The 55,935-nt window shown below is 41.5% G+C and overlaps 1 protein-coding gene across 1 annotated transcript; it reads right to left on the bottom strand.

Annotated features, from left to right (window-relative positions):
* Window positions 1-10,396: 10,396 nt before the first annotated feature.
* LOC149273326 (ATP-dependent chromatin remodeler CHD6-like) lies at window positions 10,397-46,190 on the bottom strand. The gene is made up of 36 exons (XM_089506447.1): window positions 46,164-46,190; window positions 42,155-42,654; window positions 38,210-38,357; window positions 37,868-38,017; window positions 36,749-36,814; window positions 35,621-35,679; window positions 34,535-34,652; window positions 34,222-34,308; window positions 33,806-33,940; window positions 32,531-32,652; window positions 32,089-32,332; window positions 31,667-31,843; window positions 31,191-31,334; window positions 29,569-29,824; window positions 29,108-29,318; window positions 28,630-28,825; window positions 27,664-27,828; window positions 26,872-27,051; window positions 26,141-26,251; window positions 25,584-25,786; window positions 25,241-25,440; window positions 24,460-24,619; window positions 23,609-23,698; window positions 23,316-23,419; window positions 22,984-23,110; window positions 22,832-22,886; window positions 21,403-21,460; window positions 20,608-20,821; window positions 20,200-20,408; window positions 17,814-19,274; window positions 15,499-15,650; window positions 14,924-15,130; window positions 13,856-14,296; window positions 13,488-13,658; window positions 12,494-12,613; window positions 10,397-11,287 (listed from the first exon to the last, which is right to left on the bottom strand). Exons 1-36 carry the CDS (start codon window positions 46,188-46,190, stop codon window positions 10,397-10,399), a joined length of 7,959 nt encoding a protein of 2,652 aa, XP_089362573.1.
* Between the last annotated feature and the right edge of the window lie 9,745 nt (window positions 46,191-55,935).

The following is a 55,935-nucleotide window of genomic DNA, read 5'->3' as shown; positions in this document are numbered from 1 at the left end:
ACCTCCAAAGTTGCCCCTGTTAAAGGTTAGGAACGGGGGTAAATGGGTTTATAACCTAAACTATGTAAGTGAAATACATTTTCTTCTGAATGACTTGCTGCTTCACACAAATGGCTATTGCTAGGTCAAAAAGTGGTGTAAAAGTTTTTGGTACAGTTCTGCCCCGTCACACGCGTGACCACATCCTAAAAATCAATGTTAGATTCTCACTGATGTCCCGGATTACGTAAATTTCAATCTAGTGAGACGACTCAAGAATTCCCATTCATCCCAAGGGGAATGCCTGCCTTTTTATCACTAGTATCAGATTAAAAACACGTTTGAAAATAGTGTTTTATTTTTCTAAAACTGTTCTAGTGTTTGCATAATATACGTTTCAGACAGATGCATATTAGCGTACCTGGGAACTCTCCGGGTTTGGCTCGGAAACCTTCAGGAGAAGCACCCCTTCTCTGTGTCGCGGGAGCGGGGTCCTGATGCCCCGCTCCCCACCCATTTCCAATTTTAAATGGGGGTGTTCCCTGCGATGCCTGGTGCCCAAAAGTTCCCATGTATGCATATTTAAGCCATTCATATTTCTAGTGCTATTATCTGTCTAATGCAATAGAACAGCACAGTCTTAATGACTCAGTCAGACACCCTGACTAATGGAGTCTATGGCAGGAAGGACTTCATTAGCATCGGCATAACAAATCAGTTTAGTTTGGTGATTGAGCAGGGAAGTCACCCAAAATATCACGACTGACTACCGCGGCTTCCAGGTCTGCAGATAAAAGGGAGTTTTTTTGGAACAAAAAGTAATAAAACAAGCTTTCTTTTGTATTATTAGAGTAAGGTGGGACAGGCTTTTGGGAACTCCAAACCAATGCCCTGTATCCCTTCCCAGCCTCCTTTAAGGCCATTTCGGTGGCTGATAATACTGCAGTGGGGGGCAGACTATATGGGCCAAATAGTTCTTATCCACTGTCAAAGTCTATGTTTCTAGCGGGGATACAGTATGGGGAGGACTAAAAGTTAATTATTTTTTAAATGCATGCATATTGGAGTCCAATTTACAGAATTCTTACTTACAAATTAGCTTGTCCATTAGTCATTAGATCTACACAATTAGTCTTCTGCGTCCCCTCTCTGCCTTTACAGAAACGAGGAAGGGTAAACAGCAAACACTCTTTAGCGCACGTTCAGCATACGGTCCGTAGTACTCCTGTGTTTTGTTATATTCCTCACCAACGCAACCCCAACCTTTTTTGAAACCTACCTCCAATCTCTTCTCTGGATGCAGGGCTCTACAGCCTTCAGAACACGACCCAGTTTATACACTTCCAACAATAACCATGAAACCCAAATATCATTCCTTCTCTCCACTCAATGGCTGGCCATTCCAACCCTTCTACAAGTTTATAGTCTCCAGTAAGATCTCTGTGCTTATTTAAATAGCCACTTTGTGGGGTTTATTTTAGCTTGTCTGTACTCAAATGTTTATAAAAATGTAATCGATTTAAAAAAATACTGCATTTTGTCTCAGAAATCCCATAACTGAAAGAATAACCAATAATTACACCAACACATGGTTCTGTGTTCTAACTATAACATGATCCATTGTTTTGTAGTACATTTTGTACAAAAAAGTTGAAGGTCAGTAATCCATTTAGCTGGTGTATGCATATTGCATCACACACATCCAATTATTACATCACACAAACGGAAGACAATTGGAATTGACCAGTGAAGTAAACTACATGGGTAGGAAAAACAGGAAAGCAGTCTGATTACTAAGTTGGTTACCTTGTGTTACATCACAGCCATGACATCACAAATGGAGAACTAATAATCAGGTTATGTCTAAGGACAAGCAATAGTTCTATATGGACTAGAAGAAGAACATAAATATATATATATATATATATATATATAACTGGACACAGAACACTAAATCTATTTCATTATCACATGTGGTACGTTTACTCCTTAGTATAGTTTTGGACGGTGTCTGTTTATCACCAGAAATTGATCGTAGCTGTAGGAAATAGTTGCTATTAGATGTAATGTCTTCTGCTACAGCCAAATATCTAAAATTTGGACTCATCAACCAAGAGCACCTATTGTAATTTTTCTGCATCTCAGTTCCTTTATTTTTATGAATAGTTGAGTTGCTTGGCTTTCTTTTTTTATCAGAGGTATGGCATTTTGGCCGCTAGTTCTCACCAGACTTCTCCGGACAGTAGAAGGGTGTACCAGGGCCCCACCGTTTTCTGCCAAACCTTCCGATTGTGTCTTTCGTCTCCTACACTGTTTCCTTGGACCACTGTGTCTATTGTCCTCAACACTTCCCATTTATTTGTGCTTCTTCCAAGGAGCTTGGGCAGAACTTCTGGAAATATCGGCCTGGGAGAGACCTTGCTGACGCAGTATAACTACCTTGTGTCTTGTTGCTGTTCTCAGTCTTTAGCAGCCTCACCCTATTAGTGACTGTTCCTCACCCAGTTTTATTCCTCCTACACAGCCGTTTTAGTTAATGATTTCAGCTTACATATTACAATGATAATCATGGGCTGCTGTTTAATCATACACCTAACTACATGCCAACAAAATCCCTGGCAAACATGCCTAGAAGAATTGATGCTGTTCTGAAGGCCAATGATGGTCACACTAAATATTAATTTAGATTTTTCTTCTGTTCACTCACTTTAATTTTAACTAAATGTAAACTATTAACACATACATACATTGCCCTCCACAGATATTGGCACCCTTGATAAACATGAGCAAAGAATGTGACAAAATGTGTTTGTTTTCCTGCATGCAGAATCTCTCCAGGTCCTTCAAATTTCAAGGTCAGCACTGGTGGACTCTCCTCTTCAGTTCACCCCACATGATTTTCTATAGGGTTCACGTCCATAGCGCATTTTTGACTTGATTTTGATGTATGTTTTGGATCATTGTCCTGCTGGAACATCCAACTATTTTAAGCTTTTCTGGCAGAGACAGTAAGGTTTAATATACATGATGTCCTTCATCCTAACAAAATGTCTAGGTGGCAGAAAGCTGCCCCAAAACATTAAAGAGCCACCACTATATTTAACCATTGGCATGAGGTACTCTTCACCACCTCTGGTATTTTATTGCCAAAAGCTCTATTTTGCTTTCATCTGACCCCAATAGAACCCAATCCCATTTTAAGTTCCAGTAGTGTCTGGGAAACTGAAGACGGTTAAGTTGGTTTTTGGATGGGAGTAGAGGCTTTTTTCTTGAAACCTCCCAAATAACTTGTGGTGATGTCGGATTGGAGTTTTGGAGACTTTCTGACCTAAAGACGCAACTTCTGAAGTTCTCCAGCTGTGATCCTTGGAGATTTGTTGGGCCACTTGAACCATCCTCTTCAAAGTGCGATGAGACAATATACACGAACGAGTCCTCTTGCAGGTTCATTCATAACATTTCCAGTTGACTGGAACTTCCTTATTGCCCTGATGGTGGGAACGGGCATTTCCAAAGCATTTGCCATTTTCTTAAAGCCACTTTGTGAAACGCAACAACATTTTGCCTCACATACGTTATATTCCTTGGTCTCACCCACTGTGATGAATGACGAGAAATTTGGCCTGTTTGTTACCCTATTTATACCCCTGTGAAAGTCATGGTTTAACAATTTCCTGTTCCTAGTCACACAGGTGAACTAAAAATTTTAAATATCAATAATATAATAATTGTGACACTTATATTTTACAATTTTTGGATAAACCTGTGCTGTGTTTGCAATTGTTTGACATCCATGAGTATTTTTTGAAAAAGATCAAAAGGGTAAACAATGAACACAATTTTTCACAACCTTCTTTGCTATTTACCAACGGTGCCAATATTTGTTGAAGGCACTATATAATGTTTTGTCCGCATAGTCTTAACTATTTTTTATGCTTTATGGTTCTTTCATGCCAATGGTGTTCTTTGGAAACCTGTTTTTTTTTTAAATTTAACCAGTTGCAAGCATTGTCCAAAAGATTGTGGGTTTGCAAGCTCTCAGTTCCATTATGTAACCGGTTGCGGATATCTGGTGTATTGAATGTAACTCACACATATGGAGTTGCCACCTCATGGCTGGATTCCAGCCTAGTAAAGATCCTTAAGGAAAAATACGTTCTGCTTCTGTCGTGGGGGCAACATACAGGGGCTGGATACATGTAATTGTATAATATAGTATACATACGAGGTCATGTATTGATTCTTTTTGTAGTTTTAACTACATACTGAAAAGCCAGCGGGCACAAATCCTTGAAGGGAGAAGGCGTGAAGGGCCCTGTGCCAAAGCAGCTCTATAGAGACACACACGACACACAAACTGCAATTTCCCGAGAGCTCCAAACACAAATTATTACCAGTATTTTTTTATGCAGTGAGGATCCATAAGTTAATATAATGATGGAAAAACAAATCAGTTACTTGCACAGTTAACAGTATTTCAAGGTCTTAATTTCAACATATACATCATTTAGAATCCCAAATCCAAGTGTATAAAAGACAAGTGACAAAAAAAAACAAAAAAACAAAAAAAACAGAAAGCATCAAATAAATATTGCAGCGGTTGAAATGTTCAATTTTCTGGTTGACATGTCTGGACCGTTCTGATAAATAAGATTAAAAACGTGCGACGATCGATAGGAAATCGGAGTTAAGAGAACAGATTTTTAACCATTCCTGTACTGAAGGCGATAACAATTCTCACTTTTGGTCTTTCACATATGTTAACTAAATCATCAATTCAACAACAGGATTTTAAACACAGCTTTGTACTGGGCCAAGAAATGCATGGTTTCTCCCCATCTTCCATCGTCTGTAATGAATACAGTTCACGCTGTATATGCTAGTATGTGTGTGTAATACATATCACGACACAGGACAGACCAGGATTATTAAATCATCATTTAACTTCTGTTCATGGGTTATTTCCATTGAGTCTCCTGTTAATCAAAATGAGTATTTTCTAGTAAAGACTCTTACTTAGAATCCCAGGGGTCTATATATTAAAGGGTGATCCAAAAAGTTAATTTTCAACATCTCATTCTTAAGGCATCTCTGGTTAATTAAATATTAGCTTCTTGGTTACAAGCGACTTTGCTGACCCATAAACTGAAATTTAAGCCAATTTATTAATTCCCAAACTATACATTTCCTGTATTGCTGTTGTGTAAATGTATAAGCAATACTTCTCCCAATTTAAAATCTTAAAATCAACTAATTCAGGTAAAAAATATTTTCTGAAATCTTTTAAAGATGTTTAATATCAAAGCGCATATGCCTAGGATGTCACATTACACATTCAGGAACTTACCACAAACATTCTGCGCGAGTATTATTAGAGCGGGCAGGTTTTTTGGATTCACTATGGAAGAAAAGATTAGTCGACATACCGAATAAGGTATATTCTGATAACTATTTCTAAATATTTTGTAATAGTTACCACCGAACGTGCACATAACACGGCAACAGTCATAGTAACCCACGCACATTATAGAAATGAAGGTTAAACTTGGTCAGAGGACACTGGCACCTAAAATGCGGGGGCAGAAAACTGAAGAGGTGTGTGTCTGCTTTGTTGGTTTGAATCCAACATTTATCTCAACTGCGAAGGGGCTTGAGACAAACGTGTGTTGGGGATAGAGTAATGCATTGTTTAGCTTTCAAGAAAAAAAACTTATGGTTTTAAAAGCAAAAGTAATATATAACATTTTCTCTTATAAAATCTCAAATGTACCCATAAATATTGACCTAAACTATGAGAATTCATACATTAGTTACTGGGACAGTCATTCATAACCTTCTAGGGCCACGTGCGCTACACATACACGACTGTTTACGATTATAGGGTTTCTAAAACGGAGGATCTTCTTGTCTTGGGTACACAATGCTCATTGACCTTTTCTGTTTATGTTGCCCAAGTAGAAGCTTACGTGTTCTTTTTTTGGTCAGGCGTGATTTTAGATGGAGGGAACAAAACCTTGAATTTAATTAAAAAAATATAACAAAAAAACAAAACACCTTACAAAAAAAGTAACATCCGTTAACGAGGACGTGTTACAGAAAACGAGCATTTCTGACACCCAGTCCAACGGAAACATCCCGCTGCAGATGAGCTTCAAACACGCAGCGGCCACCGGGCAGCACATTTTGTTGTAAGTTAGAACAAAGGAAAGGTTTACATTTTTGGTAACACTGGATCCATTGTTAAAATGTTCATTCTTTTTACTTGCCCTGCTATGTTTCTGTGTGTATCATACAAAGCACATACACAATGTAAATGGAGGGGGTCAAAGCCTTTCCAAATGTTTAGGGGTCTATGTTGGCACTTCAGAAATTCTTTGCAACAACTTCACGTGAGGGTGCAAGAGGCAAATATATGCCCCTCGGCACATATCCTTTCTTCTCAGGGGGCTTCACCATTAGGCCTATATAAGATGGTAAGCTTGATTTGGCCTGCCCTTCATAAATACACCATTACTAGAAACTATAGAAAAGTCTCACTTTTAAAGGTGGATCCCTTTTTCTGTTGCTCTAATATTTTTTTTGCAAATTTCCCTTGCTAGCCAAAACACCCCTCGTCTTCTTTTAAGACGACCACCGACTTTTGAAGGGCAGCTATATTTCTCGGCTGCATTGACGTTAAATGCCTCAGCTCCAACTTGTCCATTAAATTCAACTGTGAAGCCGGCATCTTAGAACATAAGAAATGTAGAGCCTCATAAGCTTTTCAGATCTTGGAAGTCTCTTCTACAGACGATAGAAGAAACCTCTGAAGTTCCAAAAGCTTATGACAGCTCGACATCTTTTTTATGTTGGCCCACTGGAAGTTATCACCTTCATCTTAAGTCTCCATATTTTCCTGGAATATTTTAATTGATTTTTTTGGCACCAGCAAAATCCAGCAGCAAGGTTCCTAAAGCAAAGTGCTAAGCAATATAAAAAAAACAAAAACAAAAAACTTATTATTACTATTCTTGCTCTGATTCCCAATTTTTTGTTTGTTTGCAATATTTTTTCAGTGCTAGTGAGTATCACGCTGCACCATTTCAGTGGATCTGATTGTCCCGGATCTGCAATGCACCACATTTCCTTAAATACTCGTAGAAGAACATCTTACATCTTCATTGGATTGTGGACACTTTTTTTTAAAACTTTCAATAAAACTTTTAGCTACATTTTGCCTATAGTGACATCGCGTCAGATTCTGTTTCCAAAATAGACCTAGAACATTTCCTAAAAAACACAAAATAACTGAACTGAAGGCCAGTTTAAAAAAAAAAAAAAAAAACAAACACCAAGGTATTTTGGTGGAAAAACATGGTGCAATCGGGATAGTAACTAATGGAACGTCCCATCGACTGCTCCGCTTAAAGGATTATTATGCGAAAAAACCTATTAAATGGGAAAAAAATTCCAGATCTTTGCCCAAAATACAAGGCTTGAGCCATTACGCAGAGAGATTGCCCCATACTCTCTCTATAGTAACGTAACACTAATTATTAAGTGCTTAATTTCCAACAGCCAGACTTCCAATAGTTACCTTCAGAACACGCAACCCAAATGTACTAATTGCCCAAACACACATGAAGCAAGTGCAGTATTTAACAGTGTATGTGCGATACACAATGTTTGTAGGAAAAAAAAACCCCCAAAAAACCAACCTGTTTAAAAAAATATAAGACGAGACTCGTATGCTTTTCTCTTATTGATTACTCAATGACAGTCATTCTAACTATTTCTCTTTCTAAATTAATATATACATTTTTAGTTACTGTATATTTTTTTTTCTATGTTATCAGACTAGTAACCATAATAAAATAGGGAAATACTTTCCAAGAAGAAAAAAATACAAGTTAGCACTACTGCCCACGCAGTACTTTTTTGTCCAAAATAAAAGCGTATGTATATGTATATATTCCTAAAAGTCAGGACAGAGAATAAATGGGGTTTTTTTTGACGAAGCTCTGCAGTATAGCTCTTTTTACACACATCTGGATGGTGTGAAAATTGCTCAGCCTTGAACAGAAGTAATGGCAGATATAGTTATACCCCCGTAATGGACTATCCAGAGGCCATTACTCCTTCCTCGTTCCTAAGGTCAGTAATGGTGCGGTGATAATTTAAAGCAGCAGTCCCTTGCTCATCTTGAGGACCCCAAATGGATGAACAATGTCCCACTGGCATTAAATTGTTAGCATGAAGTTGATCAATGGTTACTCTATAAAATGTAATCCACATCTTGCAATGTGCTTCGTATCCGCAAGTCCAATGCTGCAAAGTGCGTTTCCCATAAGAAGCCCCCCTAACTCTTTCCTAGGTGGGCTGTGGACCTTAGAGGAGTCTAAATGGCATGTATGTACCCCTGTGTCTGCTGAACTACAGTGATTCCTACCTTTAATGATATTCTTTTATATATACACATATATTTCAAATCTTTATATGGGAATACTCAACTACTACTCCTTTTAATACATTTTCTATAGGATTTGGGGGATGAAAAGTGCCTTATTTTTTATAAGGGTGCTTAAAATAGTAAAAGCTGTATCACCCAAACGTTTCAAACAATGGGTTGTCCTTAAACCCATTAAGGACAATGCATTGTGAGCCCGTAAATGTATGGGCTTTGCCGTTAAGGGGTTAATTAGATCCTTGTAGCTATGATATGGCCCATGAGCGTAAACAGGCAGATGAGATGCATATAATCAGCTGCTCCGTAACCGGTCCTGTTTTTCCCCAGATTAATAAACCTATGCTGGGAGGCACGCTATAGCATGACTGGAGGCTATCTCCGCAGATATCAGACATTGTACTCAGATTTAAAAAGATATGACAGACTTTCTGAATTTTCCACTAGCCAAGGCTCAATTCATTTGTGCCAAACGTAGAAGACGTTTAGATTGGGCAGAAAAAGCAATTTCGATGCCATCTCACATTCAAATTCTTAAATGCCAGAAAAACATTTCTTGCACATTAATACATGAAAGAAACCGAGATGAGCTTCAGCACAGACAACAAAATGCACTATAATACTTTTTGACAATCTACCGGAAAACGTACCTACTTATTGCTCAGTATGCTTTAGAACTCCGACGACTCTGCTCTAGAACTCGTCCCATTAGGTCTAGAACTTACTATTCCTCGTGTGTGAAAGGATCGTGGGCGTCCATCACTTAGAAATTATCGAAATAGTTTTTAAATATTTAGACATTTTAAACTCGCACTGGGGGTTTAAGATGTTTTCTGCCGGCAGGGCCTACAGCCGCCATATTAAAGGTTAACAATCACCTGAAATAGCGAGCCTCTTGTTCTGCCAGCGCGGAGGGGAACCAATGCTACGCTGCAAAGCAAACGTGTTGTTCAGCCATCTGGCACTGAAAGGGTTAATTATCATACGCTGCCCACCACTAACTTACGCATGCAATGTAAAAGAAGCGAACGTCTTGTTTCTTACCGAAACGAGACAAGGAGCTCCGTCTCTCAGGGGTGTAAGCAGGAGCAATGAAAACCATTGATACCGTTTTTATGTCAAGCTTGCAGCGTTTTATGTATGCATGTTTATAAATACTACTGTTGTGCCACTTTGTCTTTAAAATAAGGTACATAAACCCATTTCATATGCCATACTTTTATCCCACTTTCACTGCATACTAAAGTTTGAGAGCGTGGATCTTGCCTTTATCTGAATCAGTGGACTCAAGGACATGTTGGATATGCTGAGCTTTATGGAGTTGGTTTTCTTCCATTCTTAGTATGTTAATATGTAGCCGTGTTAAACATACTGGTGCCTGATGACTTGGAATGTCGTAAGGGGGCAAGTCTGCTTTTCCATGCATTATCTGTTGGACATCAGAGCATAATGGTTTATTTTATTCTAATACCATCGCTCTGGTACCAGTGATCGGTTTTTCTCCATATACACTTTCTACTGTGGCCATTCCTTCACACTGCGCTCGGGAGAGCTCGGGTTCTGCCGCTTTATATAAAGCCTGTTTGGCTGTTAAGGGGTTGCTGCTTTAAGACCTTGTGCTACTCTCTGTCTTTACACCAAGTACAGAGTTGGATTCGTCTGCGGAGGAGAAAAGGTTAAAAAAAAGGACTGCAGTTGAAAGTAAGCAAAATATGGGTTGGTTTCTGCATACTTCTGTTGGAATGAAACATAATCTAATACAACTAAAAATAAAAAAAATGTCAACTGTATTTTGTCTTTCCCATACTAACTACAGATCATGGTTTTGTCTAGCTGTGTAAAGCAGCCGCAGATGCACCAGGGGGACAACACGTCAGTTTAGATATATTTTACTGACCAATGACCCAGAGACCTGGGTAAGCTAGAAATATCCATGGGGAGAGAACTCAAGTCAAGTTATTTGAAGGACAAATTCTAATTGGTTTTATCACGAGTCTCTCCTAAACCAGAATTGTCCTCATCTTTCTCGGATGCCGGCGTTTCGCTTTTATCCCTACAGTTCTGGCTACTGGGAGACGTTTGCTCTTGGTCTGTGCCTTCGGCAAAGGGCACAGTCTCTATTTCAGAGGCTTGGGAGTCCCCTTTCGCCTTCTTTCTCTTTCTTCGTTGAGGATCAAGGCCACCTGATTCTGACAGGCGGTTGGGCTGAACCCCTGGTATTGCCATTCCAATGCCGGGAGACAGAAACATAGAGGGATACAGCAGACTTGGAGACATTCCCGGGATAAGGAATGGGTTGAAAGCTACAGGGCTGCTGGTGGTCACTGCTGGTTCTGACTGCTCCTGGAAGGAGGCACCACCAGCTTTCTCTGAAGCTGCTGCGTCTTGTTGAGTGTCTTGGTCGGCATCTTTGTCCTCTGTGGCTTTCTCCGCTTGGGAGGAGCCGCTTTTTATTGTGCTTCCTAAAGATGTTGGCACAGACGATGAGATTGGAGAGTTGATGATACCACCAACACCAAACATCTGGGGCATAGTAGCCATGCCAGGGAGCATCATGGGTAACATGCTTAACGTGTTCTTCACGTCCTCATTAGCAGGTACAGTTGTAAATCCTGCAGGGAACCCGACCAGACCAGTTAATGGGATTCCCTGCATGTTTCTCATGTTCTGAAGCCCCACTATATCCATTCCAGCTATTAAACCATTCATAAAAAGTGGGCTCATGCCAGATTGAGAATCAGATCCCACACTTCCCGGTGACTTCAGCAACTCGCTGCGAGGACGCCGTCCTCTGCGTCTGGGCCCAGCATCATGAAGAACAGGTTCTGATAGAACCCTGCCAAATTTGCTTTCAGAGAGAAACCCCTAAAGAAGAAAGAAAAACAAAAAAAAAACATTACTGACGGAATTCAGTGTCGGCATATGTCACTAAGCCAGCAGCCTTGGTCAACTTGCAAGTAAATAAAATTTTAAAGAAATAATGTTTTGAAAAAAAAGCATTCACCCCCCAACCCCGGCATTTTTTGGATTTCAAGTAATAGACATACAGAAAATAGTCCAAATTGGTGAAATGAAATAAAGAGAATAACTTTTTGTTAAAAAATTCCAAAAAATTGGTGCATGCATATGTATTCACCCCCTTTGCTATGAAGCCCCTAAATAAGATTTGGTGCAGCCAATTACCATCATAACACATAATTAGTTAAATGAAGTCCACCCGTGTGCAATCCAAGCATCACATGATCTGTCACATGATCTCAGTATATATACACTTTTTTTGGAAGCCCGAGGTGCCGTGCTTTCCTGTGACGGTGCTCAGTGTGCTCCATTAAGAGCCGCGGCAGAGACCTGGAATTCTCTGGAGGGATATGCTGTCTTTCCTTCCCTCCCCGGTCAGAAGGCCTGCATGAGGGCCAGAACTTCTTGGTCCCCCATCTAATACAAGGAGGGGAACCCACTGTAACTGTAAGGAAGCGATGGGGAGCCATAAGGCGTCCACCATCTCTCCCACCGATAAAGCTGGAGTCCAGCTTCACTGCGGTGCTCAAATCCAAAATCAGTTTCCGTGTCCAGTTCATATGTGATATCAAAGTAAAAATCATACACATGTATTTACAAAAACGTGAGGTTAAAGTAAAAAGAATATCCAGTCATTTAGTCTCGGCTGGATGAAAAAGAAACTCCAGGCCCATAAGGGTCAAGCAGTAATGGAGTGCCGTGTAGCCAGCCATGGTGCTCTTCCTGCACTTATTTGCTCCTCAGAAACAATGATGCAGTGTTGTGAGTGTGCCCAGGACTTCAAGCTACCTCGGCCCTAAGGCCAGAAGACCAAGACCCCCCAGTTTGAGGGTACTACACTTGATCTTAGCCAAAAGGCCAAGAAACGATAGATACACCTGTTCTGCAGAGTCTGCAAAATCAATGAGCAAGCGGCACCATGAGGACGGAGGAGGTCAGGGACAACGTTTTTTTATCTTATTTGTTTGTTTCACAGTAAGAAATGTTTTTCATCTTCAAATTTCCATTTAACAGACAGCAAATATTTTAAACATTTCGGTCGGTTACTCTTACCCTGCGTCCCGTGTCCTTGTTCACCGTTGGCACCCTATCTTCCCCAGACAACATATTTATATCCAGTTTATTGGGGTCCTTGCAGCGCGGCCTCCTCTGTTTTGGCTTCTCTGAAAAACTCTAAAAGACAATATTGTAAGAAACAGCGCTACGATCCTCATCGATGTCGTCACACAACATACATGAATGGCAACCAAAAATCAAAGGGGAACGGACGCCTTCACAACTAACTTCATTTATCAAAAACAAACTTTTTGCTTCTCAGTCTGGGGCTGCCTAAAAGCATTCATACATCAACACTGAGCATGTTTCACTTAAATGTTCCTGCCGTGCACACACAGCGACTGTACTAGAATTTATATTATATATATATATATAATTTCCTCTACTTTCCCTTCTTACATTTCCTCTTCCAGTAACCTAGGTTTCAGCATCACTTCAGGACAGCACAGAAGTCAACAAACCTCTGCAACACAACTGGATCATGGAAATGCTCATTCTGCAGCAAAATACACATCAAGCCCAGAAGCCAGGTAGCCGCGGCACACATACTTTACACTCTACAGGTGTACCCCTTTATGTCCAATATATATATATAACCTAGTTCCTACATTTATCTGTGGAATACAACCTCTACTTGCCCAGTCCTACCATTACCTCTTCTATAACAGGGGCTGTGTGGCATTCTTACATCAACCTTGACTACGCGTTAATAACATTTTCCTGCGGGGGCCACGGCGAGTACTCTGGATTCCTCTAGTTCACAGATCTGAAATCTTTTCATCAACTGCGAAGCGCTTCCGTTCAATGTTTTTTTGTGTTTTTTTTTTAAACTTATTTACAGGGGTGACCAATAGTTTAGCGGTGAGCATAATTCTAACAATGATAAAACATTATGCTCCAATAACTTTATTTAAATACCTTCTCCTTTTTAATACAGATATGCTTCACACATTGACAGAGGGCCAAACGATCAATACGTGCGTGCACTTACACCGCCATACGTCGGTATGTCTATCGTGCAGTCTGATTGTTGTCGAAGCCACTCCAGGAGGCTCTTGTTGGGAATCACTTTCTCGGCTAGGGGTTTGGCCCCTGCGGCGGCGGACTCGGCAGACATCTCTGCGTGCGCAGCTCCTGACTGTCCAGGCTCCTCTCGCAGGCCCTGAGTAAAACACAGCATGTCGCAGCATTGTTACTGCAAAGGTTTATTAATCGAGAGACACTTTAATATCCTCATAATACCAAACTCGTTGGCAATGCTAAATAATCATGAACCAACAAAAACAATCACAAAAACTATGTTGTTTAGTTGTTTTTTTTTTTACAAATTTTTAAAGATTACAAAGATAATGCCCTCACCAGTATTCCCGCATGCATCCCTCTGTCCTTGAGGAACATCAGATCCATCCCCTCCACATTTTTTCTTCTCCCTCTCCTCCTCCTTAGGGCAGATTCTTCTCGTCGTAGGCTTCCATTGACAATCTGCCCCGTCACAGGGTGGATTAACCCAGCTTGCAGGATGCCGGACAAGTCCATTCCCAAGGAACTCTGTAACCCACTTATACCGGCCATCTTGGGAGTGCTGGTATTCACTGAATAGGCGCTGGCGCCAGCAGCCTGCTCTCTGCATAGCTCCATAGCCGTCTCCCGCCATCCATTAAGTGTAGCAGAGGTGTGACCCCGAGGAACACCGAGATGCTCCAGATTCCTGTGTTTGGCATCTGACCTAGTGCTCTCAAACTCAAACTGTCTTCTTGGTTTCCGGTCATCATTGGAAAAACTTGATGCTGCCAGTGGGTCCTGTACAATGATATTCAATGACTAATGAAGAATATGACACATTTTGCCTGTAGTGTAATCTAAAATTGTGAAGCTATCAGTTTCAATACACAAGGTGCATACCAAAATAACGAATATAGCCCCTTATATTTAGATTTATTTTTGCTAGATCACCCAGGGAAAGAGCCAAGTTTTATGAACAGCTCAAAACGCTCCAGAGGGTCGTCCCACACACATCGACAGGGACAAAGCCATTAAACGGGACAAAGCCATTAAATCCAGAAAAAAGGGAAGCCCTTTGTTAAACAAAAACCTATGTTTAACAAAGAAAAGGGTGGGAAGAAATGAGAACATGCATCTACCACATTTCGCACAAAAAGGAACTTTATTATTGAAGCCTCAATGAGAAAAGGAGGGGTTATGGTGTCTTATTTTGTGTTTTTGTTCACCAGTCATCAGTTGGGGAGACTATGGACCTGGTGAGTACTTGGTTTTTGTGTATAATTGCACAACAGTCTTACATAAATCTTGAGAGGATCCCAGAGACTCGTGACAACCTACCCTGAAAGCATCTAGCATAAATGTGTGAGCTACGCACTCCTGAAGATGACTCTGTTATGGACGTACGTCTTACAGGTGTTGTCTCACCTTTTGTGCGTGTGACCCAGGACAGCCGTTGCTGTAGGGTGGGTTTTGTGCTTCTGGGGCCGTGTAGCTGTTCCTCGTACACGTTGTACTGTTCAGGACTGAAGACGGAACCATGCACTGGGCTTCAAACTGCTGGCTGGAGGATGGCCACTTTCCCTTCAGCACTGCATGACAGATGTTGTCTATTCGGTTTATGATCACTCGATCCTACAAAAAGCGAGAAGACAGAAATAACAGCGAAAACAGAAATTACAGCCGCTTGTTTTCAGCGTTAGCCTGTATTACCAGACCTTCGTTTCTAGCAGGACTTACACCATACAGAAAACAATGAAGGTAACAATGGCGCTTTTGAGCGTTTGGCCCCTCTTTAGTTTTATACATAATATTAAACCCAAAAACATTTATGTAATCCACAGTGGCAGATTAGGTCAAAATGGGGCCCTGGGTTGGTAAACTCACAACACAACTATCCCAATATATGTAATACTATGATCTGCACAGGGAGATAACAAGCTAACGGTGTGCGCCGCTGGACTCTCTGATGCAACTTGAGAAATAAGTTTAGATTGAAGGACCTTGGGCCATTCCGAGAAGGAATAGAGGGTCTTCTCCTGAAGAAGCTGAGCGATGGTGGGAGCGCGTCCATCCTGAAAGTCGTGTGGCGCCTCTCTGGGGGCAGGCAGAGTACAGCACTTAGCCTCCTCTTCTGAATACTTATCGAGGACCTCTACAAGTCAAAAGGAAAACAGCCACATCAGCATATAAAACCGGAGGGGAGGAAATAGTCCGAAACCAAAAGATCAGGAGATAATTTTAGGAATTGAGGTATCCGTCTCAATGCACAGGGATTTCTGACAGCAAACAACACAGTTCTGCTAAAGATGTCATGGAAACTGGGTCGCTTGGGTCAAAAAAAAAGTATTTTAGTGGGCCCAAGTCAAATAATGTTATGAAGACAGGCATACTAGCTTGTGTTAATATATACGATATGATTCTGTAGAACGTTTAACAGTTTTCCGGACAATCTATCTCACCCACTCGCTGTTCTCGGTTCAGCAGGCTCAGGATCACAACTGGCTGATCTTGTGTTTCGTTTGTCGTGATTAACACAAATAGATCGCAGCTTTACCCAACTTTAATCTCTCTGCTTCACCAATATCCCAAAATCTCCAAACGCAAATGATCAGGCAGATTAAAAAAACACACAGAAATGTACTACTCCCCCTTATTAAAACTACTTTTTTTCATCTATCAGGAACTGTGAGTTGATTATTAAAGTATGCATTCTTTAATCTGTAATAATTATACATATTACCTTTGGGAGAGGTTGCAGCAGCAGAGCTGCAGTGCACCCCCCCCCATGGACCCATATTTTATGTCCTTCTTGGCTAATTCAAACAGCCAATCAGCAACAAGAAAGCTTTTTCCATTGAAGTCAATGAAAGCACTTCTTGCACATGTTCGAACCCTTGGCACTCTGGTGTGAGCCAGCGCTGGGGCTGGCTGGCAGCGAGTATAACCTGTGTGCGTTTTAGTGGGCAGGAGATGCCAAACGTTTAGAAGATGGGTGGAGGGTAAAGACACAAATGCATTGGGGGGTTTCTGCAGAATCCTTCCATGCATTTGCAAGGTGGACCAAAGTGCGTTTGATGGCTAAAGAGTTGCCTTAATCCAGAATTTTAACAAAAAGCTTTTTATGTGCACTGTTGAGAAGAAGTTGTCCTCTAACCTGCGGCATCAGGCCTCCACAATCTCCATGTCCTCCCACAGTCTTTAATGTCTTCTGCCCATCAGAGGAAAAACAGGAAAGAAGATATCCAGGGTCAAGAGAAACCCAGTATAAATAAAGCAGAGGCGGCTTAAACGCTTGCCAAGTGCAAACACTAAATGCATGGAATGCACCATCCACAACCCAACCCAAGTCACTTTGTGAATGAAATCACAGGCATGAAGCATGCAGAAGTATTACGTGATGAATGTTTCTGTTCATTCCTAGACTGCAGAAAACCTCCAGTGCAGCAACACATTAGTACACAAAAACTGCTCTGTATAAAATTACAGCAACGCTCTCAAAACATTAACTTTAGCACATTAGTGGTTATGTATTAAAAGCGATTTCAGTGCAAAAATTAGTTGATGGTTTGGAGTAAAACCAAAAAAAAAAAAGTACTTCGAGTACTTTAATATGTAGTATATGTAGCAGCTGGCCCCTGCCCTCCTCTGTGGTTTGATGATTCTTCTTACTGATTGGTAGCTTGAAACAGCCAATAAGTGACAGGAAAGTGCTGTGCAACACCTGCAGCATTCCCCAAGCTTGATTGGAGGTGTGTGTGTGTGTGTGTGTGTGTGTGTGTGTGTGTGTGTGTGTGTGTGTGTGTGTGTGTGTGTGTGTGTGTGTGTGTGTGTGTGTGTGTGTGTGTGTGTGTGTGTGTGTGTGTGTGTGTGTGTGTGTGTGTGTGTGTGTGTGTCCTGCACAGCCTCTAGAATGTGAGGGGGTACAGCAGAACCCTCCAATGCATTTGCGAATGGGACACCACGACAATGGACTCAGCATCATTCGCATCATAGTGCATATCATGGCTGGAGTGTGTCTTTAATAATATATAAATACAATTTCCAGCATGTACATTATATAGTCTTGTAATCTTGAGATTTATATATGGGTAGTTGTTTGAAGCTACTTGATGGGATGTTGTAATGTTTTGTTTTTTTTCAAAATAAATCAATAGTTGTGAACATGCATTTAAAGCTCTGTAAATTATTACTAGTAATGTACAAAGACCTGTTCTTTATCGTCATCAATTAATGTAAATAATAGGGCAATCACCATGGTACAGCACATGTAAGGAATGCTCTAATAATGCATGAGAATGGTAACCGAAGGACTCACCATTACAGCCGCACTCCTCTTCCGCATGTTCTTTCTTCACCTCACACTCTTCAGGTTTTACTTTTTCTGCCTTCTCAGAAGCACATTTGGATCCCGCAGCTACATTTTCCTCAGCGTTCTTTTCTTTTATATCTATGGCATTGCTCTTTAAAAGACCTGAAAGCATATGGCCGGTTTTGGGTCTCAGTTCTAAAGCGTCCTTTTCATCCAGCAACTGAATACATCCAGATGCCGACAAATCTTTCTCTTCATTGAAATCCTGTACTTTTAGCTCTGTGCTGTCCTCCAGTGGGGTTTCTTTAATGTCATTTAACTCTTTGTGCCATTTTACAATTGGGTCCTCTTTAATTTCCTGTAGCTCAGATCCCCATTCCTCCTTTTTATCCTCAGGTAGCTCAACGCAGTCTGGACTTCTGGAACCTTTGCCTATGGGTCCACAATCCTTGTCTTCGTGGATGTTAGGACTAAGTGAGGAATGATCCTCAAATGTTTTATCCAAAAATTCAAGATCCAAAGACAAGGACTGATCAACAGTCTGGCTAAGAGGTGTACAAAAATGATCATTGTTTAAAACATCTGAGGCCCTTTGTCCAATGCTTTCTTCATCATCTGCTGGTAATTCTAGATGGCTCTCAGTGGCATCAAATGGTTCATTTATTCGACCATCAGGTTCTCCCATTGGATCATCACATTCCTGTTCTTGGCTTCCGAGGAAACAGTCTCCAGTTGTAGTTTCTCTAGCAGGTGACATATTCTCTTCTTTGATTTTATTCAATGAATAGTCAGCTGGCTCATTCTTTACTTCCAGGCCCAAGAAGTTCTCCTGGGTTAGAGGACTCTGTTCACTGTTGGTGGCATCTATCAGCCTACTATTACAAGTTTTCTCATCATACATCATGCACATAAGAGACTCGGGCAAAGAACAGTCATCATGGCTGTTCGAGATCATTTCTCCAACCTGAGAGATGAAATTCTCACAACTGGGATCCTGAGGGCTGCTAGTTCTGCTCAGAACCGGCTCCTCTGCTGCCTCTATTTTAATCTTGTTTGCAGGTTCCATATTTGTGGACTCGCATGGCCTTTCCAAATGACATGTTGCAGACTCATACATCTTGGAGCTCATCTGGTAATGGCAGCACATACTCTCGCCACTGTGTCTCTTGTGCTGGGAGTAGTTCCGGTAGGCATCTAGGAAGGTCAGTTGGGGGTCATTCATGATATAATAATCTGTACGACTCAGACCATGCTTAGCTGTGCCTATCAGAAGGTCACGATCATGCTTGCCACACTCCCACCACACAGGGAGGTAAAGACTGGGCCGACACAGTTTCAGACGGTCGTGGAGTTGCGGATGCCTTAAAACCTGCTCTCTGACTTTCCTTAGAAGTTCAATACGATATAAAGTCCTTGCTGCTCTTTCTTCTGTTATGGGGTCCAAATAAAGGGAGGGGTCAGCTGAGCCTAAAAAGACACAAACGTTTAATAACAGAAATATTTGAACAAAAAACATTTAATAAACATACACCTGATGGGGTGTGAAACATTCCACAGTTGTATCACATCTTATCAGCATCATAACACAAATATATGAGTGATCTTTAACTTTGTGATCACAGGACATAAGTAACATTGCTACATAAACTTGTCTTTTATCAGGCCTGACAAACAGTGGAGTATTTATGAGGACTGCTGCCCTAGGCCTGTCCCAGCGCCCTTAGCATCTCCCGCTAGCAGGAACATCTTTTCCTCACTCGGTGCTAAGAAAGGTGGTCCCAGCTATACCCAGACCACCTCCATAGTGTAAATGGGATGTTAACAAGGAAGAACTCGGATTTGTGACACTGATTGCCCAAAAGAGCGACCTACTCATAGTAATGCAGCACATAGGCTCCCTTGGATCAACCGCTGTAGACTAGGTGGCTGATAGAGGTTGGTCGCCGCCATAATTTGGTATTGTTGCAGGATGCTTATAGTCTCAGCAGAACCTTTAAATTCTAACATTACAGAAAACTAATCGCATGCAATGCAAATGAATTTAAGATAAAAACTCTATACTGTGGATCCCATCCACAATACCATCTGCTGTAATGTATAACATTCAATACAATCACAGAATCGATAACTAAGAAACGTGACTTATTCCCCTCCCTTGTGTCATTGTTTTTGTCCAACTATCCCTGGACTTGTAGTTTTGACATATAATGAACCTTATGTATTGGATTGTCTTAGTCTGTCAGTTCTAGTCTTGTTATTCCCCTTGTAAGATTGTAAGTAGCCCTAGATAAATCTAATATAATAGCAATAATAACAAACCCTACACGTCTTACAATGTCAGGCAACATACTGCATTACAATGATACTAAAACCACCGAGAGTCATTCCTCACCATCATCTTTTCTGAGTGGTAGACGGCAAACGTTCCTGCACATGGCCACAAAGCTGTGGAAGTATTTCTCCAAGCTTTCATCCGTCTTCTTATCCAGTCGAGATAAACCTCGGAACTGAGTCCAGTCAAAGCACTTCTTTTCCGGGTCATATATGACTCCAAAGGATGAGACGGTCCTGTAAAAATCTGCCTGCTCTCTCCTGGTCCATCTACAAGATAAGAACATATTGGACAGAACGTGACCAACGTCACTCATTAAAATGACCCCCTAATGAAAATATTAAAATTAAAATATATGTAAAATTAATGTTTCTTACACAATAAAGCAGGATCAATAAAATACACAATAGGTAGGATTAAAAAGGTCACACACACCTTCAAACAATACAGTGCTTTGTATATACATACCTTTTCTGCATCTCTTTTACCATGGGGTCCATCTCCCCTCTCCTGGCCATCTCTTCCTGCAGCCAGTAGCTGTGGTTGGCGGCCGGCAAAGGCTCTGGTCTCGCTAGTTCTTTGCGGTTGCATCGCTGGTACACGGTGATCAGCCTGCGTAGTCTTGCTGTGAGGGTAGATGCTACAGGCCAACACAATTTGTCTGACTCCGGGCTATCCTGGGCTTCAAACACCATGCAAAACATTAGCAGCAGAAATGAGGATTTCCAGGGAACAACATACAAAACACTGCTAATAATAATTAACCGACGCTCGACTGGCGGGGCCAAAGGTTACCTCAGAGCATTTCAACAAAAAGCCAATGGTTACATCTGATGTACTTGATGATCAAATATGTTTATCTGGATGAATCTGTCACTGGTGATAGCTGTAGATGTTGTGAAACAACGTTCTGTGACATGGTGGTCACTACGATATGAAGGTGGGAATGTCCCGCTAAATTAACATTTAAAGTTCTAAACACAGATGCTTATGAAAAACAGGAACTGGTTTGAGGAGCACCCTTGCACTGCCTGACCACAACCCTCAGAGCCTTTATCTCTTTTCAGAAGATCTGACACTGGTTCAGGGTAGGACCTTCACACCTGTTCCAGGCACCAAGAGGCCTAGTTATGGTTCTTCTTTTATGTTAGGCAAAAAAGAAGAACCACAACTAGGCCTCTTGGCGTCTGGAACAGGTTTGATGTTGGAGGCCAGACAATGTTGGAGGCCAGACGATGAAACCTCCACACTGTATATTCTCACCTGCACTGTTCTCGTCATCCGGCTGTCCATTCTGGTCCGAGCTTGGAGGAGCCTTTTCCTGACAAAATAAGACATCAAAATAAACTCAGAATGGTAATTTCAGGTGCACGAATTTAGCATTGAAGCTCCTATAACAGTAGAACAGTTTTACGTATTTATGCCCCCAAGGACATAAGTAGAGACTGAGGGTGAGCTTCAGAGCAAACAGATCCGCACATTACCATAAACGCCACCCGCATGCTTGGTGAGATTGCACCATCGGCCAAGGTGGGAATGCCAAAGGAAGCAGAAAACGGTTTTTTTAACTCTGTGATCATGTTTGTGAATCCTGTATATATCATAAAGTAGGATTTTTTTTTTACCTTTTATGTAGATGGACCATGGCATTTTGCCACTAATGATTAACCCCTGAATTAGTTTAATCTGATTGCAGATTTTTTCCCTCAGTAGATTTTATTATTTATGCAGTGATGGGATTTGCATTTTATTTTTGATGTCCCATAAGACTTAGCATAGACGCATTAGTACTTGCAAATGGATGAACATTATGTAAAACATTGTTTTTCCTTTCTTTTCATCACACTGTCCTGTTCCTCTTTTAAAAAGGAACAATGTAATGTCCCTGCAACAGTACTAAAAATGTATATTAACCTACCCTGGGAGTATTTTAATATGTATTCTTCCAGAACAAAAAAAAAAAGAAGATAGAAAATAAACACTTACTGACACAGAACGTGCCGCCATGCTGCAAACTCTTCTTTATTCCTTTGTGATTCAAAATTTCTTGCCATTGATTAACTGCTTAAGCAGCCAATCAGTGCCAGAAATGTACTCCCATCGAAAGTAATGGGAAGACTTTACACATGCGCACCGGGGTCTACACCTCCTACGCGTAGCATTCGGCAGCTGACTGGAGGGGAGCATATTACATGCAAGGAGATGCATTCATGCACCAAACATATACATTAAAGTGCATATGATCACATATGAGTATCCCCTTTAGTGTCAGGTGCATATTGTGTATTAGAGAAAAAACAACTGTAACCATTTGCATGTCATAACCCTTAACATATTAACAATGACTTGCTAGTGGATCGGGCCCACGTGAAACAAATATGTCAAAGAATAAAGGCTCTGGTGTAACAAAAGCCTCGTGCATCACACCTAGTCGCTGCATAGTCTTTTCGTAACCTGTATACAAGCAACTTTGGATCTGATCTGTTTCTTAGTAAATAAACTCTCTGTGTTACAGGTCAATCATAGACTTTTGACATTTGTCTCAGACACCCCTGAGCAATCATGTAGGGCGAGTCTGTAACAATTTATGTTTGTAACAGTAATTTAATGTCAAGGTTCAGAACAGTCATTCCTCTAACAAGCCAGTGATGCTTCTAACGGCTGTTTATCTGAACGAAGAGTCTCCACTGACCTCGAGTTGTGCGTCCGTCTTCTCTTCGTTATTTTCATCCTTTTCAGCACTGTTGCTTAAGGGAAAAAAAGTTTCAGATCTAAGTATCCAGGCTTCAATGTTATGCCATTTACCTTAACCCTTAAAAGAACGCTACTTTTCTTCCCACTTACCGTTCGACTAGATCTGGAGCTTGTTCATTGACGCCATCAGCAGACAGAGAGCTCCTATCTGGCATTCCAACCTTCTCCAGGAAGCAGAGCGCTGGATCTGCCCTTATGGCGCAGTATCGTTCATAGCCTAGAAAGGGCAGTGAACAGAGGTAACCTCAGATTTGCAGGTACGTATCAATCCACAGGCTGTTTATTATGACCACTGACAATCCCTAATTTTAAATAAACTACTACAGAAAAAAAAATATATTTCTTTCAATAAATTAAGTATATTTCCCACAGACTTATTCTGTTCATCACTGTCGGACAGACCTCATATGGATGATAAATACCATGTTTATAAACACCAACTAGAAGGGATTTATCTGCTTCTGCGTCCCACCAGTCCACAGGTATCTCCACATAATCGATGTCGGGTAGCAGGATCTCCAGCTCTCTGTAACAAAGAAGGAACACCGAGAGGATCACCCCTCCATCCCAATTCTTACTGTGCTCTGGCTAACAAAGACGATTTACCCAGAGCTAATTTAGATTCCTTTAATGCAATGCTCAACAGTGTATATATATGGAGGTTCAAAACTTATTATGGACAAATGAAGGATCATTTCGAAGAGGAGGTTCTTACCGAGCATTTACACCTTCCAAAGCCTTGCTTGCAGCTTCACCTAAAACCTCGGCTTTGAGGTAATACAGCATCCTTACTCGAAGAAGGACCCTAAACGAGAAGACAGAGCCAATTTTATTCATATTCACGTGTCCAGCGTAAAGGTGAATAACCTTCATGGGGAGTCAAGTGGGATTTCCTTCGGACTCCATGAAAGTAAAAACCAAAGCAATATTATTGCCAAAAAATAGGAAAATAATAAGATATGGGTATTCTAGTTAACTGACCAGCAAAATCACACGGATTAAATCATAAAGTAAGGAGGGGTAAGAAAAGGATCACATTATTCCTATATTGATCAAAGATAGATACTCTTGCTGCTCCTCATTTCATGATCAGTGGGAGGTAGACAGAGAGTGATCCACAATCATGGGACCTGGCTAAGCTCCTGTTGGCTCTTAGAAGTCTGTCTCGGTTGCGAGACGGACCTCTGGACCGGACCCAAAAGCTTGATGGCACACGGACATAGCTAGCAATGTTCAAAATAGGAACTAAGTGGCTATAAACCTCTATGCATTTTATAACTCAATGTGGTGCACTGTGGCTGTGCATCCACATTGTTCTGAACGTCACAGATTACATCCCTCTGAGATATTTGAGGGACTTCAGCACAGCTGAACATCTCATCTTGATATCACTATACATCACAAAGGTCCAACACCAACATATTTCTCCTGCAAAAATGTGTGGCCATTCATAGCGCATTGTGATATCAAGGAGCTAAGGTTTTCCACTTTTATACAAACTCTTACGTTAGTGAATATACCCCCCAAGGTTCCAAAGGCATTGTCTGGTACCATTCAGATGCTTACTTGTTACAGTGCTGCTTGAGATGTTTCTTGTAGCTGTCATCATGCAGAATGATCTCAGGGTTGCAGCTTGCAAGCCAGTCTGCGTTCTTAAGCTCTGGCAAAAGCATCTGATTCTTCAACTTTTTTCCTTTCCTTCCTCGTGGAACAGGGGCAGATAAACCTTAAACAAGCAACATACAGTTATCATCCTAAATGAGACTTAGGCTTCTAAGGAAATAGGGCAAGGAAGGACAAAATCCACAGATATCTACAAAATGTAAAAAAAAAAAAAGGTTTTCTAATCTATACAAATACGTATCGAGACCATACCAGCCTCTCTCCAACGTAGCGTTCATTAATACAACTGTACAACGAACAAGAGGTCACGCAGACTGCAAGAAAGGCGTTTTTACTTAAGGCGGTGAAAAGTATTCTGTACAGATGTAGAATTCACACCTCACAGGGGTTGTTCTATCAATAGATGCCTTTACATATTGGCTGAATTATTTTTTTTTAGCAAATAAGAATAAAGTTTATGGCTTGTTGATACAGTGAGAAATCAGTTTGTCATTTTGGAGACAGAAAGGAATATTTCCCTGTTTTGAGGCACAACCGGAAACAGCTTCAGATGATTTGGGTTTTTTTGCCATGCTCTAGATCAACAGCAAGGTTGAATTTCGTAGACTTGTCTCTTTTTCACCTAAATTACTATGTCACTGGGCACAAAGTAACACACAGTAAGTTTGCTGAACATAGGGGTACATTAAATAAATACTCCAGCAGCAAAGCTCTGATACAATACCTGAATGATTCTGGAGAGCCTGATTCTGTCCATCCTTGGTCGGTGTAATAAGGTCCCAAATGAAACTCTTGATCTTTTCATCTCCCTTGTAGTGTTTGACACAGTAAACCAAAAGCGCCCTACAGATCATCTCCATGTCCTTCTCATTCAAGTGCCATTTAAATCGGCCAAGAGTTAGAATGTCCTTCCAGCGTCCCCAGCTACGGTCACAAACAAAGCTAAATGTATATTGTTCATGTGACTCAAAATTATATATATTTCTTAAGATCATTTTGGGAGAAAAGCAATTACTATTTAATAATAGTAAAAAAAGAAACTTGCACTATCCCAAATATTTACCCACCCAAATATGAGAAGGTTTTTCTCCACTCTGAAGCACTCAGCCCTGAGGTAGCGCCGTGTTTTGTCATTTAGCCTTCGGGATCTTGTTGGTCGTTCTTCTGTGTCGCTCTCCAGCTCTGAGAACTCCATCAGTTCATCATCCTCAAAGGAGTTGTAGTGTTTAGTCTGTTTCCGGACACGAGGACGATCGATGACCAGACTTTCCTGCGTAGGGAAGCAGTTAACAGTTTCCATGCCCCAGCCATTTCAGAGTTCCCAGCTGCTGCAATTATTTACCCCATCCAATATCTACCTTAAGTCCTCCTAGTGATCAAGTGTGGAAGCTAGAAGATCTGCGACTCCATCAGGAAAGAGAGATTTCCTCTTAGTCCCCACCGATGGAGGCACAGATCCCCTGGGTCCACTGGTCAGCCATTAAATACAATGGCTGGTGTGCAGAAGGTACCCAAGTCTTTTATGCAGCATCTGCACTCAGTGCAACTTAAGGGGAAGAAAGCAAAATTGAAAAGTGGAGAAGATAATAGAAACTCAATCTTACCACAGGGAGATACCACTTACTTTCTCGTTCTTAGCATCTGTGTCAAGCTCAGCAATCTTTGCCCATTTTTGCCAAAAGTTAGGGTCATCCAGAGAAATATCTGTTCTGTTCCCAGATGATACAAAGCTAGCCTGGAAGATAAAGTGAAATAAAATGTTAGTATCTGATAGATCCGGTTAAATGAATAATTCATAGATCAAAATAATGTAACAAGGCGTAGGTGACCACCGTGACCTCTCATTGTTAGTCAGGAAATGTTGACAAAGAAAATTAGGTAACGCTTGTAGCTGGTAATCACCCATATAAAGATACCAGCTTTTATTTTGTATGTGTGCAATAGCCGTTAAAGTTTCACCTCCCAGAGCATGTGAGTTTAGTTTACACTCAATGCCCTACATCCAGAAGGATATTGACATTTTGGAGAAAGTTCAGGGGGCTGCCAAAATGATGAATAGTTTGCAGGATAATTGTCAGGAACGACTATAGGAACTCAATATGTATAGCTTGGAGGAAAGAAGAGAGCAGATGTGATAGAAAAAAATGATACTCAAAGGCATTTAACAGGTGTGATGTTTATTTAGGAGGAGATATGTTAGAACAAGAGGTTATAGACTTAAGGTAGAGGGTTCAGAGGTTTAGAAGATTTAATTCACATAGAGAATGGTAGTGGTAAAAGCAGTTAGGGGCTAAAAACTAGCAGAGTAGATGCTCCAAATATTGACCTATCCTCTCCAGCCAAGGATTTAAATACCTTGGCAAACGTGGAGCCTTTCCCTTCACTTTGTATAGTGATGGTTTGTGTTCTACGCTGGAGGATCTGATCAATGTCTTCCTCGCAGAATTTGGAACCTTCATCTTCTTCGTCCATTAACGCTCCGTACGCTCCTTTCCTGAGCAGGTCTTCTACCTCAATTTTGGATAGTGGTTGCACCTAAAAAAATTAAAATAAAAGTAAAAATAAAAACACAAAGAAAGGACATATCAGTACCAGAGGGTATTGCAAACTGTCAGTGGAGGACAGATGGTTGCATCACAGTGAACTTCAGCAAAAATGGCAGCGCTTCGGGTCACATCCTCCAATCGGAGAGATGTCGTCAATGAAAGCTCCACCAAATTTGCTGAAGTTTACAGGAGGTAATCTTCGGTGAGATGCGGACAAAGAAAGAAGAAGGAATAAGAAGGTGAAGAAGATGCTAGAAAAGAGCTGAGAGGCATGGACGAGGTCGACGGAGAAAGTAGGGAGACATTTAGAGTGTAAGAGTGAATGAGAGAAGGCGTGAAGGAGCCCACAAATTTCGAATGAAAATTTGGTGCTTTTGCTTCGTTTTCAGACATTTGGGCGAATCGCCAAAATATAAAAACGTCGTTAAATTTGCAATTCGGACGAATCGGGTTGAATCCAAATCAGAAAGTCCAATGTATATTTTCTTCTGTAAAAACGCAGGATGTACTCTCTTTAAAATAAGATTACACACTAAATTACATTAAATTACTTGTCACAGTTCATAATCATACTGAAAAATAACGGCATCCTAAGGCTTACCCCATTAGTGTTTCCCTTTCTGTTAATGTCTTGCAGGACTGCCTTGTCGAGTCCCAGCTTTAAGCTTGCTTTGTCAAACATCTCCCGTTCGTAAGAGTTCCTGGTTATGAGACGATATACTTTGACTGCTTTGCTCTGCCCAATACGATGGCAGCGAGCTTGTGCCTAAAATAAACCACATTGACCAAAATGTAATAAATTTAATAAAAATCTTTTTTCACAAACGTCTATAAGGTTGGTGGTATATAATGGAGTGAGCGCTGATATGGAGAAGAGGACAGTAAAGAAAAAAAAATCATTTTTAATATAAAATACACAATCAGATGTATAATGTTGAACAATTTTTATTGTTATAACGCAACATCAGGATGGTAGATGTGAAGAGCTGACCCATTTCGCCAAATACGGCTTCTTTAGAAGTAAATAGATAAAAGTGTCGCACACTACTGGCACGATGTATATTATGAAAATATTGATATATTATATTTTGCTCCACTACTATATGGAGCATACTAGGGGTCGTATATCACTCTGTATGAATAACACTTGATTATATCTAATTAAGCAGAGTTGACAATGCTTATCGTACCTGCATTATGCGCACCGATATTTTATGCCTTACGAGACCGCTCTTACGATAATTATATCTTTATTATTTCATTATTTTAAGTAACAAAGCAACGTTCATAACATCCATCGTACCTGTGATACGTTTGCAATGATTTCACACCTTATTAGCTTCTCCCAGCGTCTTTGTTCAAATCATCCAGCTTTATATTGTTAATTAGCATCTTTTTCTTTCCCTTTTTTATTCAGGACAGTAGCGTGCACTATTTTAGCGACACTATTTTATCTATCAACCTCTGAAGAAGCCACATTTAGCGAAATGGGTCAGGTCTTTACATCTACCATATAAAAGGTGAGAAGATGGTGACTTGATACTGGTAGCGCACGATATTTCCTTACCTGTAAGTCGTTCTGGGGGTTCCAGTCAGAATCAAAGATTATACAGGTATCGGCAGCCGTCAAGTTAATCCCAAGACCTCCCGCTCGAGTGCAGAGAAGGAACACAAAGCGATCGGAATCCGGTTTACAGAATCTGTCTATGGCTGCCTGCCGGAGATTGCCCCTAACTCTGCCATCTATTCGCTCATAAGTGTATCTGCAACAACCAAAACACCGAACAATATCAGCTAACCTTACTACTTGATACATGGTGTGACTATGGAGCACCAGCCTTCCACCATATCGGAGGACAACGTAAAATTAGGCTACACCAAACAATACAATGCCAGGTCAGTACTCAACGTAAGGAAAGAAAAAGGTGAGTAGAAATGGTGTTTGTGAGAGGCTTCTGTGGTAGTCCACAGTTATACCAAGTTAAAATGTGTGTCTTTCTTAAACACTCCATCATTTTATACAGGTAACCACATGTGGGACTCACCTTCTCTGAATGAGATAGTCCTCCAGGATATCTAAGCAGCGCACCATTTGAGAAAAAATGAGAACTTTATGTCCACCAATAATGAGTTTAGGCAAAAGCTTATCGATTAACACAAGCTTCCCCGCTGCCTGTATCATTGCCTGGAGCTGGAAATCAAACGCATCAGGGCTGTGTGTCTTGCGAAAGTCTTCGAGGATCTTCTCTTCAGCACCTGACAACAAAATGTCAATATATTTACACTTTTTTTATTATAACACCAAGTCAGTCTATTGTGGATCACCAGCATCTCAAAAATCCCAACAATGGTATATGCCAAGAGAGCACAGGGGTTACATTAAACTCCCGATTACATTAGTATCCTAATATGTGGTTCTTGTTCTAAATGTAACAACGTCGTGCACATAAAACACACCATTTATTTTGTTTTGTTAAGCCATTGTCACATCGGCAGACCTGCTCACCATTAATGAGATAGGGGTGGTTGCAGCATTTGCGCAATTCCATCATAGTGTTGATAAGATTGGGCATGTTGTGCTGGTTGGCTCCCTTAGCCAGGAATGTAAAGTTCTTCTCCAGAATGGCCCGGTAATATTTCTTCTGGATATTGGTCAACTCAACCTCGATGATTGTTTCCTGCTTCGGTGCCAAGTTCTTTTCCACATCATCTTTCAATCGCCGGAGCATCATGGGCTTCAATATAGACTGCAGTTTCTTCACCTGAAGTATGAAGCAATAGCACAACTCAAAAAACATCCCGTGCTACTCTGCAATACAGCCAATATCCAACATGGATGGAGCACACAAACTAATTTAGACGCTTGAAAAGGATACTTTATATTTTCATTTATATATATCCATAACTATGCACCACCACTCAATATTACATTTAATTATATTTGCTGTAAAGTTTTAGAAGTAAAATAAAAAAGGCATGGTTATCAGATCCTCCTTCTTTAACCACAAACAGTGGTGAACAGAACATAAGCTCGGAGGGATACATTAACGTGGGGTCATCCAGTCCATGTTCTTTGCGATAAAATCGTAGTAACAAATCAACGTATCGATACACGTAGCTCTAGAGAGCTGGACTGCTAGCGAAGAGAAAAAGCCCACCTAAAATCTTTCTGCGGTGAACTATGTGCATGATTCAGAGTAGAGGAAGGTAATAAAACACACCGGTCTTGTATGTAGAAAAACCTAACATGCTTTTTGGGATCATTGTGGACCCCAATTCCATTGTTTTACCTCATTACAGCATCCAATGCCTTATGGTATCCAACCAAGCGTTTCCCCATTCCCAGTACATAGGTCAGTAGGTTCTTTTTAATACCAATCTGGTACACCCTTTCTGAATCAAATTTTAGCCATTAATTCTTTAGGATAGTTTTACGAACATCAGAAACTTTCTCAAATCCCTTTACTAAATAAATGCAATCCCTCTGCATTTAGACATTACTGGGACACATTTTGCAAACCAACACACATGCTATTTATACAACTGCGTACATTTAAACATAAAACAACTTTGCCCATCCTGGCAGCAAATCTCTCCCATTATCCCAGCTGTAACGAGAAATTACTTGGGCAAAACATTTTACTGTAATTGCAAAATCTCAATTTAATTGGACTGCATTTTCATAATAATTTTACTCTGATTGTATTTTTAGGATCAAGTTTTTAATTGCTGGAAACAACCAGCATATGTGCTATTCCAGTTCATAATACATTACAGCACAATAAACATTAGTCTCTGGTAAATATATCTCCAGTGATCACGAGCACAAGATGTTTTTGGGGGTTTCTCCCCGCACAAGCCATGGTTCTTACTTTGCTCAGGTCTACAAGACTGACACTGACCGAGCTAGAACAATGTTTGTTGTTAATGCAGTACACAAACAAACAAAAGTGTTATCACCAAAGCAGTATGTAGAAAGGTTTGTAGCTGTGACGCTCAGGTGTTCCAGCAGTAAAGAGAGCATAGGGCTTTGGAAGGCCCTAATTATAAACAAAGAACAGTTATGGAAATCACTAGGAGCGATTGAAGGGTTCATCGTGAATTAGCGGTACATTTAAAATGATTTACCTGTTCTTCAGTCTTCAGATCTCCAAACTCCTCCAGGAAAGTGCTTTCCGAGGGGAACTGGACCGGTTCCAGAAAGTTTAACAGACTGTACAACTCCTCCACAGAGTTCTGCAGCGGAGTCCCCGTAAGAAGGACCTTGTGCTCCTGAAGATAAACACCCCAACACATGTTAATCATTTTGAATCATGTGCAAACGTTCCTTCCAAACATGAGGCAGCTTTGTCTTGTGTATATTATAATACCAGAAAAAGAGGGAACAGGCGCCCAGAGAAAATGAAATCCTACAAATCTATGCTCGGAGGTAACAGTATTTACGATAATACCCTACCACTGACTCCGGTAGAAATTAAGTACCAATAAAAAAACAATACGTTCTGTCTGCTATTGTGTCTGCTATTGAAAAGCTACATTTTTTAAAATGAGTTATTGACACAAGCACAGCCACGGCAGAAATCGTTTGCTCAGGGGTTCCTCACCAAGGCCATTAGTTTTAGACCCTCAAGAAGTTTGCAATTCCTGTTCTTGAGCCTGTGTGCTTCATCGATAATGACACAGCTCCAACGGATCTTCTTCAGCTCTGGACAGTCTGCTAAGATCATCTCAAATGTGGTGATCACCACGTGGAACTTGAAGATTCCTGGGACAGGTACACCCTTTGTGGAGACAAAAATCACACACATTTCCACTTCACCCCACAACAAACATGGCATTTTAGCTATAAATCAGTGGCACTCTGTGAACCAACCCCAGCCTTCAAAACAGGAAAACTGATTTTACTTTATCTTTTATGATATTTTTTTTATGTAGATAGTAAAACTAAAAAAGTTATGCAATGGCTACAAAAGCCCCCGTACACTGGCTACTCTTACTGCTCACCAGTTGCACCAGTTTTTACTACCTGTGAATCACGGTAGAACATTTCATATTGGTGTATCATCTGGCGACTGATTTGGCTCCCGTGGTAAACCACAGCATTTATCTCTGTCCACGTGCGGAATTCTCGCTCCCAGTTGGTGATAGTTGAGAGCGGAGCGATGATGAGGAATGGACCTCGGATGCCCATGAAGAAGATCTCAGAAAGGAAGGTGATGGACTGGATAGTTTTGCCCAAGCCCATTTCATCAGCCAGGATGCAGTTCTTCCTGTAATTACAACCATTTCAATTTCATCCCCCATAGCAGGACAGAAGGGGCAACCAGAATTTTAGAGACAGAACAGAAAGGGGCAATATGAAGCACCCTCACCTCGTCGGAAGAAAACAAGAACGAGTGATGTCAATGAACTAACATGCACACGTGTAAACATATACAAATATGGCTTGTTACATGCACTTTTCTCACCTGTTGTACCAGTTGAAGAGCAGCCAGTTCATACCCTCTAGCTGGTACTCTCGTAGTTGGTTGTTATTTTTGTACGTGCGAGACTGTTCCAGTTTCTGCCAGCTTTCAGACGCAGGGCGTTCCTGCGAGGATACTCCAAACATTAGTGAGGTGGATGTGTAACACAAAAAAGCTGTGGCTATCTGCTCACCAAAGAACAGATAGTCGCTTCGTAGCCTGCACTACAGCGAGTTCCCACTTGGAACAATCTCTAAGGTAAGCTCTCTTGTACAATTAAAGAGGAAAAAATCCCCATCTACAGATCAGTCTGATCCTGTCAACGGCAGTCTAGAACCGAAACACGGGAACCAACAACCAGACGTAAGTTTCAGTCTTTTTTCGGCCTCGTCAGTGGGGTCCGGTTGGTATCCCCTCTAGGAGCAAGGAGGGAACGCACTGTAGGACAGGCTGTGAAGGGGCTGTCTGTTCTTGGTGACATCTCGGATCCCCAGATGGGGACCTTCTTGCTCTTTTGGGCCTAGATGGATACCAACCAGAACCCACTGACAAGTCAAATATATATGTCTGGGGTTGTTGGTTGAACTGTCCTTTGGGCAGAATCAGACTGTTATGCAGACGGAGAGCACAAGAGAGCTAATAGTCCCGGGCAGGACAGCACCGCCATAGGACTGACGCGGCTGTCTGTTCTTGGTGAGCATCTCCGACCTTTTCTGCGGCTTGCTCTACCACGATTATATGCCTATTATACAATATACATTTGTGAAAGCTGAAAGGTTAAACTGGTTTACAACAAGAATTGTTTTAGCCATTATTTTTTATCATAAAAAAATGAAAGTGTTCTTATGAAGTAATAATAATTTTTACGGACAGCTTTTTAATCAAATACTAAATTTAGCCACTTCGATTTTTATTTACTCCCTGAAATCCAAGATATCTACTTATTGCTAAAGCTTTGCCATTTTTTGACACGCAAACTGCTGCCCCAGCCGCCCACACCGGGTTTCCATGAAAACCACCAGAGCAGAACGTGTTGCTGAAAACCGATCTTTAAAGATGATCAACGAAAACATTGGATTTCATATAATATGTATCAGAGAGGAACACATTTAGAATATTAACTCTCCCTTAATTTACTAGCCTACAATTCTCAAATACATAACCCCCCCCCCTACTTTCAGACAATGGATTGAGCCGTTTCAAACCTTATTAAGAGTACTGCCAAAACTGTGATTAAATCCCCAATGCCACCGGTTATCTCCAGTTTAAATGTGTTACCTTAAGTGTATGCTCTGGAACAACTTGCAGTAATTCGAATTCCTTGACTTTGGCCGGGTCAACGTCTTCCTCCAGCTCCCAAGTACTCTCTTCATAAGGCAATGAGCACCATTTAACCAGATAATGTGTGACTTCCTGAAAGAGGTATAATGCATATGCAGCAATACGTATAACGTGTGGAGACCATATTTATTTTGGATGAGGAACACAAGGACGGGTGCATCGAGCTGAGGATTGCATCAATTGAACGTTCAATGATTTTAGACCTATTTGATCATAAACCTGCATTCATCTAAAAACGTACACTATATTCCAAATTCTAATAGATTAAAGAACACTTCCCTCTAAAGCGAGGTTCTACCACTAACCATAGCCCACCAACGCAGCGTTAAAATTCACTAAACCTGCAAACATACCTCTCCTGTATCAGAATCTTTTGTATGAGCCACTTCCAAGACTCTATCCACCTCCACATAGTCTGGATTAAACATATCTTCATCTGGCTAAAGGAAGAGAAATAAACACCGCACATTAATTGAATATGAAGCCATTACATCCCACTTCAGGCCCGTCAGAATAACAGATAAAACCTGCCAGATCAAACAATTATTGAATGCAGCCTGAACTCATCACTGACCTAATAGAAGCAAACCGTATGATGACTTAAACCTGTGCTTTAGTGAATACAGTCTAATATGCATCGACAGACTGTATACACAGAGATCTGACCTCAGTAAAGATGTGCTTCATCAGTGCCTGCTTGTTCCGAAACCTCTTAATTTTCTGTTGGATTCTAGGATCCTTCTCCAGTTCTTCCATCGTCGCCCATTTACAATGGAGGTAAGAACTGCAGGAGAGAGGACCCATTACACAGCGGAACTCAAACCGGAAAAATTCCAGAAAAAACACTTTCAACATCCCTACGGCATGTATTTATGTAAAACTACATAAATGTAATGGTTCCTCAGTGAAATCTCAGCACAGGTGGGGCTCGAAGCCTCCAGCCAGACAAGCCGTCTCAAGGGCCACTTGATGGGAAAGAACACGGACAAAAGACTTCATTCCATTTTTTGCCAAGAGAGACTTAGAGAAGGGAAAAATTGGGGAATCCAGACTGAACCTTAGTATTAGTACATAAACTATATAATATTGATTTACACTTTTTGGGAAAGAAGATAGACCACTAAGTTTGAGAGCTAGACATGTGAGCATGGGGCCTCCATCGGTTTCCACCTGACTTTGTGCCATAAGATAGAAAAACATAATTTACAAAGGCAAAATGTTCGATCTGGAGATGGGTTGGGGTCAGGCAGTATCTTAGGAATTGGCAGGCAGGTCCGGAGGTTTACAAAGCGCACAGGAACGGCACTTACAGTAGTAGATGTCTTAAATAATTACATTTTAGTTAAAAAAGAAAAAGTGACCCTGGACGTATAAAACAAACTAGGACCAGCATTCCTAGGATATAGATGCAAAAAGGGTATTCAAATAAAAGTACAAAAAGTATACAAAAAAAGATTTGAATTTAGATCGCTGTGAGATCCCAGGCTTCTGGTGATCTGAAGTGTCTGTATCAAGGGGGGGGGGGTCTCTAAGGCACACTTTATCTATATCCCGGTATCTATATATCGGTATCTATATATACACACACACATATTTAATGTTTGTATATTTCCCTACATATATATATATATATATATATATATATATACACACCCTCTGGAAATTAAAAATATCACTGAAGATATGCTGCATTTTCCCTATTTCCAATCCACATTAAGGCAATCCGCTTTGAGACATTACAATAAAACTTACAAATTTCTGTATTTCACATAAAATTCTTCCACGTCCATTTCAATCCCACCCGGTGTTAACTGAAAGAAAGAAAACAAAATACATATATATAATTTCAAGGTCCACACCACTATGGCAGTCTAATTCATGGAAACTAAACCTCCGCAACAGGGGGAGAATTACCTGCTGGCTACACCCTGTCCAACTCAGTCTCATGGATTATGCTGGCCAAAGATTTAAACCATGAATTAGGCATCGCAGGACATGCTGAAAACTACAGCCGGTGAGCTTTTTTTGATGCAAAAAATACACTGGCCTAAAATGTACCATTTTCTGTTAACTGCGGTGACATCATAAGTCCAGAAAAAGAATCAAAAAGCCACCCCATAGTAAAGTAAACAGCAGATCGGACGGTAAAAAAGTATTTTGTTTTGTACATTACAAATATGATTTATGGTCATGGTAATCATATTAATCTGACTATTTCCAGAAGAAAATACGTATACGTTGCAATCTTTATGAAACGTTTGAAGAGGAACTGTCAAATTTCTAGTTATCCTCAATGCAAATTATTGCGCCAGTATACAATATACCGATTTTATCTGCTCAGATAACGGCTGTGAAAAAGTCCACAAAGAGCTGAGGTATTACAGTGCTGGAGATGGATGTATAGCGGAGCTGGCCGTAGTTGGCTCGATTCCCATGTCTAGCACAACCTGGATCATGAAGAAGGAAGGATCCCGCACAACCCCGTCTTCCTGGCTAATGGTTTGGTCCTTTCAATCTTAAAAAGGCTTGTGAGGACTTTCCTTAGGTTTCTCCAAGATTGGGATTAGGTCATTTTGTGGCCTTTAGATACATGAGCAGCCATCTTTAACAAGGCATACTGTGTAAGAGTGGAGGCCATCCTCTGAAGAGACCCCAACACTCGTACCATAAATGGAGACATATTGTTTTCAATGTAAGGAATGGTAGCATGCAGGCTAGTGGAACACGTACTTCCTTGACATCAAGCGTTGTCCTTTCTTTCGTTAACATGGAGGGAGCGTTGGAGGACTGATTCAATGTGTTGGGGTCTGGGCCCTAATTTGATTCTAGGCTTGATCATTTAACTGTGAATTGCCAAGGCCTGTAAATCTCACTGCTCACCTCTTTTTGAATAATTCTTGAGGACAGAATCCTTTCTATTATGTTGGCATCATCTTCAGGAGGTTCCTGGGACACAGAAGGCGCATTAGGAGAAAACACACACCATACACATTATGCATCGCACCGCTCTATGCAATCATAACCGTCATTGGTGTCCTGCACACATGCAAGAAGAAAGCTATGAAACACTTTGTACTTTCCACTTTAATGCTTCTTCTAAGAATATTTTGTGGGGAAATGAACATTAACAAACCAAAAAGTAATAACAGTAAAAAACATAGATCTGACATACACAATGTTTTATTAACAGGAAATATTACACAAAACACACTACAACACAACGGACAGGAGGCCAGACAAATAAATCAAACGCAAATCCCTTTAATAAATGGGTGGCTCTGGCTTATCTGTTTTAAAGAAAAAAATGCAGCTCCTTGTCTGGAATGTGAAATATTACCACGAAACGCTGAGGTTTCATTTTTGTACAATCAATCAATCAGAAGAAGTTAGGGGCACATGGCTGACAAGTGTTTAAGAACTAGGAAGATAATGGCCCATAGTCATGCTTTCTAGCACCGGCTACCTCGGGGGGAATGCGGGTGGGAGGCCCCGCTGAGGTCGGTTGGTGGTCTCCGCTCATGCCGCTGGACACACACTATTTTTAATGTTGTGCCGTAACGCAGCTCCCGCGACCCGAAGAGCAGGTACTTCACCCGGAGAGTTCCCAGGTACGCCCATACTCATAAACTAGAACGCCATGTTGGCAGTAGATAATCTAACAAAAAGTTGTTGTTGCTCTGAAATAAAACCCTTGAACGTAACATTTCTGGGATATTTGTGGTTGTCTTAATACTTTTTTTTTTTTTTTTTTTTTTTTTTAAAGAGGCCGTCGTGCCAAAAATACTGTTTTAAGGCCTATTTTGGGTAGAGAGAGACAGTAAACAGTGGGTGGTAAGTCCTGTACACATTTTCAGTATTTAAATCAGGATGTGTCTTTCTGCCATTTTTGTATTAATGCATGTATTGACGGCGAATGTAATCTGTGTGGATTAGCGGTTGATATGCGGCACAATTCTGCCCGATTTCAGAAACAGCTCTAAAGTTTATCGTTTATGGTACCTCAGCCTGCCAGGCAAGCGTAGATGCAGACAGTGCAGACGCTCTCCCGGCACCCAGAACGGCAATCGTCTCTCCATCATCGTCCACCACTTTAAAATCAAGATCTTCGTTATATTTCCTCCTCTTCACCTGCCTCCCCGACCTGCGTTTCTGTACAATGGCAAGAAGAGGCAACGTGTGAGAGTAATCATGGGGTGGCTTAGCTTTAAGAGTCTGATATTATTTTTATCTTTTATTTACATAGCACCAACAATTTACGCAGTTCTTAATATCAGCATTCTCCCACCATTCCTTGCATGGGGGCCCAACACTGGACCTATAGCTGAAACCACGGTTCTGTACCTGGCTGTCCAGAGACTCGGTGGACTCCTCGTTGCTCTGAGAAGCCGAGTTCAGCATGGACATCTCACCCTCCAAGCTATCCTCGCAGGGATCGGCTTTCCTCTTGCCTTTCTTTTTTTTCTCTACTGGAGTTGGTCCCTGCTCCTTACTGCCGGTAAAAGAGATAACACGTTAAATGCAAAGAGCCAACATATAATAAACACTTTGATAACCATGAGTACAAAAAAAACCACCGCAGCCCACAGTGCTCTTTAGAATGCAAGGATTATCGATAAAAACCGTATTAACAAGCGGAGAAAACCGACAACGTGAAACACGGCTGACACTTTAAGACAGCTGGGTAACACTGTCAATTTGCAGATTGCTGTAGGTCAGTAGAACAAAAATCTTCGCCAGAATACATAAATATGTAAAGTAATGGCTCCGTGTCCTAAGTGGCATATCTAGGATTTGTGTTTCATGAGTCAAGGAAGGGCCTTCTTCCATAGAACACGATGGAGGATATGAGCCATTTAGGGCTGCAACAACGAATCGATAAAATCGATAATAATCGATTATGAAAATCGTCAACGATTTTCATAATCGATTAGTTGAATCGATTTTTAGCGATTTATAAAATTATGTTTTTCAGAGCAAACGCTCTGGAAAAACTCCCGTCCTTCTATAATCCGATCTCAAATAGAGATCGGATTATAACTGTAGAATCCAGACCCCCCGCAAAGCTGCAGGAGACCTGGATCCTCTCTGCCACCCGGTGAGGGTCTGTGCAAAACACACAGACATCCTCCGCTTTTCCCCTCCCCTTCCGCTTCTCCCCTCCACTTCCGCCGGGGCTTCTATTACTGAACCCGGCGTCACGTGACCTTCCGGTGCGGCTTCCATCATGGAAGCCCCAACGGAAGCGGAGGGGAGAAGCGGCTGTCTTCGCGCATCACATAGACCCCTACCGGCTGCCGGAGAGGATCCAGGTCCCGCTGCAGCGCCTGCAGGGGATTTGGATTTAAGTGGGCGATGTGCGCAACCTCCGCTACTTCATCTCACTGCCACTTCCACCTGCCCCACCAGGGGTTAATATATCAACAGAAGAAAAACAGGACAAGTAAGCAGCACTGGGTAAGTATTATCTTTATTTTTATGCTCATTTGCCCTGTGTTTCTTCTGTTGATATATTAACCCCTGGTGGGGCAGGTCGAATTTTTGCGGGATCTATTAATTATGTGCATTTGTGGGTTTTTTTTTATGTCTATAATATTTGATTTATTGTCCATATATTTATATATATTTATATTGTATTTTTTTTTGTCTATATTTAATAAATATAAAAAAACAATTTTAGTGATGTCAGTTTTTCTTATATCGGGGGGGCATAAGACATATCAGGGGGCACAGTGGCATAAAGGGGCTATAAGGCATATCAGGGGGGACAGTGGCATAAAGGGGCTATAAGGTGTAACAGGGGGGACAGTGGCATAAAGGGGCTATAAGGCGTATCAGGGGGGACAGTGGCATAAAGGCGCTATAAGGCATATCAGGGGGCACAGTGGCATCTCAGTGGCATATAGGGGTAAAAGGCATATCGGGGCATGGTGGCATATAGGGGGCTATAAGGCATATCAGGAGGGCACAGTGGCATATCGGGGCACTGTGGCATATATGGGGCTATAAGGCATATCAGGGGGCACAGTGGCATATTAGGGGACAAAGTGGCATATAGGGGGCTATAAGGCATATCAGGAGGGGTATAATGCATATCAGGGGACAGAGTGGCATATAGGAGGTATCCCCTTATCCTCCTATATGCCACTCTGTCCCCTGATATGCCTTATACCCCTCCTGATATGCATTTCTGGGACAGAGAGGCAAGCTGGGGGTGAGATGTGCATAACTGGGCAAAAATAGTTTACATGAATATTTACTAGTAAAGCTTTTTTTGGTATTTTTTGAGTTCTTGTTAAAATATAGCTTTAATTATGTCAGTAAAATAAGAAGGCGAATCGTGAAATGCCATTGTAAATTATACGTTTTTATTTAAAATAAACGAAAAATTTGCATATTGTTGTTTTTTTTACCCGATTAATCGAAAAAATAATCGGCCAACTAATCGATTATGAAAATAATCGTTAGTTGCAGCCCCAGAGCCATTGAATAGATCCATTGAATTATAAGGATCAGCAGCGAAGTTCACGAGGCCAACTAGACTGGGTTGACTGGAAATTTGCCGAGTTTGACTTTAACCCAAAGTTACTCCTTTAACCCGACTCCCAAGTTGTGTTGATTTGCAGTAACTCATCTATCCAGGTAGACGACGGCGCCTAACAAACAACTGTTAATCAGGGAATCTGCATGAGCGTCACGCATAGACATAGACATTGTGGAAACCCCCTCCCCAATATCACTATGCATTTTGCAGGGCAGGCTTAGCCCTTATTGCAGGCTTGTACTTGTAATGGCTTGTACAATTTTAAAAACAAGCATATAAAACCTTTTTTGCAAACAATTTACCATAAAATCTGATTTGTATTCTTACACACTACTGATCACTCATTGAAAGTTCACACGCATGAGTTCCAGGGCCGTAAAATCAGATTCCTGTGCCTCGGGCGCTGGATGATAGTGATTTGCATTGGGTCAAAGAAAGCTGACACAGGAAATTTATTTTCTCCTTAGGATCAGTACCTCGACTGTAAAACCAGTGAAATGTGATCCCTGTTTTTTTTTTAGGTAAATAGAAATCGTATTTTACTAAAGAGAAAATGTTTCGTGTGCAGAGATCACGTACACTTTGTCACCGACGTATTCCGGACAAAGCCAACAAAAGCAACGGCTCAATCTATACGGCAAAGAACGAGAGGAGGCGGGCGAGGGATCGGGGAATATGGACTATGTACAGAGAAAGCGAGTCACTTCCAGATGACGTGTCGGATAAGACGGAGTTTAAATCCATAACCTATCCCACTGCGACAAGGAGGCAACACAATGGGTCGATGCAATGGATGCGGAGCGGAGGCACACTGTGTCTCTTCAACGAAGGGGCTGTGAACTCAACGTTTTCACTTTTTCTTTTGCCCCTTTTGCGGGGACTTAGTCTTCAGTGTGCCCACCCGTTATACAGGTGAATGCTATATAATGGCATCACTGAGCAGCGTTGCATACATAAAGTCTGGCATGTTTTACATTTTATCTTTCTTGACAAGGCATATTTTGGAACACAAAGTGGTTCTATTAGTAGAAGGCTTGCTCTCCTTGCCTTAGCAGCTGAAGGACCAGACGTACGGCGCATGCACCATGCAGTCTCCCCTAATGGCAGGGTTAAGAAATGAACCCTGCAGGCTTCTCCCACTGCATACCGAATGGAGTGGAAATGTTTAACTTTCCTGCAATCCCTTGGCTTTAATATACATTGAATGCTACTACAAAACGATCATCGAAAAAAACATCTGCGTAAATACGTATTGGGTTATTTTGACAAATAATTATTGGCGTGGGTTTCTGCTTAATGAATACTGTGGAATATTTCTATTTGAAGGTTATCGCTCAAGGAAAAACTCGTGTAAATTAAAAAAAAAAAATCATGCTAAGATCAACATTGGTTACCAATTATACTTTCACCCAAACAAACATGATGATAGCCAGATGAGATTAGTTTCCCAATGGCAAAAACTGGGAGCCAAGGACTGATACCACTTTCTGGAATTTGGGAACAAACAAATATATGGAAGAGCCCCCATACTTTTGTAGGGTCTAGAAAAGTACTATGAGTGTAGACTGGGTATGACAATAACATTATTTTGGTTGACCAACTTTCCTGAGCACCTTCTCAATATCCAAGGGTACTTATCAAAGTAGAAGGTATTCTTTTGCCATGAAGGTAACAGTACCCAAAGAGGACAAAAACAAACATTTATAGCGATTGCTTGATGTCTTTGTCTATCATAATAATCTCACCTTGTTTTCTTGAGTTTGGTTTTGGCAACTGATTCTGAGTTAACTTTCTTCTCCTTAGGAGGCTTAGGTTCCCGAGGTTTCCTTGGCTTCTTAGGCTCCTTGGGGGTCTTCGGCTGCTTAGGTTCCTTGGGTTCCTTGGGTTCCTTAGGCTCCTTGACTTTTTTAGGCTCTTTGACTTTCTTGGGTTCCTTCTTCTTCTTTGGTTTGATCTCCTTCTCGGTTCCATGCTCCTTTTTTTTCCTTTTTTTCTTGACACCGGTCCCACCCCCTCCACTATCTTCCATACCATTGAGATTGGTCATAGAGTCAACATCACAAGTTTCTTGCCCACCATCGGTATATAAGTCATTGTCAGCCAAGAGGCGGGTTGGGGTGTCTAGAAGTGTAACTGTGTGGAAATCCCGGGGACTGGAGTCTGAAAATGGAGTCAGCACAGCATGTTCGCAAGATATAGAGGCACTGGACATTGGTGAGTAGCTAAGTGCTTTCAGTTTGGGAAGCTGCAAGTAACAACAGAACATTTTAACATTAGAAAATGGAGAAAAAAATATCATCAAGCAGCATTTTTGTTATTTTAAAACCAAGTGCAACTATCACAACTGAGCACAAAACAAAGCTAAACAGCTTGGCTCTATACTCCCTGCTGGACAGTCTGAAACTTTATGCCATTTCAAGTAAGGATTCTCCATAAGCATATTCAGCTAACCCACCAACAGCGGCATTCTACAACCAAAAACGCACGGCAAGAGTCCTCTGACCAGGGAACCAGCAGCTCCAGGCACACAGGCCTGATCTTTTAGGGGATAGGGCGAAGGCTACTTAAGCAGACATTTGTATCAAAACATTCGAAAAAGATTTCAGAGCCAGCAGGGACATTTCTAGGATTCACAATCCCTGCATTTTGGGGTTATCTTATCTTATATGCAAAATGTAGGAAGTGGGACAAAGTATGTTTTTTATTCTTTCAATACATATATTTGATGGCACTCAATGGCATTTTACACAACAGAGCATCTCACTTTGCCGTGTGATATTGCATATTATGAGGCATAATACGATTTAGTATGAAGCATACTAGATTTCCGTTTGTTAACTTTCGATAATAAAGAATCAAGTTCATTTGGAAATATTGTCTGGACAATAGAACGTATATAAGTCACATTTTGGCATGCTTGTGATCTGGCATATTGTAAAGCATACAGACCTATACATTTGGGAAGAAAAAATATGCATGAAAACATTAAATAAATGAAGGGGTCGATTTAGGGACAGGGTATTACTGGGAGAATAATATGCATTCATCACACAATATAGATTCTCAATTGCAAAAAAAAAATGTGTGTATGTAATGGCCAACTCCATCATATGCCATCACCATCCCATTACTAACATGCAAGGTAGAAAACTAAGACTGCAACCGTATTATTTAGATAGAATGGAGCTACCATAACCATACAGTCCATCTTTATGCATAACTGGAGGCATAGCCCCTGATATAGATACGTTTTTATTTAATGGAACTAACGGATCTCCTGCCACAGAAAAGCAACTCATCATCTTATTAGTTGGGTGATTAAAACTTCCCTTACTCTCTATGTTACTAGACTGAACAGAGCCGGCCTTAGGCGTTGTGGTGCCCTGTGCGGACTACTCCTCTGGCGCCCCCCCCTCACTACCCCCCCTCTCTGCCCCTTCAAACTACCCGCCCTCTCTGCCCCTTCAAACTACCCCCCCATGCCCCTTCAAACTACCGCCCCTCAAACTACCCCTTCAAACTACCCCTCCCCTCTGCCCCTTCAAACTACCCCCCCTGCCCCTTCAAACTATACCCCCCCTCTGCCCCTTCAAACTACACCCCCCCCCTCTGCCCCTTCAAACTACACCCCCCCACACTTACCTTGTTGCCAGAGTCCTGCGGTGAGAGCGGGAGGCATCCGTCTTCTCGCTCTGCCGCTGTGCCGGCATTTCATGTTGAGAGCCGGAATAGTCCGGCGCTCAACATGAGATGCCGGCACAGCGACGGAGAGTAAGGGGCGCCGAGCGGTTGCCGAGAACTTCACGAGCAACCGCTCGGCGCCCCTGACCGGGACTTAGATTTAAGCATCGGGGTTTTTTTAAACTTTATTTAACATGAATGATGTTAAATAAAGTTTTTAAAAAAAACGATGCTTTAATCTAAGTCCCGGTCAGGCGCCACTGCAACCATGGCGCCCTGTGCGGTCGCACAGGTCGCACACCCCTAAGGCCGGCCTTGAGACTGAATAACGGGCCTTTAAAGTTTCAAAAAAAAACGGCTTTATTTAACAGAAAAGTAAATTTCTCATCCAACTGGCTGTAACAGGTAGACAAAACTGACGTGGAGCTCTAGCTCACTATGGATCATGGCAAGCAGAAAATAAGGGTCTAGAAAGAAAGAAAAAAACAGCCTGTATCATCTAAACCGTAAGCTGGTGTCTCAAATTTCCAGGGACAATATAACATTTGGTTTTTCTTCTTTAAAAAGGTATTTAAAACAATTTTAGTGGCGTTTTATACTTGGGGGCTACACAATAGCTATTTATGCAGATGAGTGACTTATAAGTGGTATCCAGAGCAGGTTAACGTGTTTTTAAGACAATTTATGGCAAAATCCCTTTAAATTGGTTAAAATAAAAGACAAAATTAACTAGAATTTTGATTCTTTGAGTGACTATTTTGGACTTTGAATTACCACAAATTAAAATATTCCCTGTTTTTTATCCAATAAAACATTTGATTAAAACTAAAGCTAGGTTTGCCTACTAGAATGTAGAATTTTACGGATTTTATGGAATCTATTCATAATTCACAAATTTCATCTTTCCCAACGGGAAGAAAAAAAATAAATAAAAATAAAGGCGTTTAAATGTCCAGAAATCTACTGTTCCTAGAAGTAGCAAGAGCGTTTCCAATAAATAGAGACCTTCATTGTTAGATCTCTCTAGGTCTGCTTCCTGCTCCTTCTTCCCGTATGCAGCCAGAGCGCTCGGACTTCCTACCAAACCCAGCGACTTCACAGCGATCCGCGCGGCCAAACGGAAGTCTACGGTTTAACTGCACAGAAGAGCAAAAAAAGAAAGGGCAAGTTTCGGAGGTATTTTTAGAACACCGCGGTTCCTATATGTAAAGCCATGAGTATTTTGCCATTTAGCATTAATCTGATAAAATAGCGGCTCTTGCGTCTACACACGATCACCTTCAACCTCTGAATAATGCTGTGATTTATAACCCTTAGGATGGAACGGGAAGGTGTTGCTACATAAATCGTCTGTCTGTCTCCCAAGGACGGAATTTGACATCCGAGTTGAAGGATAGTTAATGCAGACAGATACACGGATAGGTCTCCAGTGGTATGTGTTTATATGGGGCAAATATAGCATCTGTAAGCTTCGAGATGTAAAAGCTGAAGTATGCGTGTGATTGATACTTGGTTTGTACTTCCAATTTCAATCAAGGCATTGAAACTATGCCTAAAAGGGACAAACACCATTCCAGCTCCAAACGGTGTTCCCCGGAGATTGTTTTGAGGGCAAAGTCTGCATCAGCTGATAAGCAGAGTACTTTGCGGTAGGAGATCGTCTGCTACACGCTGGGAAGTTCTGCCTCTGCACTAATTAAGATGCACACCGCGTCTCGGCTGCACAGTCATCCGACTGAAAGGTTGCACAGATGCTCATTGAAACGTGGGCTACGCAGTCCGCTCTACTAGCATTGAAAAGTGAACATACATACATACACACAATATATATATATATATATATATATATATATGAATGAAGACACACGGGATCCACTCTCCGATGTACACATTTATGTAGATTTGGGGTACTGAAGGACAGATTTAAATTGGGACAGACTTAATACTCTGAGGCATAGTTTTAAAAGTCGTCTTATCACCGTAACACCCAATGTAGTCCAAACCAAGGTTGATGCAGTATTTGTTTTATGAAATGTATTTAACCTACATTTAATTAAATAACTCATTACTAACCTGTTGCTCTTGTTTCTGTATCTTCATTATCAAATTATTTTTTTACCTAGAACATAAAAGAAAAATGATTTTAACCCACAATACAATGACAGTAGAATCAGAACAATCAGTGGCACGTTTCTTGCACGATGAAACATTATTACCAATAAACAATGGATAGAAAGTATACATCAATTAGGTTTCAGCCATCTGATGACCAGGTAATTGGTCCATTGATGAAATGAATACAACCTTCAGACAGGAGGACATATGTTGGATGTTTAATAATGAAATGTAGCCTTTATAGAATGTCAATTATTATTCTGTAAAGTTTGGGCATCGGTTACTGCTTTGAAAGAAGAGCAAACCTCATTCCAGATCACGATGGTATCAAACAATCTTAAAGTACTAGGAACACCACCAGTCAATATCATGCAAGCAAAAGACATGTTTATTGAAGCGAGAGAGTATGTAGGGAGCGGTGCTTTGCGGTTATGAGGGCAACCTGGGCAATTTTTTTCCCCCAACAAGAAGTCCTGAGATGGCCCTCCACAATGCACAGTTTAATTCAAGAACTCTTGCTAATTTAACTATACACTATGCAGGGCCAATTCTGCCCTTTTGTCAGGAAGGGCTCATTAGGACGGCCCGTTATAACGAGGGGGAAATTCAGTTAATCGAAACTGCAAATCTCAGTCAAAAATTCCATCAGACTTCGGCACAAACTAATAAACTTCCATAGAAGCTACGAGTAAAAACACCCCAAAAATGTGCGTAAGACACGGCAAGTAGACTTGCACAGTCCCAGCACGCTCGCACACACGCTCGCACACACACGCTCGCACACACACGCTCGCACACCACTTTACGATGTCTTAATCAGCATGGGGTCTCTACATGGTCTTTCACTATTGTATGAAGAGACCCCTGGTGACGTCTGAAACCCGAGAGATTATTACAAGCTCACGTTTGCTATGGAGGTATTTAAAACTAAAAACTGGGTAATCAACAAAAGTTCAGTCCGGGAAACAAGTTGTCATGTTTAGTACCCAGGCTGTGTTTAGAGAAAATGAATGGTGGTTAGATGTTCCTCACGGTGCTTGTGTGGGCTCAGTTCTGGGCGTCTACAGTTGAGTGTTGCAGAGGGGAAAAAGAAACACATAGATAGGCATGAAAATATTAATGAACTAAGCAGCTCCTAATTACCCTGCAAATGCCAAGCTGCCATTTAACTCGTACGTTGGCTGCACATTCTAGGAATCGCTGTTGGCACAGCCGCTACGCATCCTACTGCCGCATGGTGCTACGACACGAATCACTCGCACAAGCAGGAGTTACGGGACGGGCTTCATAACGTGAATCCCCAGAAAAAAATTAAAACCAGCAATCCTGTTCTGTTACGGACCTGAAACTAAGCAAATTTCAGAATATGGTGCCACTGTGCTCATTAGTTTATAATCGAATTTCCATTGTTAGGCACACGGGAGAAAAATAACATTTGATGGAAATCCACCAAACTTCAAGGACAACTAAATCTACTCAAATGAACAAAATTCACATCCCAGGTAACCTAGCTTCCAGACGGCCTAGTGCCCTGTAGTGTTTTAATTATGAGCCCCTAATCTAATATTAAACATATCTAAGTGTGGTTCTGGATGTCACAAGGGAAGAAGAGATGGTGAAATGGCGTAAAGAGGGGCATCTCTGTCCTTCAAACGACACATCCCCTGCTCGCAGGTCTGAATATTAATCTCCTCCTGGCGAGGACAGGCCATGCTTTCTACTGCAGTATCCTATGGAGCCAGAGTGGCTGTGCCGACTCCTTCCACGCTAAGAAGGCGACTCTCATGGGACCTCGCGAAAACACAGAAGCCGGATTTTTTGGCAAGAAGGCATTACCTATCCCTGTGAGACACAGCGGCGGGGGCTAGAGGGGCCGGCTAGAATCCATATGCAATGAATCATTCGGCTGCGTACACCTGCTTCCTGCTTCAAGGCCAAAAATCCGTATGCCAGACCGCTCATTTTTCACGCCTACACAAATGCGAAGTCAGGTTTGCCTGTACGGGAAATGGTTAATGATGCCATTCCCAGCAACAAACTCTGTTTAAAATGTACCAGTATGAACACAAAAACATAAGATCACATGGTAAAGAGAAAAGAAAAGCCTCCTTCAAGCATACAGTAACCACACCAAACATCTCCTCATTCAACTCAATGACGGAGCACGTTGTTCTTGTTACAAAAATGTCAAAACATCTAACACACAACCAGGCATCTAACACACAACCAGGCATCTAACACACAACCAGGCATCTAACACACAACCAGGCATCTAACACACAACCAGGCATCTAACACACAACCAGGCATCTAACACACAACCAGGCATCTAACACACAACCAGGCATCTAACACACAACCAGGCATCTAACACACAACCAGGCATCTAACACACAACCAGGTTCAATGCTAAATCTATAAAGAGAGCACGAGGGTTTATCTGACCTCCTGGGCCGTTGGCATCTACTCTTTATCCTACTATGTTGTACGATGCTGCAAAACATAAATGTGTTCAGGTTGACTCAAACATGCGAGGATTTTGGCCTCCTACTCTTCTAGCTAAAATTAAAATTTGTTGATGAAGCCATCGATTGAGACATTTAATTATTCCAATAATTTAATTCAAACATTTAGCAATCGGTGGAAGTTAAATATGAGCCGCCGATCAATAATATCCAATACTGAGATGACGTATACAGCATAATTAGGTGGTGACGCACGCTGAGCTAATAGTCACTAAACCTCCTGCAAATCTAGAAATGACAGTTAAATCATTTGGAATTAAAATTACTGGAAGAGTGTTCGTAACCAGATAATCATGTCCATTTTTTCTCCATAGGACCACCATTTGCTTCCCTCTTTTCTTGTTTGCTGGATATGAATGTAACACATGAGTGTTTGTATGTTAAACAGTATAAGTAAGTACATTGTTCTTAGTCTAAAAGCCTTACTTGGTTAATTAGATAATAATCAATAGGTCCCGATAGGTGGAAATGTTAGGAAACCTGCCTCAATACGAGAGGCCCTAAGTAGTCACCATACGTGGAAAGTAAACATATGTACCTTCCTAGGCTGCTGAGCCAATGACTTTAATAACTTGTAGCACTAAAATACCGTCCTTATTATGTTAACGTGTTAGTGCTCTTCAGTCCTGCTCCTCATGGAAGGCGGGAGGGAGCAGGGTACAGTTGGGGGCACTGGGTCCAAATATAAGGAACCGGAACAGGGAGTGGGCAGAGCCAATCACTGATCCCCCTCTCAAAGGCTGTCTGGGAGGACTGCTAATCAGCTGTGATCCCCAGAACACAAGGTGTGGTCATGTGTCACAAAGAGAAGATGTTTGTTGCCACAGCAGCATAAAATGCTTCATTTTATTTTTCCTCTTTTACCCAAGGCTATCAAGAATGACCTCACTTGTTCCTACCCTACAAAAGGGTGAATTGATCGCCTTGGGTACACAGCACTTACAGGGTGAAATATTTGTATTTGGAAAAACCTTGGCTTGCATAGAGGTGGCTTCCCAGACACTGTGCTTTCCTAGCATGCGCTTTGCCACCGTTCTGGGCCAGACACGAGCAGAAGGCTTTCATCAGCAGACTTGGCTGTGTGCCAGAGGAAAGCAAACCCCCTGACAGGTGAGCAACTGAAATAATGAATTTCACAAGGATAAAACCCAGTGATACGTCCGCCATGTTATAAAACATACACATTGTTTTTGCCTTAACCCCATCAGTCCCAGTGGCTTTTGGTACCTTAAGCCCCAGAGCTTTTTTGCCATATTTACCATATGTGGGTTTCATAAAGATAACTCTTTTCCGTGTTGGAGGTACCCACACAAACTACCCATCCTTTCTATCAGAACGTACAGGGCCTCCATTCGATCAGCCATGTTATTTTCAGGGAGGATCTTACTGATCACCCTATATACTGGTCTGATGAGTTGGGAGTCAAACGTCGTCTATGCTCCTGGAGTTCCCGTAATGACAGCGAATACAGATTCGCTAAGACAACCAGGAAACAAGCGTCCATAGCAACAAGCATCATCACCCGCATCACAAGCAACTTAGGAGGGATTGGTCAGTAAAAGACACCCCCCCCTCCGCATCTTAAGCAGGGAGGAGCCGTTGGTTGAAATATCTGCGAAATGCCGGTTGGGCTTTTTTGTTGTTGTTTATTTTCTGTTGCAAAACAAAAATCAATAATTGTGATTGCTAGTATGTAAAAAATAAATAAATAAAAAGTTTTTTGCAACTTCCTTAGTTCTTCTACACTTTAGATGGAACTGTTGAGGAATGACCAATTCTATCCCCTGACATACCCCACATATTTATTTTCTACAGCATGGGGTTCTTAACCTGTAGGCCTCCTCAGGGGTCATACGATTTTTCACAAGGAAGCCGTTCTTGAGGGCCACATTCATCCCTTACGTAGTACCTTTATACGGTAGTAATTTTAATAGTTATGGCTTAATGGGTTTGGGGGCAGTGAATGGGGCGGGGGTTTATACTTTTTACATGTAGAGGCAATGGGATGTAAGGTTTTTGGGGGTTTTCTGTGATAAGAAAGGGGGCAACATTTACATGCCTCATCCAATTAACAGTAATAGGACCTCAAGCTAAAGACGGCAAATGGACTAACATTCTCCCAGTGTCAGTACTTCAGCTCTCTGTCTTGCCAACCACAGTTTTATAATCGGCATTTTATTGTACTCCAATATGTACATTCTCTAATTATTGTGTTCGTGGGTCAAACGTAAGTCCTCCCCCAGCTACCTCTACAGAAAGCATGGGGCATACCTCAGTATGCTCACTGCTCAGCAGAGCTCCTAGTCAACGAGATCGGACTTCCATTGACAGAAGCAGCCATCAAGGTTACTGATCACGTGCAAGAAGATTACATACTAATGTTTCCTGCTTTTCGTAGAGACAGCAAAGAAGGGCTTTAATTAGACAGAAGTCTAATCTTCTCGCTCCAATAACTAAAGAATGGACTCCCACATGCATTAAAAATACAATATTGGGGACTTGACTGTTTCTTTAATGTTAGCTCAGTAATACTGATATTTAATACTGCTTTTACTTCACTTTTCTTGTGGGTTCTACGGAGGACACGATAGATTCTAGTAAGCAGCCCTTCGACCCATCAGGAATTACCTTTCAGTCTTAATACTCTAATTAGGGAGATATTTCTAAAGCTTTACTTAACCACGCCATAGACAATAGGTTTTCCGAAAGAACCGCACGAACAATTTAATTCCTGGGAGACAGAAGCCACGATCCCAGGAATACAGACAAACCAGCACCAAACATGGCTAAAATGCCGATACACAAAGCATCTGCGTACAGAAGGTGCTATCGTTCACTAGACACAAGCATTACGCTTCTCCCAATGTATCATCGAAAACCAATGGCGGCCTGTAAGGAGAACTTTCCTGAGCTCGAAGTACAACAGATACGTTTCTTCCTCTTTAGCCGCTTTCTCGCACCGATCGCTTTGGATTTAACGCTTCTTGCTTCCTAGAATAGGCGGCCCGCCATAAAACAAACTTTGGATTTTAAAAAATTTCTTATTATATGTATTATATCACTTAATAGTGCTACATCAACATGAACAAGTGTCGGTCTATGCTTGTAAATATGTTTACAGGGTTTGCTGATGCCCTGCTTTCAGTAAAACTAAATAAACGCTTGTTTACTTTTCCAGTGGCTGCTTCTTCTCTTCCGGCAGGGAGTGTTACAGGGTCACCGTACCCAAGGCTGGGTCCCCCTGTTTGAGGGCTGAGGAATCACCAGTCAGTCCCTCATACGGATAGCACTCAGCTATCCACGGATCATCCAGACCACCATTCGTAGCAAACCAAGAAGAACTCTCTTTATTACAAACACACAGAACTTATATACAATCTCAATGCAATGTGTACCGAACCCAACCCCCAATCCCATCAGCCACATCCCATCACAAATCCCATCAGTATACAGGGGATGTATCAGGTGAGGGGATTACAGAATACAATGGGTTCCCCCACCTGTGTTATCCCCCCTGTAACGCGGGGGCCGTCTGGGCAGACAGGGCTGTGTTGGCTGATTAAGAGCCCCAGCCAGATTATAGGATCGTCTCTTTGAAGGCTGGGGCTGAATCCACATCAGTCTCTGGGCCGGTTACACAATAAACACAATATAATATATTACCGGGTCACAGTATACAGAACCGGACACAAAAGCGCTCCGTGACCCGGCTAAACTTCATATGACACATGAGCCAGCTAGCCTGGCCCTGTCACAGGGAGCACCACCAGGTCTTCTGCGCATTCACGGGTATTGAGGATGCGTGTCCAACGGCAGATAAGAACCATTCAGCCATCTAGTCTGCCCATTTCTCCTGGTGTCAAGACTCAGACCTTAATCAGACCTGAGTCTCCTCTTATGTTCAGGATCGCTTTAGACCAGGGGCGTCCAACCTGCGGCCCTCCAGCTGCTACAGGACTACATCTCCCATAATGCTCTTTCAGCGAAGGGGCTGGCTGAGGACGATGGGAGATGTAGTCCTGCAGCAGCTGGAGGGCCGCAGGTTGGATGCCCCTGCTTTAGACGCTACCACTTATGATGGAAAGCTGTTCCAGGTATCTACCACCCCCTCCTCAATGCATTTTACTTCAGCAGCTGTGATCTTTATTGAAACATGTCACCTGTCTGCCACCAGCACCTTAGGCTCCCAGATCACGGAGGTGAGTTTTGCTTCAAAAACAGTTATTTTAGTATTATTATAAGTAATAAATATTGGCTCTTTATTTTAGAAATGTTTCACTTCTCCATGATTACCTTAAGTTGGACAGCCACAGATATCCCTGTACAATATAACCGACGCTCTAAAACGTGAGCCTTAGTTCAATCAGTTCATGTGAATGTTTTTTAAAGCAAACTCTCCTTCCTCTTCTCGAGTCTGGGGATACGAAGATCCCGTCTCCACCGTTCACAGCTCCAAGGAAAAGGCACGTCTGGGTCTGCAAGTCTTTTTGAAATGGCGACGCGCAGCAATACTTGGAGCTCATCCAAAAGTCTGGAGGCACACAGACACCGCATCAACTACTACCGCGTAAAAGTCAAGCAAATTCCACCGCACGCTGCAGAAATCGCTACCCCGTTCCACCCCCTTCCCAAATCTCTCCATCTCTTGGCACCAAACCCAGCATAGAAAGAGAGCGATGAGAAAGATTCCTGCCCGGAGCATCCTCGTGCTTTGCAAACCAGTGATCGCCGACAAATTACATATAAACTCTCCCTCCCCAGTCATTGCTGGACCCCCCAAAAAATCTAAACCCATTACACTACAGGCTGGAAAACATCCTTTATTTGTATCTGCTAGTCTTTGTGATTCCAGAGCACAGGGCACAGATTTCTGAACTTTCCTAAACTCGTGTAATAGGGAACATATTTATAGGCCTGCAAATTGACAACAAGGTTTTTCCAAATGCGCCTCGCTATTAATGAGACCAGTAAGCTAAAGTAACTGTTCCACCAACCATCTTTTAGTAAAATTTTGGTAAGAAACGCTGCTTATTGCTTTCCCGACAGAACGCAACGTCTGCCACGGCTTTCCTCCCGCGTGGTTGGGTTTAGCCGAGGCCGTGGCATCTAGTCCAGGCTCCCGTTTAGCAGACTGGGGCACCGTTATGAGCGTAGGACATAGACTTGGAAACACAATTTATCTCACAGAAATACTTGGATGGGACAGAATTAATCAAAGTTAAAGGGGGAGGAAGAAATGTGGTTCCCAAGGCTGGGACAGGCAAAATATCTCAGAGGGTTTTTATCATCTAGAAGATACAGTAACTGGGAGAAGAGTTGCCAGTCCATCTATTATTTCACAGAAGAAAATAAAAACTATTCTAGTCTACCCAATGTTTTTATTTCACTTACCACTAATAACATTACCAAATGAAATCAAATCGTCCAGAGGTGTCCCTCTCACCCCAGAATTCACACGGGGGTTTGAACATGTAGTAATCAACACGGCAAGACCCAGGAGCCGATGTCGCCAGTGTAACCCGCTATCTGGGTTAAGGGTAAAGCAGGCAGTAGGTCAGAGGAGATATTTTTTATGCACGTCTGGCTGTTTTGAACAGCGTAGTTTCTACAGGCAGATGCTACTTATTCTGCCATGTTTTCCCTATTTAAATAGTAATCCAAGTAATACCCACGCTGGGTATAGGATTATAACTGCAGACCCCCTCCTGCACTAAGGGTCCAGGGTGGGCAAGGAGAAGGGTTTCCCAGAGTAGGTCATATAGAAAGAAGGCAGGCGCGCAGGAAGGACTATTTTGATGTCACTGTTGAAGATGCGCTTCTCCTTTGGTGGAAGGTAATCTAACAGCCTTTAAAACGGGAAATGATAAAGACATGAGAGCAGAAGAAGTATTAAAACAATGGCCCTGCCTGAAAGATAAACAGTACAACCTCAGGATAGTGGGGTGAGGACGACGACTGTGGAACATGTTGGAAATTTACAGAATGGTCAGACCCGTTATACTATAGACAAATGCACAAAACGCCGACATATTTGGTTTTTGTTGGTCACACTTAGAAGATTTGCTGTATTTTGTACTCACACTGGAGCCCATGCCAGGAGACCATGTGTAATCCTAGTAAACATTCAGGTCCTCTAAGCAATAATCTGCAAAATGGAACAAGAGCACCCAGCTTCACATGGTAATCACTTTCCTTAATTAAGACTAAAAGCAATTAAAATAAGCATTTCCACTAGAGCAAAGTGCATCTTCAATAAAAACACAGGTTTCCAGGAGTCACCCAGTGAGTTGTGAACCCGCAAAATAATTTGGGCCGTATTTGTAAAGTTAAATGTATATGAAGAGAACCTTAAGCTTTATATTCTAATTAATAAATAATAATAATAATAAAGTGAAGCATTAAAGTTCATGTGTCATTTAAATAGAACGGGGACCAAGCAGAAGAATTTCTAAATGGACAGAACGGTTTTGTTATTTATATATAATTTTGCCCCGACACCCCATATATACACGTTCTGCCCAGTTTCGAGGGGTTCAATCAAGAATTGGTCTTCATACCCCATTCCTACAAAAGCTGCCCGAACTAACCAGCTTCCAAAAAATAGGAGGAAGTCACCCATGGGAATGGGATGTTTAGATGGTTGCACCCGTATTATACATACAAGGTGGCTTCCCAGTGCAGGGTTTGTAATTTAAATTTTTTTTTTATATTAAATTTGTAATTTTAAGCTGTAGATACCAATAGACAATTTTATTAAGTCACAGCTATACTTCAGGACATTTTAGAACACAAATACTATTTTTTCCTCTGTATTGTTGTGATACGGTACACGTGGACAGAATAGGAGTCCAATACTGCAGACTATTTCACCGTAAGACACATCAAGCTCTAGCGGAAGCTGAGGTGCAACTAGTATTCTTTCACGGTATTGTATTATTGAGTAACAAAAAGCAGACTCCCAGTAACTCCTCTGTGACATCCATATCAGAGTTCCACGGAAGCGAATGAGAACGAGAATAATGGTGCAAAGCCAGGAAAATCGACGAGAACTAAATATCTCTGCCAACAAGGCCACCTACAGTACACAAGAGAGCAACGAGGGCGACGTGGGACCTGAAAATTGACTTTGCTTGAAATATGACTTTTGATGCAATTACAAGACGACCAATTTTATTCTTATGTTTGATGAAATGATTCTTACTGGT

This window comes from Sceloporus occidentalis, unplaced genomic scaffold (genome assembly GCF_023333645.1).
Source record: "Sceloporus occidentalis isolate IW3139 unplaced genomic scaffold, rSceOcc1.0.p SCAF_385, whole genome shotgun sequence".
In the NCBI taxonomy this organism is placed as follows: domain Eukaryota; kingdom Metazoa; phylum Chordata; class Lepidosauria; order Squamata; family Phrynosomatidae; genus Sceloporus; species Sceloporus occidentalis.
Note: the sequence above shows the minus strand (reverse complement) of the source record. Positions and strands in the feature narration are given on the sequence as shown.

Excerpts from the sequence above, each read along its gene's own strand:
- LOC149273326 (XM_089506447.1), bottom strand. The coding sequence starts at position 46,190 with ATGAAGATACAGAAACAAGAGCAACAG. Across the intron at positions 27,829-28,629 it reads ACCCCCAGAACGACTTACAG|GCACAAGCTCGCTGCCATCG; the intron begins GTAAGGAAATAT and ends GGTTTATTTTAG. Across the intron at positions 15,651-17,813 it reads AGAGGAGTGCGGCTGTAATG|AGGTCCTCGATAAGTATTCA; the intron begins GTGAGTCCTTCG and ends TTTGACTTGTAG.